The sequence below is a fragment of the Rhamphochromis longiceps genome, linkage group LG23 (assembly GCF_057381845.1).
Source record: "Rhamphochromis longiceps isolate RC_006_pf linkage group LG23, R_longiceps_female_GT1.1, whole genome shotgun sequence".
NCBI classification, from domain to species: domain Eukaryota; kingdom Metazoa; phylum Chordata; class Actinopteri; order Cichliformes; family Cichlidae; genus Rhamphochromis; species Rhamphochromis longiceps.
In genome coordinates, this window is record NC_140578.1 from 11,813,181 (window position 1) to 11,874,635 (window position 61,455).

General features: G+C 42.2%; 4 protein-coding genes across 4 annotated transcripts; 3 read left to right on the forward strand and 1 right to left on the reverse strand.

Moving 5' to 3' along the window:
* Positions 1–2,403: 2,403 nt before the first annotated feature.
* foxq2 (forkhead box Q2) lies at positions 2,404–3,966 on the reverse strand. The gene is made up of 2 exons (XM_085399513.1): positions 3,442–3,966; positions 2,404–2,819 (listed from the first exon to the last, which is right to left on the reverse strand). The coding sequence occupies exons 1-2, from the start codon at positions 3,949–3,951 to the stop codon at positions 2,445–2,447; spliced, it is 885 nt and encodes a 294-aa protein (XP_085255639.1). The 5' UTR covers positions 3,952–3,966; the 3' UTR covers positions 2,404–2,444.
* Positions 3,967–8,110: 4,144 nt separating this feature from the next.
* On the forward strand, positions 8,111–20,774 carry pias4a (protein inhibitor of activated STAT, 4a). The gene is made up of 11 exons (XM_085398184.1): positions 8,111–8,231; positions 10,091–10,472; positions 10,592–10,676; positions 10,785–10,826; positions 11,013–11,103; positions 12,908–13,036; positions 14,323–14,428; positions 14,944–15,017; positions 16,102–16,262; positions 17,028–17,179; positions 17,318–20,774. Exons 1-11 carry the CDS (start codon positions 8,205–8,207, stop codon positions 17,590–17,592), a joined length of 1,524 nt encoding a protein of 507 aa, XP_085254310.1. The 5' UTR covers positions 8,111–8,204; the 3' UTR covers positions 17,593–20,774.
* A 3,264-nt stretch (positions 20,775–24,038) lies between these two features.
* Positions 24,039–35,681, forward strand: map2k2a (mitogen-activated protein kinase kinase 2a). Its single transcript, XM_085397772.1, has 11 exons — positions 24,039–24,800; positions 24,992–25,202; positions 26,916–27,062; positions 27,220–27,297; positions 28,287–28,338; positions 30,999–31,123; positions 31,706–31,919; positions 33,179–33,243; positions 33,337–33,398; positions 33,941–33,986; positions 34,102–35,681. The coding sequence occupies exons 1-11, from the start codon at positions 24,712–24,714 to the stop codon at positions 34,210–34,212; spliced, it is 1,200 nt and encodes a 399-aa protein (XP_085253898.1). The 5' UTR covers positions 24,039–24,711; the 3' UTR covers positions 34,213–35,681.
* A 5,351-nt stretch (positions 35,682–41,032) lies between these two features.
* zbtb7a (zinc finger and BTB domain containing 7a) lies at positions 41,033–58,919 on the forward strand. The gene is made up of 4 exons (XM_085398603.1): positions 41,033–41,171; positions 50,020–50,583; positions 51,421–52,304; positions 54,361–58,919. The coding sequence occupies exons 2-4, from the start codon at positions 50,098–50,100 to the stop codon at positions 54,794–54,796; spliced, it is 1,806 nt and encodes a 601-aa protein (XP_085254729.1). The 5' UTR covers positions 41,033–41,171; positions 50,020–50,097; the 3' UTR covers positions 54,797–58,919.
* Positions 58,920–61,455: the final 2,536 nt, after the last annotated feature.

The following is a 61,455-nucleotide window of genomic DNA, read 5'->3' on the forward strand; positions in this document are numbered from 1 at the left end:
TGTGTGAACAATGATACACTCTGCCTATAGTCAAATCAGCGCGATACATACAAACTAAAGGGAAGCAGCTTTGGAATGCTGCTGTAAATGTAGTGTATTAAAACACGGCCATAATGTTTCATCGCCATCTCAGCAGGACTGATCTTCTTACCTCACTCTCTGCTAATCAGCAACAAATCTTTGGGCCTTAATCTACGGCCCCCTGCACCCTTCCGCCCATCTCATTAGATTAACAAAACGACATACGCATATGAACACACACACACACTCACACACACAGAGCTCATGACCTCAATCTGATTCTCCTTAAAACGTTAATTATAATCTGGTATGATTATGTTGAACTAAGGTGACGTTACGCACAATATTTTATCTGGAAGAAAATGCAAAAGACCGCTCTGGTTGGCTCTTACGTCTTTAATATGTCAAATAGCTACAAAAAAGAACAAAAACACTGTCAATGAACTTCTCTTCATGTGACGTTTGAATGATTTTAAAACTGATTGTGTCTGTTTATTTAAACAGTTTGGGAATTCTATGTGTGTGCATCGTACACTAATGCATGTTTGTATGCCTCTGTTTGTGCGCGCGAGTGTGTGTGTGTGTGCGCACGCGAGTGTGTGTGTGTACAGCAAACATATGCAACCAAATTAAAGCCTTAAAGCTGTTGAATTGAAGAGGATTTTAAGCAGATACCAAATCATGGGAATTAAGCAAATTAGGTCTCTAATTAGCCGCTGACATTGAATAGGAAGATTTGGCGAACAAAAAATAATTAGATGGTTTTGTCATTGTTCTAATGAACATCGTCAGAAAATAACTGCTCTGCATAGCTCCTGCTCCCTCTCTTGCTCTCTGAATTTATCCCTGTTTGTCCATTCAGATTCTAATCTAATGTCAAATACTGCTTTATTCAAATATTCAATAATTTGCAAATAAGAAGCCCCGTGAGCCGAGACAAACAAACTTCAGAAAAGTCAATGTATGATCTAATCCTCTTAGGCTGAGGCACTGTGGATGTAAATGCCAACCTTTGCAAGTCAGAGAGGAATTTCACTATTGATGTAAAGCCAGACAGGCAAAGACTGACTTGATTCTTAGTGTGGCAACATTTTGATGTCACAAAATAACAACACTGGATGAACTGTCCAGCTTTAAAGTTTCAATCATATGTGCCGTGTTGCACAAAAAGACACATCCACAGATGTTTACATCACCATTACGGCTTCTACACTCCCCTTATTTTGACAGGGACTCTGGCTTAGTGTGTTCAAAAAATGTTTGATACATAAGATAAATTTCAGTGTTTGAATAGCTTTAATATTCTACTTTATGACATTCATCCTCATGTAGGGTTCTTCTCCTGCAGCCTGAAGGTCAGTGGCAGCCCTTACACAGCCTGCCAGCTCAATAAAGAAAGCGCACTACTTTAAATTTATCAGTTATTTTTGTCATATAGCAGCACATAAAGAGAACCAGGGAGCTTTTATTGTTCAGTTTACTTGTCTGTTATAGATTTCACAAAAAGTGCTAATGTCAAGGAATGCTACGGCCACCACACTAGTAGTTTAAAAAGCTGTAACCAGCACCAAATGCCAAAAAACAGCATATAACACAATCCACTGAACAGATGCATTACAAACACTAACAGTGTTTGATGAGTGCAGTTTTCCTGTGCAGTCCTCAATCACACACTGCCTCTCTAAACTGGCATTCAGTTGTCAAACCCCTAAGACCCCCTGATCTGCATACACTCCCTTAAATACCCTCCCACTTCTCCCCAGTTAATCAGTGCCCCCTCCTCTCAATCTCTCACTGCCTCCTTCCCTTTCCTCCGCTTCCTTCATCCCTGACCTCCCGTGGTTCCCCTCTTTCTGCAGCCGAGGTTACGGATTACACTGTGTGATAAGCTTCCTATTTCTTGAAACTATTTAGGATTGCTGAGATTATCTGGCCTCATTTCCTTGGGAGTTGGCTTTGGAAAGCCTGATTTTAGTCTCTTAATGCAAAAGATTTTGCATCGCGACAGCTTTGACTAATTAGCATCTAACACCGGGTGGTATTTTAGCAAGGGCTCACTTTTAGCAACATCCGCACACACACACCCTCTGCACACACACATGCACGCAGATCTGACAACACACTTTTTAATGAGCTGATTCCAAACACTTTATTTTTGTTATTCTAAAACATTCTGAATATAAACTCAAGAAGGGCCACAGCTTTAAGACATTCATTTTATTGAATCATCAAATGCCCTAAAATCACTTTGTTCTTACTCATTAACAAGCATATAAACATAATGTAATATTGCCAGAGGGCATTTCAGTTTTAACATCACCTAATGATATAATCATTAGATTAAAAAATTTCTCTTTTAAGTAATAGTGTTTCAGGGCCAAACTGTTAGTATAGTATACCTCAACAGTACAAACAATTCAATCTCAGGGTACAGAGGCATTTAGGCCCAGGTGGAGCCCAATTTGTGGCTGCATGCTGGACCAAGGCCAGTAGAGTCTGGGTGCCAAGCATTGAAGAGGAAGTGCAGAGGCCTGAGGACAGCACCAGCAGGTTGTTCTGTGGGGACGGACAATGGCGGGGTGGTAGGGCGAGCTCAGGGAGGAAAGTGGGAGCTGTCCTGGCACCCTGCGTACCCTCCGTCTTGCCCTTCGGCAGTGGTAGTCTCCATTGGAAAAGTCCTGATAGTTCGATGGGTGGATCGCCCAGAAGTGGCCTTTACCGTTGTCGCTCCGGCCCGCTTTAATGAAACAGTCGTTTAGGGACAAATTGTGACGCACGCTGTTCCTCCAGTTTTTGTCCTGCGAACAAGAAACCAAATATGTCAGGTCAAAATTAAAGCAGGGGTCAAACAATGTGTCCCCATTGGAAAATTAACATAAGGGGCTGCTAAGTATCACTGATCCGCTTCAGGATGTCACCTTGTCCTGTTGTTGGCAGCATGAGCTGTGGCTTGTCAAGACCGTATATGATCTGAGTAAGTCACAACACCCTGAGTTACCTTTTTAGCACGTCAAACCAGTGATCAACTTTAATCCACTAGGCTTCACCCAATCTGTTGTAGCACCTGGTAAAGGCAGAGGCAGTTTGCAACCTAGCAACAGGATTACTTTATTTGTGATTTCGCCAACAACAAGATCATCTAGTGTCCCTGTGAGCACCTAATTGCCTAACCACTCAGACAGATTACCAGCGCCAAGTAGGTCGCTTTATTTGCGAAAATGGCAGCCACTTTAGTTTTCAGAGACTGAATTAAACACATTTGGGGAACGATGTTTTTCTGTTTTCCTGTTTTAACAACATCAGCAAACATCTGCTTGGAAATTCTGCTTCGAATTATCGCCCAGTTTCACTTTGAGTTCCTGTACGGTATATCTATCGCTATGTGCTACATACATAGAAAACCACTAGACATGAACATACCTTACTCTTGAAGTATGGGTAATGGTCCATGATCCACTGGTAGATGTCACACAGAAGCAGTTTCTTCTGCTCAGACGCCAGGATCGCTTTGGAGATGAGTGCAATGTATGACTGGTTGGGTTTGTCCGCAGACTTCTCTGTACCGCAGCTCGCAGACGTGGTGGTAGTGGTGGTGGTCACTTCCTCCTCCCCCTCCTCTTTTTGGTCTTCATCCCCCTCATCTTCTTTGGCTTTCCTTTTTTCAGCATCTACCTCTGACCTCTGTAGACCCTTGTCTTGGATCTCACAGCGAATCCCCACCTCTTCGAGTTTAGGATTCTGACGACCTGGCATGTCGTTCGTTATCTGCTCTGCAGCACGACTTGCTGTTGCATCGTCTTTAGAAGCTTTGGCTCCTTTATTAAAGAGCAGGTAGTCAATTGTGAAGCTCAGTCCCAGTCTGTCTCTGCTTCCGTTGCGGCTGCTTCTTTCCTCCATTGTCATTTCTGAATTAAAATATCTCAAGCTCATGGCAGAGGTTTTATTGATTTCAAGCTGACTATTGAACAGGTGTCAGGTCATGAATAAAAAATATCGCTCCCAAACGTCTTCTCAAAACTGTGTATCTAAGTTGCACAGCATGTCTATTGTTCTTTAAAATTAGGAGCCTTCATAAAGCCAGCGTCTCGCTGCCACTAAATTCTTTCACCGAAGACTTACTGTTGACAAGATCACAGATAAAGATGAGCCTCTCAACTGTTGTTAACCTTGATGCGCTCACGAGTGACCCAGTCTCAACCTGTGGAAATGACGTCAGTCGCCAAGACTAAATGCGGACGCTTCGTTTGCCAAGAAATATTCGGTAAATCTTTTCGATTCTTTGATAACCCTGTCAATCCAAACCTATCACTTGGTATCCGTCAGCCTTTTGCTCCCGAATCAAAGAGTTGTGCTTCAAAGATGTGAAGGTGACTCTATTTATATGACTGTGATTTTATCCCTCACAGAAAGGGGCAAAGGAGGCACAGGGGAGGTCCAAGTGGGGGGTCTCAATTGAGGCGGATTATTTTTATTAACCTAAGCAAATCTTTGTAATTACGGGAGATTAAACACTCAAGATTTAGTAAGACATGGTGTGCAAAGGATGGATGTTAGGTGGATGTAGAATCAAAGGCCTTTTAGATGCCAGAGTTATCCTGTTAAAGTCGTTTTGTCCAGGATACTGTCCAAAGAATTACTTCAATTACCATCGAGGAGTAATTAATGGGTCAACTTCAGCACGTTGGAGATAAGTCACGTCTTTATTTGCAAAGACCATTAATGTCTCTTGCAGCCATCGACGGCGACGAGGTTACAGAAAAGTGAGCGTATGAATGACAAATTAGAAAGGTTCACTTCCCGTTCTTGATATAAACTCTTTTAATATTGGATCGTTCAACATCTTTATTTAATTTGTTACCAAATACCTTTTATTACTTCAATTATTAGATAGTGGAAAAATTATTTTTTAACATGTAACAATAAATTACTGCATATATACATGATTATTTTTAGTTCAGCTAACATAATTATATATTTTGTTTAAAATCTGTCTTAAAGATAAAAACTGTCTGTGGTTACTATTAAACCGTATTATATTGTGTTCTGTAACTGTGCAGGATATTTTACTGGCTAATATAGTTTATTTTTTCTGTATGCAAATAATTATTTCCTTTGACTTGAAAATTTGTTATTTCATTAAGTCGTTCATTTCTACATTTGATTAAGATTTATCTTTTAATGAAGGTTTTGTTTCAGATCCTTATGGAATAAAAATCTCCTTTAAATCAATTTTGACATGTTGTTTGAACATTTCTAAACCTTTCTCTGTAAGTATGTTGTAATGTCAACAAAAAGGAGATTTGGCTGAATCAGATTCAGCCAAATAAATATCAGATTTATTTATGTTACAATGTACATCATGCTTCAAACTGCTGAAATTAACATTTTTGGCAATGTTAATTGATTTCATAGTTACAGAAAGGTATTGTTTGTGTGTTTTTGATCAGTGGAAAATTTCTTCAAGCAACACCACATTATGTGCATACTCTCTGCCTGCTTCTTCTAGTGCTTAACTGAAACTGTATCAGACTTACAGTCTATGGTAGGCTATACAGTCACCAGCCACTCTGTTAGGCACACCAGTAATGTGACATGATTGCATGACACAGTGCTACAGATTTGCCAGTAAAACTTTATGGGTGTATTTCCCCTCTAATAAACATATATTTCAACATAGTTTATTTTAAATTACAATATAATTATATTTACATACAAATACTTAAAGGTAGGTGCACTAGAATAAGGGGGTTTGGATGGAGAAACATTTTTCGTTTTTCCACAAAATTAACATGAAATTCCACCCTACTTAAAATGCAGTACCCCTAATTCTTTTACTTGTTGATAAATTTAAATAAAATGTTGTCATTTTAAATAAAACACATTGAAATTCCTTTTAATTACAGGGGAGTTACACCTTTAGTTGCAGATAGTATTATAAAGTGTTACCGATTTTCAGCTGCACATCCATTATGTGAATCTTCATTTTACCATATCCCAAAAATGCTCTGCTGGACTGAGATCTGGTGACTGTGGGCGCTGTTTGAATACTCCCGTGTTCAACAAAGTCATCTGAGATCATTTGAACTTTGTGATGTCATGCATTGTCCTGCTGGAAGACATTGCAGTACACTGTGGTCATAAAAAGGATGGACGTGGTCAGCAAGAAACACTCATAAAACCTGTGGTGTTTAAACAATACTCAGTTGCTACTAAGGACCCCAAAATGTGCCAAGTAAATAGCCCCCATACCATGACACCAATAACAGCAGTCTGAACCAATGATACAAAGCAGGGTGGATCCATGCTTTCATTGTTCACCCCAGTTCTGACACTTGCATCCAAACGTAGCAGAAATTGAGACTGTCATTTTGTCCAGTTTTTCTGAGATCACTCAAACTTTAGTCTCATTTTCTTAGCTGACAGAAGGGTCAACATGTGTGTTCAGAGATGCTCTTCTGCCTCGGTTGTAACGAGTGGTTAACTGAGTTTCTTTAGCTTGCTTGTAAGTTCCAAACAGTCTGGCCAGAACCCCTTCTCACTGGATATTTTCTCCTTTTCAAGGAAAATAACAGTAGATCAACAGTTTCTGAAATACTCAATCCAACACATCAGATACTGAAACCCATATCGTGGAGATAGTCATCTAAATTACCTTTCTACACCATTCTGGTGCTCAGAATTTCAACAGCTCATCTTTACCACGTCTATGTGATATTTGCATTAACAGGCATTTGAACAAGAGTACCTAAAAAAGTTTATTTGAATCAGTGTGTGACAGTTATTCAACCTAAATGTTTTTTTATTCTGAATATCTCTGGGATCTTACACAAATAAAAGTGTATTTTCAGCAGAGAATGGATAACGATGTAACTGTTTTAACATTAGGTATAATTAACCCACCCTGTTCTCGTAGCATTTACAGCTTTAGCCTGTAGGCATCAGCAGTATGGTGATCTGCTTTGTTCTTTCAGTTTAACAGAGGGGATGCACTTAATCACAGTCAGGTCAAATCATGGACCATATTGCCCTCTTCTGTTTAAGTAATGGAACAAGACACGCATGCACAACATTAAAACACCACTCTATGCAACCTTTCAAGCTATCATTGTAATTAGTTTTATTAAATTATTTTCAGCCTCATACTACGTTTTTGTAGTCACTGCAGTGACTACAAAAACGTGAAGAGTTAGAATTCTAAAAATAACAGCCTTTACTGTGTAAAACATGAAGCTGAGATTATGGGTTTTGTTTTGAGGGGGAGGTGCACTAAACAGAGAATGAATGCATGAATGACTGAAGTAAGGGAATCTCAGATTTCCCATTTAGGTTTTATTTGTAATTTAAATTAATATAATCTTTTTTTTGTAAGTCAGCACAGAAGCAGAGCAATCTGTTCTTTTTGAAATACAGCACTGCCTTATTGACGTTTCCCATCCAAAACGGAGCCACAACAAAACACGCCATGTTATTACATGATACTGCAATTCCCTCAATTGATTTTGGTTTTTCCATGAGGCTATTCTTTGCCCACATGTGAAGAGTTTTGGAAAAGCAGGGCTGGATCATCAGTCGGAGCAGATATTTCCCTCAGCAAACATATTTCCATTTTGCTGATGTCTCAATACAACCTGGCATTTGTGATTCAGAGTAGGTATTGCAGGACTATACCTACAGTCTAAGTGTGTTTTTATTAATAAGTCGTTTTAATTTAATTATGAACATGCCTCAGACAAAGCATTAACGCCACATCTCACGGCTGGTCGACTAACCTGAAATGGAATTTTTTGCTCGGACGGGAATTGAAGGGACCATGCGACCCAATCCGTTTGACAGCCCATGCTTTCCCGTCACGCTGAATTTAAACTATCTTTAAGACACGAGTTCAGAATATCGCAAAACTATAAAATTGAAACAGCCTCAATATTAAAATACTTTGACACGTGGTGTTATTAATCGACACAGAGGCCTATTTTGGAAGGGAGACCTGCCTCTTAGTGTTTTTTAAAAGTTGTGCTGTAACTTTAAAACAACGTGGTCCCGCCTGTTTTCAGTGAATCGCTTCGGATGCTGGCCAAAGTCGCGCTGTGATTGGCTGGAGATGACTGTCTATCGAAGCAGGGTCATTGTTCCATTGGTGCAAGACTGGCCGTCGTCTCTGACTCTCGCGGTACTGCTGCACGAAGATGGCGGCCGAACTGGTGGAAGCGATGGCAAGTAGAGCTTGGTTGGCTTTGATTTGATAGGAGACGTGCGCGGGATTGTGGGCTGAAAGTCACCCCAGTTGTGGGGAAACTGTGGGTTTTGTGCGAATATTATTAAAGGGTATTTACTCTTACAAATGTGGTGTATTTCAAGCACGACGAAACGAACTAGCCTATGGTGCTAAGGTAGCTAGCCTGCCTGGAAATGTTAACCAGGCAAGTGCGTTGGTTCACCTAGCATCACGCTGGCTCTGGAGGAAGACACCGAAAATGAATGATGAGACCATATAAGCGTGTGGTTGTTTTTGGTCTAGCCTGCTTTCTGGCATGTTACCGTTTGACGTTATTTGGCTTACAGGAATATCTGTTTGTAGTTCACCGGTTAGTTTATTGAACTGTGCACCTGTCAAAATATCTAGCAGTCGTGATCGAATGCCGAGTGTGAGAAGCTAGCCCGGCGATAGCGCAGGCTACACTAGCAACGTTCAAGTGAGGTTGAGCAGTCTGTAATGCAGCTGTATTTGAAGCTCAGCGGTTCAGTCGGATCCATCCATAAAGTCCTGTTTTGTTTTGTTTTTAAATATAGACATGAATTAGTTCTCCACTTATGTCTATTTCGGCCATGTCAGACAAAGCTGAGGCTTGTCTGGCGGCTAAACAACAACATCCCGTGTTTTGCCCCTAGAGCCCAGTTCGTGTGCTCTCTGCTTCATCATAAGTAAATAATAATTTTCTTTTAAAAAAAAAAAACGACCTCACATAGGATGATACGACCACATACGGTATTCATATAATCGATTCCATATGCTATGCAAGTATTGTATATAGGCTGCAGAAAATTGGCGCATATTATGTCGAGAATGAGAGATTTTGCGTTTACTTTGCAGTTCAATGTGCGTCTGCACCTCTTATGTTTTTACTAAATAAACATCCTCGCCTGCTACGGTGTGTCTTCAGCTTACATTTTTCGGATTGGTGTACAAATGAGGTTGTTAAGCCATAAACAACAAATTAAAATTATATTAAACAGTTAATGGAGCCATAAACATGCAGAATTTGCAAAGCTGTATTTGTCTTACATTTGTTGTGGACTGTAAACAGATTGTATGTATATGTTTCATGTAGGTAAGAACTATTGCACTATTTTCACATTTCTAGGCCACTAACAAGAAATAGTGGTTTTTAGGCACCTATTTCATTGTAACTGAACCTGCCAGACTATTCCTTTAGCTTTCTGTGTGTTAAATGACAGATAGTGTGGATGGAATTAGTGCGTTTCCAAGTTCTATTCATACTTTTAAGCCACCTTTGGAAGTTTATGGTTCTAAAGCCTAATTAACACTACCACAATTAGTGTGATCACTTGAATCATGGCCAAGCCATTGTTCTTAGAGTTGGAAGTGAACTTCTTAATATAGCCAGCTAATTACAACACACTTTAAATCCTCTATAGGATTAAAGTGACCAAGGACAGATGCTAATTTTAGCAAGTACCAAGCAGTTTGGTGAACAACTCTGTTCTGCATATAAGTTACCTGTAATTAACTCTGTGCATCTTCCAAGTGTTAAAAAGAAGTGTGTAGGTGTGTTTACGCAGGACTTTGGACACGATATTAAATTATTTCATTCATTTACTTAATAGATTTACTTGAGTAAAATGAAAGAATATAAACAACATGTATCTTCCTCTCTTGGACAAATGTGAAAATGGTAATTGGCATTGTATAAACTCCTTCATTTGAGATGTGGCTCTTGAAAAAAAGTCTGAACTTGGAAATTAACTTTGTCACTTCAGCCTTTCCAGAAATCTAATTGTTTTTGTGATCCTGTTATATTTTTTTATTTTTTTGGTCTTGTTTTCTCACTAGAATATGGTCAAAAGTTTCCGGGTCTCAGACCTGCAGACGCTGCTGGCCTCAATGGGTCGCAGTAAAAGTGGGCTGAAGCAAGACCTGGTGGGGCGTGCGTTGAGGCTAGTGCAGACCGAATACAGCCCAGAGCTGCTGAAGAACGTCCGGCAGCTCTACGAGTCACGTTTCCCTAAAACATCTGGATGGCTGGCTGCACGACGTCCGGAAAGTGTCCCAGTTAACTACTCATCCCTCAGCTCTTCCCCTACTGCCACCTCTCAGGGCGCAGACTACCTCAACGGCATTTCCAAACCGATCACCACACCTGCAGCAGAGGTGAAGCTAGTGCCACTGCCCTTCTACCAAACTTTAGAGACACTGCTACTACCAACAGAGCTAAGTGAGTGTGGACTATTTGTTAGGCTTTTTGTGTTTTTGGAAATTGTTGCATTTTTACTCGACGTTGAGAATTTGCACTGTTCTCTTTTTACAATGGATTTTGTCTCCATCTGCTTACAGTTGCCCAGAACAGTGAGAAACTCCAGGACAGTCAGTGCATCTTTGAGTTAACACCCAGCCAAGCAGACCAGATTCGAAATGCAAGGTAAAAAAGTCACACTGTCTGTTAAAACTGCACTTTAGGTTAACCCCAGGTTAATATAAAAATATCTCTGTGAAGCTCATTTTAATTCGTGACCTATTATTTTCTTAGTGAACTTCGTCCAGGAATCCGATCAATCCAAGTGGTTCTTAGGTAAGTTCCCAGTAAAAACATTCGGGGGGGGGGGGGTTGATTTTTTGGTAGTGACTGTGTCATAAAAATATCATAATTCAAACCAACGAGGACAAATTGCTTCTTTGTATATACAGTGTTTGTGTTTAGTCTCTTACAATAGAAGACCTCACTCATTTATTCCTCTGTTACTGCTCTCTGTTGCAGAATCTGTTACACAGACTCCATTGGTGTTCAGGAGGACCAGTATCCTCCCAACATAGCTGTCAAAGTTAATCAGTCCTACTGTCATGTGCCGGTGAGTTGATTAACTCTGAAATGTCCCACACCTTCATAATACAGACATGACTAAAGCTGGGCTTGTTTTCCTGTTTTGAAGTGTGTTCTCAATTATAGCTCATAGCATCGTTTTCAGATACACTCAGGGTGTCAGTCACAGATGTTTTACCAGGTCAGTGATAAAATGTCATAATATGACAATGATGGATAATATAACCTAATGTAAGTGTGTCTTGAACAACATAAAGGGGAAAAATAAGATTTGGGTAAAGATGATGTTGGCTTATCTGAAGACCTCAGGAAACAAAACTTTAGGAGGAAGCTCTCCAGCTGGCTGATACTATGTGGCTTAAGGTGTGCCACAAGAAATCAAACTGGCAGGGTAGCACCTAGATGACAGGTTAGGAGGGTGTGACTATGACCTCCCGAGGATTCAAATTTGGCCATAAATGTCTAAATTTGGGCTCCTGGCCTAATCCTGCCATTCTGTCTAGTACACAGATATTTTAATCTCTGACTGTTTGTACATACTGTGAATTGTTGAAAAGCTCCATTGTGCTTTAGATAACGTGAGTTCTAAATGTCTCAAGAAATTTTAAGACGTTTAAATTCCCTTGCCTCGTAATCACACTTTTAACCTTTAATTTGAACCTTCTTTTTTTTCTTTTTTTAAGCTGCTAGCCTGATAATTCTGATAATTAAGTCATTTTCAAGCGGAATTGACATCTGTTACAAATTTCAGTCTCTTAAATATCAGATTTCATTTTTGATATTGTAAATTAGCGTTGGGTTAAAGTCTGAAAAATTTAACACAGTATTTCATTGCCATTTCCAATAATGATATTTATGATCGATGTAGAAAACTATAGTGAATGATGTTTTATGATCGTACCTTGCAAGCAGCAGCATTTATTTAAATGGGCTTTTCTACTCTACTGGAGCACTCAAAGTGCTTTATATAACATGCCTCTTTCAACCATCCACACACATGTCTATACGTACATGCATAATTTATAATATATATATTACCCTATTATAGGCCTGAATGAAAAGCACTTTGTATTCATACATGCTCACATTTGGGTGGATGCATTTGAGCACTTTGGGGTTCGGTATCTTGCCCAACAATATTTTGGCATTTGCAGAGATCAAACCACCAACCTTCCACTTAGTAGATGACCTGCTCTACCTCCTGAGCCACAGACACCCAGTGCAAACAAAATAAAGGGAAAATTCCATCCTTTTCCAAAGATCTGCGGTCATTCATGAAAGCACCTAATACATGATTGATTGCTACAAGATGCCAGCATCATTGTAGTGCAATAATAATGTTGGATGTACAGTAATAATAATATAATAATAATAATGAAAGTAAGTACAGAAGAGAAAAAGTATGCATAAAGATTGTTTAAGTTACTCCCTTTTTATTGAATTGTAATCACAGGCTGTCATGTGGCTCTCACTCAAGGCATGTCGGGGCTTGTCTTGTTGTGCTAGCAGTAGAAGTGAACACGTGGCTTTGATATCATGATTTAACTTGTTTGTTTTGTTTTTTATTTGTACTGGTATTATCTCAAATGATATATGTCACAGCCCTATTGTAAACTGAATATTTTGATTGAAGGTAAATCAACAATTAAAAATATGACCTTCAGCTCATATTGCAGGTTGGCTGTGCATGGTAAAGGAAACAATCCTCATTTGTGCTAAAAGTAGCGAGAACAAGGTGTCTGTTTTGAAATTATGAAAAGATATTTGAGATGAAGTATTACATAATTAACTGTTGCAGTCTTATTTATTTTCAAATTGTGTGTGTTTTACAGGGATATTATCCTTCCAATAAGCCTGGTGTTGAACCTCGTCGTCCTTGTCGTCCTATAAACATCACTCCGTGGTTGCACCTCTCCAATGTCACCAACAGAGTCACCATCACCTGGGGAAACTTTGGAAAGGTCAGTTGAATCCTGTCTTTTGCAGCCGTAGCTCTCAGGGTTGTCATTAGCACAGATATTTTTTATTTATGTTTTTTTTTATTCTGATAATCTGTCCACCTCCTCTTGGAAGGTTCTGTAATTCATCGAGGCATGCTGATACTTGTAGATCTTTGAGTGTTTGGCCTCACTCGACTGCATGTGTAATACACCTTTGTAATCACGGTTGCCACCACACTGAGTATTTTGAGAGAGTATGTGTGTAGACAGAAGGACTTTTGGTTAGGTTTGTTATCACATTTTGTACAAACAAGAAGGTTTGTGCAAATCTTGAGCAACTTCATTTTAGTCACAGCTTGATCACACGTGATGAAACGGCTCAATTTAAAAGTGCCGTGTACTTGAGGTAATGCACATCCCACACATTTTGTCTGCAGTTGCCATGTATAAATAATAAATTCACTGCTCAGCATGTAGAGTCTGTAAAAGTCTAAAATTTGCTTGGCCTAACAAGTTTCAGAAGAGGTCTGTGTGATATAATCCATAACTGGTAGGCGATATGGCCTCAAAATATCACTGTATTTAAAGAAAACTAATAATGATATTAGTGGCATTACACACACACACACACACACACACACACACACACACACACACACAGTTTTATTGGCCGGAACATTTCTAAGTGTAAGTACAAAAATGGCATTTCCCATCCTGCTTTTGTAGTGAACTTTTGTCACTGATGACACTTCTTCTAATTAAAGTTTGATACAGTGATATAACATTAGTCAAATGTAAGCGCAAGAATAGCGTAGGGACTGTTTTCTCTAATCCCCTATTTAAAAATGTAAACACTATATTTGAAAAAAGCTTCACACTTTAATTTAACAATAACTGTAATAATTAACTATATAACTCGTCAGTGCTGCCCAGTATTGTCACATAATAAAACCGAAAATAATAATGGATTGTTATTATTTTCTCTCTCTAGCGAGTCTCATATATATATTTTTACGTGGATTAAATGGTGAATATTTCATCACTCGCCTGTGAATTGTAACCACAATCAAACATGGGGAACATTCTTTATACAAAATAATTTTATGTGCTGCTTGTCCAAGTTGCAGATTCACTGATGTCTCATAATCGTTAGAGAGGTTACCTTGTACTAGTTTGATGGTTCTGTTTCAAAATTTTGAGTGAATTCTTACAATAACATCGTGTTTAAATTCCACTGTCAGTTCCCGATTCTCTGTGGATAAATTCTTGTTACATTTTATTAAAAATCTGTTGATCTGTGTTTGCAGCGTTACTCTGTGGCGGTGTATTTAGTGAGGGTCTTCACCGCAGCAGACCTCTTCAGCCAGCTTAAACTCTGCTCAGTTGAGAGTGCAGAACGCTGCCGTGAGCGCAGTAAGTGATGCTTTTACACTCACCAAAATATTTTTGCTTGCAGCTTTCACATTCAGAGTAAGATGAAAGGTACACGAAGTCACTTCAGTGCAGAATGTAGGAGTCAATAACTGAACATTTTGTTTCTGGTATGACTGGATTTTGCACAGATGTGTGTCAAGGATCAGTTCGAGGTTGTTCTTCCAGTGTACACATTTTCTTTTTTAGTCCTGCCACATGTCTTTGATATTTGCACATTGTAAAGTAATGACATCAGACTAATAATAGCAAGCACTTGGAGTTTCAACACTAAATTTTGAGTTTTAACATAATAAAATAATTGTTGATGGCTAAAACCTGTGTAGGTCTAAGTTTTTGGAACATTGATTAGGATTCAGTAGAAACTGTAATCTTTAAGTGGAATCGTTATCAGTAAAAACGGTTTATATCCATTCTCGCTGTGTAGTTAATTTTAAATAATGTAGAATAATGTCTGGTACAGAATGTAATAACCGTGTACTTACATTTATCTACAGTACAAGACAAACTACGCTTCGACCCAGAGAGCGAGATTGCGACCACAGGACTCAGAGTGTCTCTCATCTGTCCAGTGAGTACATCCTGAACACAAATGGGGGGGCTTTAAAACACAAAGCAACTCAAATATGCATTATGATTTCTGCTCAGTCGGAGCAGAAAAGCAGGACAATCTACAGCGTAGAGGGAATATCTTCACTACATTAATCAAATATTCAGTTTAAACATTACATCCATTCAACCTTGGAGTGAAATCAAAGCTATGTTTATACTGCTGTTCTACAGTGAATATCCGTTTGTAGAAAGCTCATTGTGTCCATGCACATTTATTTAATACATTATTCAATAATAAGGTTTTGGGGTGTAAATGGCTTTGTGACAAATAATTGAGCAATGTAATAGGCTGACTCTCTAGCGAGTCTCATCCTGTGGCCATACTCTGACTCCACCATCTTGGATTGCAGCTCTCAACGGCAGCCTTTGTGCTGCTCAGCAGCTTCTGTGAGCTTGACAGAGCAGCACATGAACCAGTTTTCCAGTTGTTATAGTGTCTGTTCGCAGTCCAGAAACTTGCAGCACACCTCCAGGATAGGATTGCCATTACCAGCTGCAGTCCAGCACAGTGTAGTGGGAATCCTGTCTGTGAGACAAGATCCTCTCTGAGGAAGCAGCTGACTCATAATAAGTAATGTCACACTGATGACCTGGCCAGCCTGAAAACACTACAGGAAGAACAAGGCCAAGCTGGATATCAGCGACAAACTTTGACTATAAGAGCAAGGTCTTTGTCAAATAGTAAAGTGATTTCAGATTGCTCCTTAAACTCATAAAACACTGCCAAAGTTATTCACCACATATATCTGTGGGAGTGTGTAATAGATGGGGCCAGCTCGCCCACTAATGTCTGTGGGTGGGGAAACTCTGTGACCATTTGGAAGGAAACTTGTTTCCAGGACATCGATTGGCAAATACAGAGAGAAATGTTGTTTTAGTGCAGTGCGTGCTGTCAGAAAATATTGTTTCACGGTCCCGTGGCTCTGTTGTCATGCTGTGTCTAAAAGCCCCTCAATTTATTTAGCTATTAGAAAACTCCCAAAATGTTTTAAAAAGCATGATATCAACCGATATCACATCTGTTCCTTTTTTCTCGCTTCCAGCTGGTGAAGATGCGGCTTGGGGTACCATGTCGAGTGTTAACTTGTGCCCACCTTCAGTGTTTCGATGCAGTCTTTTTCCTTCAGATGAATGAAAAGAAGCCCACATGGACTTGCCCAGTCTGTGACAAGCCCGCTCCATTTGAGCTCCTCACTATTGATGGGTAAGGAGATGAGAGCATGCTTTGACTTGTCCCGCCCCTGCAGCTTTGTCAGTAAATTCTTAAAGTTTGTATTGTGTAATTTTGAGTACCTGTATGTGATGCCAGTTTGAGGAACATCATTGAAGCTGCAGAGATGTTTTAGGGATTCTTGATACAAGCTCAACCATGCACCAACATGTACTGCTTTCTTTTTTTTCTTTTTATTTGGTCTGGTATGAAAACTCATTGTGTTTCAAAATTTGTCATTCTCCACCTGCTGTTCATTTATGTTACAGAAGCGACACTTGTGCGTTTCATTTACCAGCACAACAGATAATTCTTAATACGAAAAGTATGTTTAAAAAAAAAAAGCAATTTACAGTTTTGTTTTTGGAAGTTGTCAGCAGCTCTCACAAACACATCTTATTGTAGCAAAGACTGAAAGCTTTGTGCAACATATATTTACATTCCTTAAACTAAGTTTGCTTGAAAGACCCTTTTTTACCTAACCCAGGTTTGATATTTGAAAGTGTAATCATGAAGTATTGTTTTCCTAAATGGCCTTTCATTCATGAAAGAGATTAAAGTATATGTTGTGTTTTTCTTCATCGGAACTTCAGTATCTTGACATATATATGTTGTAATGGCATTAATGGTATAATATAATAATGGTATTATTATTTCATTTCTAATTGTGCGTTTGAGTGAGAACTGAGCTATTAGTTTGATTTTCCCGTGTATAAACTTATTTTGTGACGTCTCTCTAATGGCCGGTGTGCATTTCAGGCTGTTATCTGAGATTCTAAAAGAAACGAGTGAGGACATTGAGGAGATAGAGTACTTAACAGACGGCTCCTGGCGACCCATCAGAGATGAGAAGGAGAGGGAGCGGGAAAGAGAACGCAGTAACACACCTGACTACCCAGTTGTTGATATATGTAAGTTTTCAGCCCTGTCACATCCCCTTGTCTGTAGTTGTTTTGGGGGGGTTTTGCACTGTGTGTGTGTTTGTGTGTGCTGAAGGTAATGAGAGTAAAATCTTCTTCCTTACCTTAAAATTGTATTCCTCTCTGTAGGCATTCCCGAAGCAAATGGCCATTCACCAGCCCACAGCAGCACTAGTCTGACGGCCAAGTCTGGAAGCAGTTCTGTGGGGATGCCAGGAGTCACGGGAGCACCTGCTGTGGCACCGGGTGGAGGTGCGGTGGTAGATCTGACTCTTGACTCTTCCTCTGAGGAGGAGGGGGGTGGGGCTGGAGGAGACAGCGAGGACACTGAGGACAGCGCCGACAGTCCTGCCCCAAAGAGGGGCCGATACAACTACGACAAGGACCTGGTCACTGCCTACTGACCCCACCACTCTGTCCCCTCTTAGACTGACACACAGAGACAGAGAGGCAGGGGCCTTAAAACGTGAGGACAGGAACACAGTAATCCACTAGATGCAACAACCCGCCCTTTTGCCCCAGCGTCAGAGCCTTTTAGCAGCTCTGGTTTATATCCAGGCAGGCAGACAAACACGTACTCAAACATGCACTGTCCATGGTTCTTCAGTCTACAGTGATAAGGATTCCTCTTTGTACTGTACACCACTGGAAGCTACTCTTACACTTCTTGATCAATTGTCACCCTACAGTGAACATCTGTACTGTCCTGCCTCTGCTGAAGAGACTGAATGGATTGAGCACCCCACCACAGTCACAACCCTTGCTTCTCTCTTTCCAGACTATTCCCACTCCGACCTCGTCTCTCTTTGTATATGACTTGGAATTCCTGGCTCTTTTAGCCATGGGCGTTCAATGTTTGCGTCTCTGATTTTTGTCACAGTTGTGATGCACAGGCAAGTTGAAAATGGAAGCTCCTCAGTAGTTTTTGGTAGAAGGTGGAAAACAAGTGAAAACATTTGTGGGAGGACACAGCAGAGATATCTGAAGTGTGATGCAAATTTAAACCTTTCCTATTTTGTTCTTTGTTGACAGAATGAATTCAAAGCTTGAAAGGGTTTTTTCAGGAATTTATCATTTTTATTATGAAATGGCAGGACACAATACTGGCTTCAGTGTGTGATTTCCATTTTTATTTTGTCCTTAGATAAAAAGAACCTACCTCAGTCATAAAAACTTGGCAGACTGACCAGAGAGTAGCTTTGAAAGAAGACGGAAGAATTGACGAGTTTTTCTGAATCCAATTTTACACTGGATATAGTGTTTTCCTGCATTTTGTTGTTGTTTGTTTTGGGGTTTGTTTTTTTTTTATTCCATTGTTTCATTCAGCTCTGATCCCTCTGTAACAAAAAAAAAATCTTGGTTGAAGGAGAGTTCGAGTATGAATAACCAGGCTAACTGTAGGAGTGAGAGACATTCAAAAACTGGTCAGCAACTGTTTCACTCTGTAAAACATTTCTGCAGTTGTGTCTGTAACAGGATTTCTTAGGATTGGTATCTCAGAATTCCACATGGATCTAGCTCATCAAAATTACTGCGTGGCAGCTATGCCAAAGCAGACATCTTTTAAGAGTTCACTGAGGGGAAATGGTTATGAGGTGCCTTTTTTGTTGAAGTAGTAAAGAGTGAAGCCTATGGTTTTAAGCGCAGCTGAGCTAGCCATTAGATGAGAACCCCAGTCCACGACCGCATGTTTAAATCAATATTTTCCAGTCAAGTGGACAGAACAGGATTTCAGAGTCATCATTTTATCCCACAGTTGTGACCTGCTTTGAAACTATCATATTTATTTAAGACCATGACATTCTCTTAATAGTTTGTGGTAAATCTACATAATACTTGGCATAGTTCTGTATAGACTGGAGCTCTTCATTGCTGGTATTTGGTGTGGAGATGTACATTGATCTGTGCTCACTGCTCTGCTGTTGAACGCTGCTTTCTTTGCCACTGAATGAATCCGACCTGGGTCAAAGTGCCATTCGGAGTATTTTGCTGCAGTGGGTTCAACATGTCTGACACAACAAAACTTAATGAAGTGTCATCGAGTGCAACCCCAACAAGTTGAAAGTCATTGATTAGGTTACAGATGGTCGTGTCTGGAACAAGTAGCGCGCTTCGACCAGCAGCCCTTCTCTGCCTACTTTCAATGTAGATAAGGTCATATCTATTTGATGCAATAGAATTGGACTTTAATTGCTACATGCTGTAGGCTTACAACTTCCTCTGCACCTGCACTAATATTGTCTATATGTGATGGCTGCTCCTCACACAGGGATCAGTGTTTTCTCTGCATTTACTGCTTGGGATTGGTGGCAGTGTTAACCACAGCTACAACTTCGATTTTTTTTTTCCCCCGTTTTCTTATTCTAGATTTTGATTGTAGATTTTTACCCAATTCTGTGTTGTTAAGCATTTTTATTGAAGCTTGTAGCTAATCTTGCAGATACCCGTCTTGTAGGCCCAGAGGAACACTGGCTCGGATCCTATCCTCCTGTTCTTGGTCAGTGCTGTAACATTATCGGCAGAAGGAGTGGCTTCTTGGAGTAACATTAGAGTTGTTGTATTTACTTCACCTGTCTGCTCCGCTCTGTGCCACCCCCACTGGGGAAGCAGTAAGAGAGACTCTGGGCATGCATTTGGGTTTATCTGCAGGGGGATCATCAGTGTTGGTTTCAGAAGAAGAAGAAAAAAACTTGCTAGAGCTGTTTGCACTTTCATGTGATGCATTCATCGACTTAATAATGCTTTATTTATTTTAAAAGCTCCCATGTAGTGCGTATTAAGGGACCCCCGCCCATTGTGAACATTTGTCATCATTCGTCTTGTCCATACGAATCAGAAAATGTGAAAGTGGACGCGGTCCTATTCCACCGTGACAGGGTTGGAAAGGCGTTCTGCATGTTTTGCTTCCCTTTACTGTCAGCACAGGATTTCTTTTGACTTGCTCAAGTGCACAGAAATGACATATACACATCAATCTGAGGCCTCACTGTTCCAAGTGCATCCTCTGACGTCGTTGATGATTGAAAAAGTAGATGGAGTCAAATGTGGTCTTCCATTTTTCTTCTTTTGACGGCTCACAAAATCAATATACAGAGAAAAATATTTTGGGAATCCGCACAAGACTGATTGATGGAATTTGGCCTCTATCGCATCAGTGTGTCCCTGAAAAGATATTTAAGGTGCTTTGAAGCAAAATATTGTAAAGAACTCTAATAGCCGCCTTTAAGGCATTCTGCATTTGTAATTAACTGCTATACATATGAAAATCACGTTTTTCATTTGTTGCTATGTTAGAGAAGGTCATTATTTGTTTGGCTCTCCTAAACTTCTCATTGCCTTGTGGTTAAAGATGAGAGATGGTGCAGGTAGTTGCTGTGGAACTGAGCCAGGTAATTTTGCAGATTGGGAGCTAGAGAGCGAGCTGAGGGTCTGGTGTTTTTGTAGTGGCATCTCTTCTTGTAATAATGCATAAGGTAGCATGGGCAGAGGCTTACAATCCATGATGTAAATGTTTTGTTTTTGTTTTGTTTTTTGTTTTTTTTATATATGTTCATATTAAAGACAATAAAATTTAAATAATATTTTATTAAGCCTTGAATTGCCTCCAGTTCCTATAGGCAAGTGGAAAATAAGAAGTTGTAGAGGGCAGCAGCACTGGAAGCTGATGCCACTCACTACTGGGAGGACTGGTTAACATGTGGATTGTCATGTTCTGTACCAAAAGCTCAGATCTGGGGACTCATTTGATGCCTGTTGAGGATAAAACTGTAAAATTTAAAAAAGGAAAAAAAATGATCGTATTCTAACAGCTGTTATTGACGTGTGGAATTAATTAAAAATCAGTTCTTAAAAACAGCAGTCTGCATTTTTTTTTTTTTTTTATCTTAGATTTTCTGAATTTATTGAGCTGGGCAGCCTTGTGATGGATTGCAAACTTTGAACTGTTCGGCGTGCCTCATTTTCTTAAAAAAGGTACGCTTCAACTCCAGAAGAAGAAAATGTGTTTTGAATAAAATCCATCCCGCCTGAGTATCAGGGAGGATTGTGGGGGTTTTACTGTTTTAAAAATAAAAGATTACCACTGGTAACATCACTGGGATGTCATAGTTACATGAAATATTTTGTAAACTATTTTTGCCATTATTAGGCCGTTGAGTGCTGACAGGAAATGAGAACGATAGCGATCAGTAGCGTACTGGAACAATGTCACACTGCAGTCTAAGTGGGGATTCAGGTTTAGCACAACTGAAACCTTTATATTCATCACAGACAAAAGCAACACGTATTTATCTGTAGTTGTTTCCCATTCTGTCACAAAAACAGTTCCCGGAGTTGTCAGAGTTTTTTTTTGTTTGTTTGTTTTTTTTAATGTAGAAAAAAACAACATTCATTTTTCACATCTGAAGAAAAGACTACACAAATACTTGGTCCTCTTTCTGTATGGCGTCCACAGATTAGAGACAGAAACTTCAACATGAAAACAGCCTCATTTAGTCATTTCTGCTACAAAGGCTTTGATATAATATATGGGGTTTTTTAAGTGAGCGCACCTTTATTCTTAGAAACTTGCACCCCCTTTAGCAGAAATTATGCCAGCATTGCATTTGTCCCCATTCTGACTAAAGCTTTGACGCCTCTTTCAGTTGCAGGATTATTGAAGGTTTTATTGCTTTTCCTTCCCATTTCAAATCCCTCCATTATATCACCGTGATCTTCAAAACTGCATAGCAGGCCATTCTTTTTTTTCCCCCCCCCTTCCATTTGAGCCATTCCCTGGATTTGTCTGTACGCAGGGGATCATTACTCTGAAAGCTCCACTTCCAATCCAACTTCAGTTTTGGGTCTACTGGCCTCACATGTACTTGAACCATATTTTGAAATGTTGAGGAAATCACAGCTGAAAGAATTCATGAAAGGAATTCATTCCCTAAGGCAGCAACAATGCTCTAAACCAACCCAGCACTGTGCTTTATAACAGCTGCAAGCTTCTTCTCCTGAGGTCACGTGTCTGCCCTCATGTTTCCGTTGCCAACCAGTGCGCTGATTCCTCTGTGGGGAGAACATTACCCCAAAAGACCTGGGCTCGCCTCATGTTTTTAATGTCAAACACTAGTTTAATAATCTAAAAATCTCTTTATTATAGTGGGTTTTAAGGCAAACTGCTGGAAGAGTTATTTAAAGATGCTGTGATGAAATTCTGGTGCTCTGGGCCTCTACTCTGATGGACCAGCCAGTTCTGGACACATTATTGGTCAACTGAAAAAACTTTTAAAAACCTGAATCAAACACAGTCATCCACACCTTTAGACATCTTTAGAGTTTGGCAGGTTTGGTGATTCATGTGGAACTCTGAAATCTATTTGTTAATTGCTGGGCAGCACTTATTTAGTGTAATGGATGTGTCTGTTTTTTCAGGTTGCTTAACAAACCATCTGTTTTATGTTTTATTTATCTGATCAAGTGACCTTTAATAATACGAACATGTCTGCTTGTTCACACTGGAAGGAAGATCCATCCAACTACAACAATATTTTGTAAATATTTTAATATTACAAATTTCATTGATGAGTTTCTTTTTATCATAGCGATGTTGAACTTGACTAAGATATATTAAAGAGTCACAGCAGATCACAAGACTGTCAGGATTTTTTCCCCACAAAAGAAGCACATGATAAGTGCGCCTCTTCTTTCTTCTGCTGTCTTTAGAGGTCACTACAGTAGATCATCTCTATTCCTACCCTAACCCAGCATCCTCCTCTGTCACCCCAGTCCTCTGTGTGTCCTCCTTCACTTCATCCATGAACCTCCTCCTCTTCTTCTACTGACTCCATATTTAGCACCTTTTGTCCAGTGTATCATTATCTCTGTACATGTCCAGATCATCTCTCTAACTTTATCTGCAAAGCGATCGACCTGAGCTGTACCTCTAATGTACTCATTTCCTGTCCATAACCAGATGATAGTGTGATACTTATTATATACAGTGTTCTGTCTCACAGTTCAGGATGTTACTGAAAACTGAGCCATCTAAAAATGGTATCTGCTTGGTTGTTATACCATATATTTTATTAATGAGTACGAGTACATGAATACATCTCACTGGCATCGAAAACCTTTTTTGCACAGGAAATCTGGGGAAACTTGTGGTATTTACTGTTTGTAAAAGACAATAACAGAGAATGATTCATTCATTTGATATATTAACATTAGGCCATAGATGACCGTGGTTTGTTTTTCCACACAGGTACATGTTATATGAAACATAATTATTTTAATAGAAAGCTCATGCCAAAATAGAAATCTTTTTGATTTTTTGACAAGATGACTCTAAAGCCACTCAATCGAATTTTACCGGTAGAGCATGGACAAAAAAGACCCCATAAAATATTAGTGTATATATGGACATTTTTCTAAAAAGAAATCATTTTTTTAAACTGTACAACACTCCGCCCCCCCTAAAAAAATACAGTTTTTTACGATGTACAATTAAGAAGAAGAAAATCGCTCCCAGGTGGGGTCTTTTATATTTTTAGTTTCATATCACGATCGTTTCTGATTTAAGATTAAGTGAAACTATCTTCACTTGAGCCTGTTATTGCCAACCACCGCCAGCAGATGGCAGCAAACACTGCCCCCCTCTTCTGTTCTTGTGTGTTTACTTATTACTAATAAATACAAAAAGCTGCACAGGGCAGATGACATATGGTTAAAATGAGCTTGTTCCTCGTTAAAAACAATGTACTGGAGGTGTTACCACAAACTGCATATGTCATCCACCCACCCATGAGATTTTTTTTTCTTTTTGCATATCTCGTATCAACTTGCCAAAGCCAATCTCGCGCTATTTATCACGGGCTCTCCCTGTTGGTGTCAGGTCTGATGCTGCAGGCAGCTGCTTGCTTCCTGTATTAGCCACAGTCCTTTTCGCTGCTTGATAACCCCACACCCCGGACTGTATCGCGGACGGATTTACTTTTCGTACCCCGCCCTCTCGCTTAGGGAAACAAGCCGAGTCGGTGTCCCGGTGTAGCTGCCGGTAAAAGCGTGGCAGGCGGCCCCGTGTGCTGTGAGAGGCGGCTGCAGGTTCGGACTGAGAGGCGCAAGGCACGAGTTTGCAGGAGGTAGCGCTAGTTAGCAGGAGCAGCTAGGTGGCTAATGGCTAGCAGCAGCAGGTAGAAAACCAAGAAGAAGCTGAGTGACAGAAATGTCTACACCTCGAATTCTATAAGTCAGTTAAACCGAAGAAGCTGTCTGACTTTTAAAGAGCACATCGTGGTGATAGGTTTTACCAGATTAACTAAGTGACATGCTTCCGAAAGTGTACTAACTTAGCCTAACGTTAGCTAGCCAAGTTATACTAGAGCTGATCCTGTTGCTTTTTAATACTGACTTTCACACGAGGGAAAGGTTAGGCTAGCAGCAGCCCACTTCATTGCAGTTTTCTGCTTCTTTTTTAATTTTTTGCCTTTTTCGTTAATTTTATTTTTAAATTTTGGACAAAGTCGATTCGGGTTGTTATTGAAATGGGCCCCAAAAGAAAACCCGGTCCCCTTAATATTACGCCCATTGGAGAGGGACAGGCCACCTCCAACACCATTGATGCTGCATCTGAGTAAGTGCTGTGCCTTATGATTAATTGTGTTAAACCACTGAATCGTGAATTGCTTTGTCCTTATACCGAGGTAATTGGCTGTTACTGGAGTTGCACAAGATTTCGTTCTGCACCACCGTACAAGGAGGTGCATATGTTAATTCTCACTCCTTTTAAGGAACTCTGCTAAACCAAATGCCACCTCCTTACAGAGCCAACCTCGAGGCCTTACAGAAGAAGCTGGGGGAGCTGGACCTGGATGAACAGCAGAGGAAACGGCTGGAAGCCTTTCTCACCCAGAAAGCCCAGGTTGGGGAGCTGAAGGATGAAGATTTCGAACCCATATGTGAGCTGGGTGCAGGAAACGGAGGGGTGGTCAACAAAGTCCGCCACAAACCCTCGGGCTTGGTCATGGCTCGGAAGGTGAAGAATGATTGTTTAACAGCTGTTCTCCAAGTGAAAGTAAAAAAAACTGCATTCCACTTCAAGTCTAAGATGTTATCAGTGCACCATGTCTGGAAACGCCTCTTTCTGGAGAAAGACAAGGGAACTGAAAATAATAAAACGGTTACAACAAAACGGTTAGTTTTGAAGTTCAGAAACAAAAATGTTTCAGGTAAATGTCAAAGATATGCCTGAGGTATTTTATTGGCAGCGCCTGAGCTGCATAGCTCAGCTTATCAAAGAGCGCCAACACATTTTTTTCCATTGTGAAATGTTTTGTTTATATTACCTTCACTTTTTTTTTTTTAACGACAAACCCTAATGGCATCCTTATCACAAGTATTATCTTATCTTGTGTGCTTTTACGAAAGATATTTGCCATTATGTTACACTTTTTTAAATTTCCTTTCACACTATCAAAGTGTAGTTTCATACACTAAATACTTATCTCTTAGTATCTATCTCTTTGTGGGTATATAAGAATGAATGTAGTAAGTTATCTAGACTTTATACAGATGTGGCAGCAGCAGTCTAAGCGAGCTCAGGCTTGAGGCCTGTGGATGTCAGTTGAACCTTTGTTGAAAGTTCTTCTAAACTGGAGACATTTCTCAGAGATTATGGTCCATGCGGACATAATGGTATTATGAAGCTGCTGCAGATCCATGATGTGAATCTCTGGTTTCACAACATTTCAAAGGTTCTTGACATCTGGTGGCTGTGGAGGCCATTTGACTGCAGTGAACTTACTGTTGTGTTCAAAAAAATAGTTTGATGTGATCGTTGTGACATTGCATTATCCTGCTAGAAGCAGCCATCAGAGGATGGTACACTGTGGCCATAGGATAGACAAGGTCAGCAGTTATAGTCATGTAGGCTGTGGTGTTTGAACAATGTTTATTTGGTACCAAGGGACTCAAAGTGTGTGAGGAAACTGTCCCCCACACCAGCAGCCTGGACCATTGATACAAGGCAGGATGGATCCGTGCTTTCATGTTGTTTACACCAAATGCAGAAATCAAGACTTATCAGATCAAGCCTTCTACTGTTCACATTTAGTGAGATGTGCAAGTTGTAGCCTCAGTTTCCTGTTCTTTGCTGACAGGAATGGTACCCGCTGTGGGTTTTTGTTGCTGTAGCCAATCTGCTTGAAGGTTCAAAGCAATGTGCAGTCAGAGATGTTCTTCTGCATACCTTGGTTGCAATGAGTGACTATTTGAGTTACTGTTGCCTTCCCATTGACTCAAAGCTCTACGGCCATTGCATCAGCAAGTATTTTTGCTCAGAACTGCTGCTGCTCACTGGATATTTTCTCTTTTTTTGGACCCTGGAGATGGTTGTGTGGGAGAATCCCATTAGATCAGCAGTTTCTAAAATACTCAGACCAGCCTGCCTGGCACCAACAACCATGTTCAGTCACTTTAATCACCTTTCATCCCCATTCTTATCGTCTGAACTTCAGCAGCTCGTTTTGACCACGAGTACATGCCTAAATGCACAGAGTTGCTGCCGTTTGTTGCTGATTAGCTATTTGTGTTTTAATGAGCAGTCGAGCAGGTGTGCCTAACAAAGTGCCACAAGTGTAAAAAGGGGACTTCAGGCGGTGTAACTGCATCGTCTGCATGCAACTTAAATTAAAACTATTTCGTTTCTGTGTTTTGTTTTTGTTTTGTTTTTTGTTTTTTTTCTCGTCAGTTGATCCACCTGGAAATCAAACCTGCCATCAGAAACCAGATTATCAGAGAACTGCAGGTCCTGCATGAATGCAACTCGCCCTATATTGTGGGCTTCTATGGCGCCTTCTACAGCGATGGAGAGATCAGCATCTGTATGGAGCACATGGTGAGAGACAAAGATTGTTAGCTGCAATTTCTTTGTGAGACTGGAATCGATTTTGCGAATCGCATCACCTGAGAATTCTTATGTTGTGCAACACACACGTTCCCACAGCTACAGGCAGTTTTGTCTGTCTTAACATGGGCTGTTTTGGTCTCTGCAGGATGGCGGATCCTTGGACCAGGTTCTTAAAGAAGCCAGAAGAATCCCAGAAGAAATCCTTGGAAAAGTTAGCATAGCTGTGCGTACACCGTTGATGTTTTACTTTGTTTGTTTGTTTTTGTTTTGTGGCTTTAGGTGTTTATTTACAGGCTGTAAAATATGATTCGCTTCACAAGTCTTCTCACATGAACTGTGGACGATGTCAGGAGAGTCGGGCCTGATAAGTTTCTGAAATTGATAACGTGACACAGCAGGTCAACATCAGACACATTTTCACTCTGGTTTAGACGAGTTCGCTTCCTGATGTTTTGAGGCAGGAGGCTCTGCAGAATAATTTCTGCTTTCTTTTCTTAATCTCCAAAAATCAGAGCAGTCAGACTCTTTGGCAGCTGGTGGTTAAAGTGTACTTAATGTCGACTTTGTCGGTCATTCACGTTCTCACGTCCCATCAGGTAATGTTTAGAAAGGTTTACGGCTGGAGGTGATGTGTGAAAATAATTCTGGACTCGAGGATTTTAAGGCGTTTCTGACCACAAAGCAGATTTTCTGAGAAGGTCATATCCTATTTATTACACAATTTTAAACATGTCCACTAGGGTAAAATGAAGAAATTCAAATATTTTATATCCAGAAGATCAAAGGAAAACTTTTACAGTTAACACTGAACTGTGATGTGAGATGCTCTGCACAGCACTTAAGGTTAAGAGATATTGACCGTAGTCACATATTGAGCTAAATGAATCCTGTGTCCACCTGTAATTGTGGACAGCATATGGATGTATGCTGGATGCTTAAATTTTGACCACAGAGCGACTTAATCCAACACCTTTTTCTTTTGAAATATAGTTGCTGTTCGAATTTGGCAGCAATATAAACAAAAGGGTTGTGCCTATTTTTGCATGTGTGCTGTTCTTTGTGGTTTTGCTTGTGGTTGTGATGTTGCTCAACTAGCTGTGTGTTGTCCAATAATGCATAAGTTGCATGCACAGTACAGTCCCGTGTGTGTGGACTCCTAGATTGTATGTCTGTAAACTGAATGTTTTGGGGGGGTTTTTTTCTCCTTTACAGGTGTTGAGGGGATTGGCATATCTGCGAGAGAAGCACCAGATCATGCACAGAGGTAATGCTGTTCTTGAGTCCCGATAAATTACAGTTGTGCTCAAAATCTCATTTGGAACACTTTCAAATCTCTGCAGTATATTAAAGCCCAAATATGGAGTTTGTTTGTAACACAGTGATTTCATAGAGTTATTTGGGTTTGGATAAAATATGTGGCACGTCAGCCTCATTTGATAATAGGTTATCAGTGTTTTTGTAGACACTTCTTAGAGACATCCAGTAGAGATTCAGATCATGGATTATAGTTTCTTAAACTATAAGATAAAGCTTTTTGGACATTAGGTCTGATCGGTATTTCCAGACGTCTGAACTTCGGTTAGTGTAACCACTTGAAATGCACCACATCCAGTCAACGGGCGCCAGTAGTATCTGTACTTCTTCATTTGAATTTGTATTAATTGTCTTCATTGCTCTCCCTTCACATGCATCAGCATCTTAAGAGCTTTAGCACACGTATGCACATACGGGACCAGCTATTTTTTGGGGGGGGAAATAACAAGTTTCTCATCAAGGGAATTTGTAGAATAAACATTGTCCTCATGAAAACATTATTTGTATTCATTGAAATGACAGGTCACAGCATCTCAGGCAGGTTTTTCTCTGCACACAAGTGAGGACACATGGGTGTGCTGTTGTGAAAATTACTGAGAAAGGGAGCAGCAAGAAGTGCATCGTGCAGTGAAGTTTCAGTGCTACAGGGTCGGTGGTACTCCAGGACAGAGTTGTCTGTGAGCTCAGGCGGTAATTACAGCCTCTCAGATGTGATTATAGAGCAACTGCACCCTGTTGACCCCTCCCTCCACGTCTCCCTCCATCTTTCTCCCGCTCTTTCATGCCATTTCTTTCTCAGCTTCTCCTCACGTGTCCTTGGTCGGTGGGAGGGGGTCATACACCGCAGAGGACAGATTGCAGGGCTCAGTCCTACACCATTATTTTGCAGGATGTTTTTCAGCTATGAATTGGATATGTGGAGGACTGGGCTTGTTTACAACAGGGACTCAGCAAGAGCTGGGAGCTCTGTACATGCCACCCGTGGCCTGCACGGAAGACTGTAGTCCTGTTTTCAATATTTCTATGAAGCATGAACGATCTGTATTTGTGAGAAAGTGTTTTCTATCCATCGTGGAAAGCATAGGTTCATGGTATTGTCTCACATAAAAACTGGGATACAAACAATAGATGAACGTAAATGTTTTCCCTACATATATCACAGTATTCTTGTAGGAGGGACTCGCCAGAGAATCGCTTTAGTTGTTTTTATTGCTGCAAAGTGAAATTGTGAAGCGGACAGGCTGATCGGACAGCCTAGGTCAACTTGTATGGACGAGCATGTATGGACTACAGTGCTATTGCACACATTTTGAATGAGAGACCTGAGTCACCAGTCTTCTGTGAGATAACGAGCTGTTATAGACTCATATGAATCTGAAAATCAGAATCCAGGAAAGGTTGTGATGGGGTAAAATGTGATGCCGTCATGCTTCTGAGTTCCAGAAGCTCGAGCATGTAAGAGAAATCCACAAGATTGTGGTCGCAAGTAGGGGGATGGATTGTGTTGCTTTCTTGGCTCATTCTGAATTGGAAGATACCAGGATGCCAACCTAAGTATGTCAAGTGTTGGTTGGCTTCTTTGGTTGAACCGATTTAACTTTGCCGTGGTCAGCTAACGTTATCTCAGGATGGCCGAACGTGAGATGAGCATTTGTGTTTGTAGTTTTCTCAGATTATTTTTAACGTTCGTAGGAAACTTTTTTTTTTTCTTCTTTGTCCCATTCTACCACTAAAAGATTAAATTTCTATTTAGAGGTTACATCATAAACTATTGATATTTGGTGTCCCTCTTTTAATTATCACGCAAAATATCGAAATGCTGTGCTCTCACTTCACACATGTATAAGCACATAATGCTAGTTTCAGCGACATTAAAAGTCATGTCATTCTGTCAGTCAAACTTGGGTCAGATTTATGTTCCTTACAGCTTCAATTCTCCCCATGATGGAGAGAAAGAAACAGGCAAAACAAAATAAAAGCAGACATGATAGATGTGCCTTTTTGGGCATGTGCAGTTTTCACGAGAGCAAAGCAGAGAAAGGTGACCTGGGGCCCATTCAGACATCAAGCAAGGGGGGTTTACAAACACGTTCGCAAAGCTCTATAGAGTTCAGTGCAAAAAGTTTTAGGAAATTAAGATGTTTAAATGTGCAGCAGCTGCTGTAGCCGCCACATCTTAGAGACACAGAAATGCACAGGAAAAACATGTTATCACCATGTCTGCAACAGCCTGCAACAAACACACTGAAAAACTGTGCATGTGTGTCAAGGAGTAATTATTCTATTTTTAAAGGTACAAGGTGGTCACACCAAGTATTCATTTGTTTTCCTTGTTCTCTGTACTTTGTATTTGAAGAAAAAAATGTTAATGGTATTATTTCTGAAAATGACAATTCCTAAATGTTTTGCACAGAAGCGTGCAAATCAGAACACCAGTATAGCAGTGTCTGCTGTTTCTTTAGGTATAATTTAGTAATAAATCTGTGCTTTCTCTTGCATACAGAAACTTGTAAGCCAAAGGAATGACAGATGAAACACAGTATGAAGAAGAGCCTCTTCTTTTAAATGTAATGCGCATTTGTTTTTGTCCATGTCCCCTCTGCCATGTAGACGTCAAGCCCTCCAACATACTGGTCAACTCTCGTGGGGAGATCAAGCTGTGCGACTTCGGTGTTAGCGGCCAGCTCATAGATTCCATGGCCAACTCCTTTGTTGGAACGCGCTCCTACATGTCGGTGAGTCAGCTCTGCGCGCCTGCGCCCCCACCCCTTTTCCTCTGGCCCTATCCCCACTTTCCTTCTCCACTCTTCTCACATGGCTCTTGTTCTCTGGTTCCACCCTCTGCCTTCCTTTCCTCTGGCCCTCCCTCACTCCCCTGCCAAGAACCACGGGCTGTACCCAGGAAGGGCTCTTTGGCAATGAGGGAGGCAACTGTGCTTGAGCTTTCTTGTCCTTTCCCCTCACTCTTAGATACCTGGTGGGTGCAGTGCCAAAAGCTGCTTGTGTGTCTAATCCTACTCCCAAAAAAGCACCTCTGGTGCAGAGAAGCTTGCCCTTTGATTGCAATTCCTAAAACACGCACACACCTGTCCTTGCTCACCCCTAAAACAGTCCAAAGTTGCTGTCCACTTCCTGCCAAACCCTCTTCTCTGTCCTCTTGCCCTAACCACACCCCACCTCTGCTTGCCATAACACCCCCCTCCTCTTCTCTTCCCACTTCTCTCCTCCACTTCCTGTGCCTTCGCCGCCCAGCCCTCTCTCCTGCTTGGCGTCTTGGCTTCACCGGCTCTGTGACGTAGTTATGTGTTTCTCAACAGCCGGAGAGACTGCAGGGCACTCATTACTCGGTTCAGTCTGACGTGTGGAGCATGGGTCTGTCTCTGGTAGAGCTGGCGATTGGCCGCTACCCCATCCCCCCACCAGACGCCAGAGAACTGGAGGCCATCTTTGGACGGGCCGTTGTGGATGGGGCTGAGGGAGAGCCTCACGTCAACATGCAGAGGCCTAGACCACCCGGAAGGCCTATAAGTGGTATGAAGGGCAATAGCACACACACGTGCCTATAAACTTATGCAGATTACTTGACATTAGATTTGTGCTCATATTATGCTTTGTGGGTTTTCTCCTCCCTTTAGTGTCTTGTTTACGGTTTTGTGTATGCAAAAGATTTGTGAAGTCTGCAACGAAGGGAGTTATACTCTCCCAAAAGCAAACATTGCTCCTAACCTTACCGAGGCCAGTGTGTAACACTTTTCCATAATGCTTGACTAGCAGCTACTCTGGCGTGGCCTCGTGCAGTGTATGAGTGGATGCCTCACAGCGAACTCTGAAATATCTCAACCAAATTTTCTGTTGTTGGCTTTAAGAACAAACATTAGTCTTTATGCACTCCTAGCATCTGAGGAACTGGAAGCCTAGCGGGTAAGGGTTTGTTTGTTTTTTGCTGTTGTTGTTTGACAATCCTGTCCTCACAGCAGTGGAAAAGTTGGCATGTTAATTGGCAGTTTTGGCTGCCAATTAACATGCCAACTTTGACTCTACTTTGACTGTATGCTCAGAGCTGACTCACAGGTCACAGCTATGTCAAAATCATAATGCAATGGACAATCAGAAAATGTGGAAATTTGAAGATGGTGACTTTTGACAGGGTGAGGGTTAGCCTTTTGTGCAACTGGGCTGTCTATGTTCACACTTCCAATGGTATACATGTTTTTAACAAAACCCCCACGGTACATTCATAATTCAGCAACAGTAATGCATGAAATCGTTTTCATGCATTAACCTGTCTGGCATCCACAGGAGAATAGAGCAATCACATTCTGGTTGTGTGGTCCAACTTTGTAATTTTGAATAAAGCCAAAAAAATCTTTATTGATCCTCATGGGGAAACATAATCTCTGCACTTAACTAGTCTCTAGCCTTGCTGAAGAGCTTTACATGACAGTTGAGTCGTCCAGTAGAGATGACTGGGCTCACAGTACCTAAATTTAATTTTTAAAAAAATAAAAGAGAAATGGTTATGTGCAAACTTGAACTTTACATCACAATTCCCCAAATACACATGCAGACTTCAGGAATGATTACTCAGCCCTGGTGTCAGCTGTTGGTGTCTGCAACAGACTATAATGGCTGCCTTAAAGAGACAAGAGCTCATACAGAGCTTTTGGCAGCACGAGAGCTGCTGTGTTGTTGTACAGTTTGAGAAAATGCACAGTAAAATTAAAACTAAAGCATTTAAATGTATTCTAAAGAAGACTAACCAGAGATTGTGTCTGTTTCTTTTCCCACAGGATCTGGGATGGACAGCAGACCTGCCATGGCCATCTTTGAACTTTTGGACTACATTGTCAATGAGGTCTGAGCAATGTCTGTTTTTTCCACAGTATGAACAAACACTCACATCTTTCCTCAGTCAGTGTATAATCTTTAACTCTTGCTTCCTCCTCAGCCACCCCCCAAACTGCCGCTTGGTGTCTTCACCAGTGACTTCCAGGACTTTGTGACAAAATGGTGAGCACCGAATGTGACGTTTGTCTTTCTTTTCTCAGCTCATGAAGAATTATGAAAGGAAGCTATTCAGAAAACTTTGACATTTCCAAATTGCTTCACACACCTGTTGCAAGAGTTGTTTGTAATTAAATGCATGCATGTAGTTTTTGTGCTTGTGCAGGTTTGAGGTGGTTAGGAAACAAGTCAGCACCACACTCTGATAAAGATCCCGTCTGGACTAGTGATAAAAATAACGTTTTTGCCATAATAGTTCAGAATAGTATCTACTGTTCTTTACCTTTTTAAAAAGTCTATGAATACAGAGATATTGTTTCAGATAATTGTTGCACATGTTTCTACATCAGTCTTGTCTAAAGTCTATACTGCACTGCGGCTCATGTCAAAACTACTAAAGAACATGCGTGCATACATGGTAAACTCGTGTTTTAAGGTGAACTCTGAAACAGAACAAGGCCTTCTAGCATCTAACCCTCTGCATATACATGGTGAACGACATGCATGCAAAGGATACTTTACTTTATTTATCTCATTTTTGTCTGCAGTTTGATTAAAAACCCAGCCGAGAGAGCGGATCTGAAGATGCTCATGGTGGGCACCCTAATATTTATTATAATTTTATTATTTTTAATTTGATACTTAACCCATCTGTTTTTTGTTTAGTTTTTCTGATAACAATAAAAACTGAAGTTTCATTTTTCCTTAGAGTCACACATTCATCAAGCGATCAGAAGTGGAGGAAGTGGACTTTGCCGGCTGGTTGTGCAAAACCATGGGCCTCAACCAGCCCAGCACTCCCACCCGCGGCGCCGAGTGACCGGGCTCCCACGCTGCCCTGCCACGTCTCGGGACCTCTGTGTGTACACGTGCATATCCTGTACGTGTACACACAGAAGCTCTCACAAATATTGGCACTTTTTTCTTGTTGCTATAGCTTCAAACAGTTTTTGTTCCCCCTCCCCAGTTATTTCTTCACCAGCAGCAGGGCCCATTGAGTCATTGTACTGTAAGACCACAGCTTCACCTTGACAGTGTCGAGAGCAGCCACAGCTCATTTTTCCACACTGCTACAGAGGATGTAAAGCACTGAAGGGCTGCCAGTGTGTCAGCTAAATTTGCTTTGACAAACTTATTTTGTATTGTCAGATATTCTGTATTAACCTTTTCTATGGCAATGGGTGATGGCACATGGGACTGTATTTTATTAAATAACCTGCTGTAGAGATTTGGTGGAAATCGTAGGGAAATCAAAGCATATTATCTACTTGCAAACTCGCGATTGCTTTTATTGAAGGTAAATGCAGCTACTTTAATTAGAATCATAAATGCTAAAAGGTTCTGTTGCAATTACCTGCAATATAATAATCGAGTTTGAGAGTAGAATCCAGGGCAAATGAGCGTGTAAGGAGTCATTTTCACTTTTTTGGCAAATGAACAATGTCACAAACCAAAGAGGGTACTCACAACTACTACTTTTTTTTTCCTGATGGCTGATCTTTTTCTTGTGTGCAGATTCATGAACAGTATGAAACTGTAATTTGAATGTTCTCATTTTCTTAGTCAGTGATCTAAGTGTTGATTGACATCATTTCTTCAGCATTTATTTCAATTTGCATCCCACACTCGGTCTCACATGGGAGGACACACATGCCGTTATATGCCAAAATGTGTTTGACATTGAGGAAACAAAAATGTATTCATGGGACAATATAGCATGGTTTATTATCTTCTAATACTGTTTGTGTATTTGGTTTCCCAACTCATGATGGGGATGATTAGGTGGTGTTTTTATCAGAATCCTGAATCTGCAATGTTTAAGAGATTTCAATCATGTTGGCTTTATTTGACATTTTCTTTCTATGTTGTCTGTCTGTACTTTCCCCCTGAGGTGTATATATTTTCACCGTACCGCTACATGTGGCGCTCTGAGCTTTCTCCTTGGATGCAGCCAACCCGGAGGCTCGCTCTTGAAAGATTTCGGTTGAATTATTGCTAAAATGCTTTTCCTTGTGATTAAACCCAGTTAATTTTGTTAAAAGTACAACCTGACTTCAAGTGGGACATCAGACTTCTCAAGTCGTACAAAGGGTCTGACCGAGCATTGTAACCCAGGTCAGTATTGGTGGTGGTTTTACTTACTATCCTGCTGTCTTGCTAGAGCTCTTGTATCCTCTGCTTATGGCTGCCCTTTCTTATCCCCTCCCCCACCCCCCAAAAAATGTGCATTTGTAAAGAGCAAAATGGATGCATTGTCACCTGTATGTGTACAAAGCTATATACAAAAATTACAGTACTATTTTGCAGTCTTAATACACAAATCCTTGATTTATGTAAATGACAAGAGTCATTTTATTATAATATAAAATGTGTTGGGTATGGATATAATGTATTAAAAAAAAAAAGTTTAAAATAAAACCTATTTGTGAATGTACTGCAACATTTCCTTGTCATTTATAGCAGACATTAAAGTCCGCATTATGCATCCACACTAGCTGGCCACTTTTTTAGGTACACATTGCTAATCCTGAGTTGGACCTTTTTTAAATTTCACACATGCCTTAAATAAAGAAATGACAAATTCTCATCATGGGTTAGATTATGGGATATATTTACATGATGGTGTCATTCAGTTCCTGTAGTCGTGTTCTACTGATTCCCAAAAGTGCTTTAATGACTTGGTACCTTGTGACCCAACTGTGTTGGGATTTTTAACATGGTGTGTTATCCTGCTGGAAGCAGCCAAGATGAATATACTGAACATGGATGGCAACAACAGTCAGTCAGGCTGTAGCGTTTCAGCGTGGCTCAAAGTGTGCCAGGTCATGACCCCCGCCTCCCCCACACACACATTTACACCAGCAGCAGCAGCCTAAACTGTAAACGGCAGGATTCTGACTTTACCATCCAAATGTTGCAGCAGAAATCCACACTTATCACAACAGGCAATATTTTCCACTCTTTTGTTGCCTAATTTTTGTCAGTTGTATCCTCAGTTTCCTGTTCTCAGCTGACAAGAGTGGCACCCCCTGTGTTCTTCTGCTGCTCTAGCACTGCTAAGTTTTGTGTTCACAGATTGCTCTTCTGCACACCTTGGAAATTAGTTACTTTTATTTTCTTATAAGCTTAAGTAGTCAGGCCTATCTCCTCTGACGTCAAAAAAGGTTTTTTCACCCAGATAACCACTGCTCACTGGATATTTTCTCTTTTTCAGACAGTTCTCTGCAAATGGTGGTTGTGTGGGAAAACGCAGTAAATCAACAATTTCTACAGAACTCAGACCAGGCTGTCTGGAAAAATCAACTTGCCACATTCAGTCAGTTAAATCGTCTTTCTTCTCCAACCTGGTGCTCGGTTTGAGCTTCAGCAGGTTGTCCTAACTATGACTTCTTTTCTAAATGCACTGAGCTGCTGCCATGTGATTGGCTGTTTAGATAAAGAGGAAATTAACAGGTGTGTCTAATAAAACTGCCTGAGAGTGTTGCCCCTTTAATTTGAATAGTTAAGATATGCAAACTGCAGCTAGCTTTTTCTTCAGCTTTTAATCATTAATTTTAAAGAAATTAGTAACTAAGGATTAAAAAAAGATGAAATAAAAATACAATTTGGCTACATGTTTACAAAATCTTACTTTTAGTGCATAGTCTGAATTTTGAGTGGCAGGTAGTAAGTGGGATTGGCTTGATGGCTTTAGTATTTCTTAATTATTGCCTGTGGAGCTGTTCTGATTGGCTGACAGAATTCCGTACATCAGTGCTGGTAACCCTAGCAACAGTGCCCTGAGTAGGGATAGCCTAGTTAGCTAACTTTGATGGTTAACACCTAAATGGCGACTGGAATCCAGGCTGCTGAATGCTGACTTCAGCGCGGTAAGTTTTATTCTTTATATTTTTTAATGTAATTTTTAAAAACTTTTGGGGCAGTGTTACTTTAGCATTGAGAGGCAGATCGAAACTACGCTAAAAAAAAATAAATAAAACAAACGGAGGCAGAAGTAACTTAGAGGCCGAGCACCGCCGCTTGGCTGCTCTAGTTCTGTTCAGTTCAGTTTCTATTTATATAACCATTATATAACCATTAGACGACCCCCTGTGAGCAAGCACTTGGCGTCAGTGGGAAGGAAAAACACTCTTTTAACAGGAAGAATCTTCGGCAGATCCAGGCTCCAGACTCTATTACTTCTGTTCCACTGTATTTGGTATGCAAATAATGTGCATTTTATTCTATATTATTGAATTTAAAGCTTTATTTACTTATTTTAGAGATTTTAATGTATTATGCGTTTTTTATTAGATAAACATACTCAGTATTACATGAGTAATAAAAATTTTTTAAAAAGGTGTCCACATTGTTAATGAACATGCATAATTTTGAAAAGGCCCATTCCCCGTAATGAGTAAATTTACTTTAGATATTTTACTATAGATATTTACTACATGTGTATGATTAAACAGTTATTTTATATGAAGCACTTTTCTGGCTCTGCCAATTTTCACGTTATAGGCACATAGCTGCACATGAGCCTAAAAAAACACAAACAATGATTTCTGTCCTGGTTTTCTGTACTGTGTTTGTTTCTGATCTAATATTCTGATTTCCTCTGGGTCACCCACATTGGAAAAAATTTTGGTAACACCCGCTGCGTGTTTCTAATGCAGTGTGGCCGTACTGGGCTGGAACAGAATAAACGAGTTAGAGACCTTATTAAATTTTACCAAAGATCATGAACACATGCCCGGTGAATGTTGGTAGAGAAGTGTTTGGTCCGTAACTAAGTAACCATTCTTTTAAAGACAGAAGTGAATGCTATTAACTGGACAGATCCCCTGACATTAATCCAGTTGTATATTCTTTGCTATATTTGCGATGGAGCACTCTCTGCTTTACCTCTCTTGTGTTGGCTGACCCCAGGTATTTAAACTCATCTGCTCCTTGCAGCTTGACTGTTACATCTGTCTCCCTGTCATTCAGGTATTCTGTCTTCCTTTTCCTGACTGTCATTCCTCTTCTCTAAGAGCATACCTCCACCTCTGAAGGCTCTCGTCCACATGCTACCTACTCTCACTACAGATCACAGTCTCATTTGAAGAGTCCTGTCTGACCTCATCTCTCAACCTGTCCACACTGCAAACAAGAAGAGGCTCAGAGCAGATCCCAATGTAATCCCACCCCCACCTTAACGCCATCTGTCACTCTTACCTCACGCCTCACCGCTGCCTCTGTCCTCATACATGTCCTGCACTACCCTCACATACTGCTCTGCCATTCCTGACTTCCTCGTGCAGTGCCACAGTTCCTCTCTCAGCAGCCAATTATCTGCTTTTTCTGATCCGCAAAGACACAGTGTAGCTCCATCTGACTTTCTCTGTACTTCTCCATTGACACTCTCAAAATAAAGATCACATCTGTAGGGCTCTTTCTCAGCATGAAGCCATACTGCTGATCACTGATCGTCACCTCTCATCTTAACTTAGATTCAACAAATCTTTCCTACAGCTTTACGGTGTGTCTCATCAGCTTTATCCCTGTGTATTTACTACAGCTCTGCACATCAGTCTTGTTCTTGAAAATCAGTCCAGTGCACTTCTTCTCCAGTCCTCAGGCTCAAACTCTCTAAGATTGAGTTAAACAGTGTCAAAAGGTCCACTGCCCTCTTCTAGACATCCACAGGTATGTCATCTGAACCAAGTGCCTTTCCACTCTTCATGCCTTAGCTGCCCTCACTTCCTTACTAATCCTCTGCACTTCCTGATTCACTAACTTTCCTCCATCTGTCGTCCACCCTCTCTCATTTTCTTTATTCATGCACTCCTCAAAGTGCTCCTTCCATCCTCTCAACACACTCTCTCCACTCATTAGTACATTAGAAATCCTTTTGAACGATAGCTATAATAACATGCAACTCACAGTTACAAGTTACACTGATAGTGTACTTTGGGGCCTGCATATACAGGAAGAAAAAATGTTTACAGACACAATAGCCTGTGCCAGTTTCATTAAACTAAGCATTATTACCTGCATGTGAAATGTGCTAAAGACTAAACTGGAGATTATACAAAAAAGTCTATGCCTGTGGTCACAGAAATCTTTTACCAAATATATATCGACCTTTTGTAAGAAGGTCATGGCAGTCTGTGGACAGGAATTCTTGTTAACTGCCTTCTTTTTTTGCTGAGATATAATCAAAACCATCATTCAGACAGTAATGACAAATCCAGATCTGATGTGGGGTGTCTGGCACTGGGGAGGACCAGTTTATATTGGACCGAAAAGCGACATTGCTATAAAAATGTCTGACATCATCTCAGACTGCTGTGGACTGAGAACAACTCATTTTCATTGTGGGTAATTAGGGCAAAACTGAATAGAAGGCATCTTGTGAAAATTTTATGTATTTATGTGAATGTGTATATCCTGGTTTGGTTTTTGTTTGTTTGTTTGTTTGTTTTTTCATTTCGCTTTGGCCACAGCCGGTCAACCTGCATTCTCTTGTCTTAGCTTTGGAAATTATAGCAAGTGGTAACATCAAAGGTTCACATACTGCAATTCACATGTTTTTCTGAACTTTGTGAGCTATAACTCCCACGTGCTAATGTGGAGATTGGCTGAACAGTGCCCTCTAGACAGACAGTGTATCACTGCCTCACCCTGCCAAATAGCCCTTAATTCCCCTGCATGTGTGCAGTGCCAAGTCAGTGTCAGGCTCTGCTACACTGTGGGACTCCTGTGTGGCTCAAAGACTGTTCACAAACAGCAACATTGTGTAAAGTGTGTCTTGTATGTGCGTGCTTAAAACATCTTGCTTAAAAGTGCATTCAGAGGTGTGCTGGGTTGGTTCATGGTGCAACACGATTATCAAATACATCTTATGCTCCATCCCACTCAGTGGTACAATGGCTGGCTTGCTCTCACTGAGGGGGTGTGCCAGTGGGTGGTTGGAAGTGGCGCAACATCAGATACACGGACTGTAAATTTACACACGGGAACTCGCTGTTCTCCACAGTGGGTAAGACACGTTTTCACTTAGAAATGTCTTCTCTAATACCTCACCTGTTGGAGCCTGGCAGGTATTATGCACAAACACTGTGCAGAGCCAGAGTGTATGTGTATAGAGGGGGGTTGCTGGCAGCCCCCAGTGTATGTGCTGGAATGTGCCAAGACTTGCTTTTGGGGTGGGACACCATGACCTCAGGCAATAGGATGGGTGGGTGCGACTCAACTGACAGAGAAAAGGAAAGGAGCAGCAAGAGATGAGGCGGGTGAGAACAGACACGGACTACAACACTGTTTAGCATTCCCCCCCCCCCCCCAAAAAAAAAGAAAGAAAGAAAGAAAGAAAGAAAGAAAGAAAGAAAGAGAAGGAAAACACGATTGTCTGTGGAGGGGAACACTGGAAGACATTCACTGTGAAACTGCTGAGTGGGAAGCTGTGGGTTAATGATTGGTGTTACATGTGAGTGACTTTATTACTTTGATAACTGTCAACTGTTTTAGCGCAAAATGATTTTCACTTTACTTTTATTCCACGGAGGGAGGAGGGAGAAGAGAGCGAGGGGGGGGGATGCTGTTTCTTTAAGAGAGAGAGAGAGGGAGAGAGAGAAAGGGAGGGACCTCTTTGCCCTCCAGAAACCAGGAAGGGAATTGAGTTGATCTGCTGCTGCTTGGTTAGCGCATACGGGGCTTTAAGCTGCACAACAGTGAGAGGGAGAGAGAGCTCCGGAGAGGAGGAGAGGAGAGGGCTGAGCTAACCCACAACAAGCACCACCACGGCCATCGCAGGTGAGCTAAAGACACCCTGTCATCCCCCCCCTTCTGTCTGCCCTGGGCCTGTCGAACAGAGGAGAGCAGGGCAGAAGAGGAGAGGAATGAGGGAGGGGGCCAGAGAGGAGAGCAGGGTGGGGGGGTTGGCCAGAGAGGAGAGGAGAGGTGGGTCGCAGCAGTAGTCTCCAGTTAAGGTTCCTCTTTTTGTTTTAATCCTTCTAAAGTACTTCCTCTGTGCTGCTCTTTACCTCTGGGGAATCTTGAGATAAAGTTTATAGGATGTGTTCAAGGCATTAACTTTTCAGGCAGGTGGAAGCACTTAGAGGAGGTGGAGGTGGTGGAGGAGGGAGAGTAGGGGAGGGGGGGTTCTCGAGATAGAGAGCGAGAGAAAGAGATGGGGGGGGGGGGGCAGTGAACAAGGAGGAGGAACCAAAAATAATTCAATCGGACATGATAAAAGCAATGGCAACAACTTTTGGGGATGGCAGCGATTGAAAGGCTCCGTGTGGTGTGAGTTGTGTGTGGAGGGCATGTTGGAGTGGCACTGGTACACTGCTCACCATATGAATAAGTCACAAATTAGGGCAGGAGTTTCAGGGGTCTGCCATGTCACTGTAGCGTGAGCTGATGAAAGACTTCAGTACTGCTCTGACAGTTGAGGCTGAAATGTTGTTGCTTTTTTTCCCCCCTGCGAAGCTCTGCCCTGCTACATGGCTGCTCTGTACTTTAATACCTGGCAGCCTGCTAGCAACATACTGTAGTGTATAATTCAGCTCCGAGTGCTTACGTTAGAGGAGGCTTGGAGATAGTGGGGGTGGTGAGGGCAGAGGGAGCTGGGACTCGTAGTGTACAGCAGGGACCGTAAACCAGGTCAGATGGAGTTGCAGAACTCTATATCCCAGAGTGCCTTGCCCTCGGCCATCCAGGAAAGGGAACAGCCGCCAGCCTATCCCAACAAGGAGGTGTGGTGAGTGAGCTGCTGTCAAGCCAATGAGGGTGGGGGATGCAAAGCTGAGTTGTGGGCTGAAAATAGAGGGGGGGTGGTGTTGGTGGTTGGGGGGTGGGGGGTAGGTGTCTGTTTGTGTGGGATCAGGCAAGGGCTTGCCTGTATGACTAGGGCCACTCGTAAGTTTCCTGTCTGGTGGAGTTCTAGCCCTGCCCAGAGACGGAGGCAGCAGTGCTGGCCGGCAGGCAGGGGAGGCAGATAGGGCTCGGGAAACATTTTCAGCCTATTTGGTAAGCACCACAAAGGCATCCACACACACACACACACCCGCGCGCGTACACAAACTGGGTCTTTAGGCTGTCACTGAAAGGAGACGAGAGGCAAGCAGAGGAAATAAATGCCATAGCATGTTGTGGGTGAGAGCAAAGGGGCTTGACAGAGTTCAGAGTTCTTGACCCACTTGCAGATAAAGGAGAGAATGGCAAATAGGTCACTGTTGAGTGCAAGTTTGTGCACAGAGAAATAGCTGCTTGTTTAAACAAAGTTTTTCCTTTCCACCACGCTAACTTTTTAAACTCTGGCCATTTAAGCTCATTGTGCACGGGGGTTATTTTTATGCTGTTAAGATGCACTTTTCTTTGAATGTTTTTTTACCTACTGCTGTGATTAAATTGCTCTGCTGCTATTATTAGTAGAGTGAAAAGATGAAGACAGTCGCACATCCTGTACTGCTGCTTCTTTAGGGCTGTTAAACCAACTCCACAAAAACCACCATATCAGATGTTTTCTAGACTGTAGCAGCGCGACCACGCTGATCGCTGACAGGGTACAGGTGAGCAGTTGAGCAACAGCTTATTTGAGAATCATCAGTAAGTGGCATCTCTTCTTGCTGACAAAGAGAATATGTGACACATCTCGTGACAGCTGATTTTCGCTTGTAGGGGAAGCTGTCACAGCGAAGTCCATGCAATATTAAAATAGCACATAATCTCTGGAAACCTTCTCCTGGAGAACTTATGTTCTTGTGGCTTGATTTCAGGTTTTCTCAGCCAGCTGCACCACGGTCAATCTCATGACATGTTTTCTGCGCAGTCCATTCACCCACTTCATCACCAGTATCTTGTTAAAAGCAGATTCTAATCTTGTCTGCCGTGTAATGCTTTCTTGCGGCTCGTGGTTTAAAGACTTCATAGCAACCCTCGGCTGCTTTGCCCGATAACCAGATGCATATTTTTTGGCTTTGCATACTTGCTGAACTCGTTTTTTAAGTGTGTGGGCACGGAGAGGGTACAAGCAGAGCGCAGTACACGAAGACGCCCAAGTGCTGGGAAAGTGTTTGGAATGTTTCTCCGAAGGTGACAGGCGATATTTTCTATTTAGCCCAGTGTTACAAACAAATGCATGTATGTATTAGTTACAGTAAATGTTGTGTTGATGTTTTTCTTAGGTACTACTGTGTCAGAAAAGTATAGTTATTTCAAGAGAATTCCAGCAAGAGGTTAAACTAGGACGCCATATGTGTTTGTATGGGTGTGTGCACGCATGCGTGTGCGTCTGTGTTACCAACAATAGACTCCAGGGGAATTGCAGGGGACTTCAGTGGCTGTGGGCAGGTCCAAGACACCACCCATCAATTTGGCGGTGAGGCTGAATACAGTTTGATATTCCTGTATGTTTGTGCCTACACCACTATGGCCCAAAACTAGCAGGTTCAGACAGACTGAGAAGACAGGTTGCGTGATGTCGCCGTGGCAGTTTGAGGGTTCGTTTCGGAGTGAAATGTTGGCTGTGTACTGTACATCGCATGTAACAGTCATTGTGTTTGTTGAGTTTTACTTTTTTTTTCTTCATGTGGGCACATAATCTCTAGTATCTAGTGTCACTCGTGTTGATATTTTCTTGTCGTGCTGTGTGCTAAACTGTTTCTCTGCCCCGTCTCTATACATGCTCTTTTATATGCGTTTGCACATTTATCTCCAGTTCATATTGTTTGGTTAGCCTCCTCCATGGTGAATGCAGCTTCACTTCCCCCTAATGTTTGGTTCCCCTGGTCAGCTGCTTAGTATACCACAGCTTCCAGCCTGGCTAGACAGACAGACCCCTCTCTGTTGTTTTTCTGTTGTTGTGCTGAAGTCTAGGGGGAGTAAAGGGGCTTCTTCTGTTCTCTTCTGGGACATTTATTATGGAGAGGCCAACACAACCTGATCAAATTAGAGTGGGAGAGTAAAAGGCTGAGATGTTTTTCAGAGTGGGGGGGTGAAGCTAGACTTGAATTTCCACACTTGGGGAGTTAAATGTTTTGTTAAGCGAGGGTTTTTCAATATCAAGTAAAAACCATGGAATAGTCGAAGGCGGCAGGCTTCTGTCAACACTTTAATTTATTGTGAAGTTGATATTAAGAACTGTAGGACAGAGTCCAAAGGCTCATTTTTAATTAAGCAGAAAGGCCAAGTGATCAGGAAGGAGGATATGAGACCAAACTGACGCTGTCCGCACGTTGATTTAGAGAATCGGTTTGCAATGAAACAAGAGAGACGATGGGTGGGATGCATTAGGGGATGGTGAGACTCGGGAGGGTGGGTTGGTCTGCGCTGCTTTGCCTCCTCAGCAGTGGAAAGGGGAAGTGGGTGATGTGGTGGATACATGCAGTGCAGACTCTGAGACAGAGATGGAGCAATGATGAGATGAGAGCGACAGATGAGAGGAAGGGGGAGGCGGTGGTGTGTGCGTGGAGGGGGGGTCAGACAGTAGGGACAGAGAGATCGAGCAAGCAGAGAGCTGGTCATCTGATAACAGAGCGGGTTCTGTTACACGCCTGCAACAGACTCACAGGAAGTCCTCTTTCCCCGTTGGACTGCGCATGCACAGAGCGATGCAGCCGGGGCATGTTGGGCCTGCGGACCGACCGATTGGCCAGCTCAAGTTGTGCCGGACGACGCAGTGTAGGGGTGTAGTGCGGTTTCTGAAGGCACGTCTTAGATTTTCATACACTTCCTGGTTGGCAGCATGGCAGTGTCAAACTATGTTACTCACACTAAAAGGAACTCAGACTGTGGATGTGGTTTTATTATGCTGCAGCCTGAGAGAAGTTAGTCTCCCTACCATGTTTTATAATTCTGATCAGCGGCACAAAATTGTCATCAAAACCACAAAACTGTAACTGGCTTTAAAGAATTGTTGAAGTTAAAGCTTTACTTGTAAAAAACAAAATCTGAAAGATTTGATTATCTACCAGCGTGGTATTTTCTTTTCTACATTTAGTGACCACAAAACAAGATTTGTAGTGCTTGCAACAGTGTTTTATTTAAGAAGGTCCCTTTTTATTTAGACTGCTACTTCAGGAGTTTAAACTACATCAGAACATCATTTACATATGCTTTAAGTAAAATGCTGTCTAATAAGAGAAGATGTCCAGGTGCAAAAAGAAAGATACTTCTGTTATTGTGTGCATTGCGAGAGCAGTCATTTCGATGTGTCATGCTAAAGTGAATCACAGTTTTGTTTTTATTTGTTTGTGTGTTTAGTAGGCTGTGGGTCTGAGTACTACAGTGCAAACGGTCAGGAAAATAAAACCATGCAAATTCAGAACAGTTTGAGGGCTTCTGCACTTCATTGACAGCAGCTACATGTCTCTCTTCTGGAGCTGTACGGCAGCACGAACACTCTTTAAGGAAATCATAAATCCCCCTGCTGGCTTCCTCAAATTAAACTTTGCCCCACTTGTGGGTGGTTACCTTTCCACTTATTGTAACAGGTTATACCAGGTAACCGAATGAGATCTCTTGAGTTTATCATTGACATCTGAGCCGGATTCCTGGGCCTCCATGTGCTCATGAGTTATGAGCGAGCTTGTAAGTTTAACGCCCTGCCTCACCCACCACCTTTTCACTGGCTTTGTGTCTATGTTTTGGCAGTGCTTCCATGGTTAGTTTCTAGTGAAAGCTGCCAGGCCTAGGCCAGCCCTCGCAGCTTCAGTTTTATCAGTTGCTTACTCTCTTCCTGCTTCGCTCCCAATATGACCAATCAGGTTTCCTTCCACTGCTGGCAGCAATGAGTCACTTAGCTGTGGCACTTGATCAAAATCCACTTTTCCTAGGAACTGCCACCCCCCTCCTCATTCCAGTTATCTTGCGATGTCCTCTTTGTCCCACCTTGAACTTTATTGACCTGAGTAAAGTGATTCCCTTGGTTGTTGCCATAGAGGCAAAAACAGTTGAGTTAGTTTGTGAAATAAGGGCAAGGGAGAAAGAGATATGATTTTTTTTTTTTTTTAAAGTGTTATGGAAGAATAGACGGGGCCATAGGGCCAACCAGATGCAAAGATTTTTCACGTTTTCATTTCTGGAGCCGCAGTTTCCTCGAGTCTTTATACAAACACTTGAGGTCCTAATAAATGAGTTACTTGGATAGCGAATGAGATGGTGAATGCATAAAGTCTTCACCCGAGTAAAATTGAGAAATAATTGTTCTCTTGTAAAAAGTCTAGGACTACAAACAGATAAAATTAATAATTTTCCTGCATTTCACTTTTAAAACATGGCTGCTACATGCTCCATTAGCATTTATAGTTTAAGGGCTCTTTAATTCACTCATGTTTGTTCTGCTTGTTCTCTTTTAAAGGCAGATTTCTCAGCACTTTTGAGTTGTGTAATATTTTTATGAGCCAATTACAAATTTTCATGTTTTTCAAGTTTAAGAAAGAGGTAACTGAAAGTTTTGAATAACAGACAGATACTGATGTGGTATTCGCTGTGAAATTTGGTTGACGGTTGTTTTTCGGTTGCTTTTTTGTTGTTGTGTGCATTAGGCAATATATTTTCTCATCTAAAAACCACCTGAGGTTGCGCAGACTGTTTCTTTGTATTTTGGAATGAGTGGTATGTTTCACAGATGATGTGTTTCGGCCAAAATACTACTGCTTTTACTAAATACCCGCGCTTCCCGTCATAACGTGTTTGTCTGCGAGTGAGACTAAAATCGGGTACAACTGTCTTGGCAAAGATATTTAATGCATAGGTCACTGCACAGTCAATCGAAACAACAGCAAAACAGAAAGTCAAAAACGACCGTTGTGTGCAGATATATGGGAAGGGGCAGATTACAGATGAAATGAAGGTGATGAGGGCGGGGAAGGGATGGGTAGGTCCTATTTTAAAGGACTTGTTTGACTTGCAAAGCAGGCCTGGGTGCTCATGGACTGAACTTTGAGAGGAGGCCCTACCCTGGACGGGGAGCACCAGGGACACAGACAGCTGCTGCGCTGCTTTGTGCCGGGCTGTGGGCCTTGTCACCCACAGGCATGAATTAGTGATAAGGAATGTTTCAAGCCATGAGGAGGTGTCAGGATCAGGTTTGTTGCACTGTGTTTCCTCTTTCGTAGTGCTCTTTGTAGGTTTATTTGAGGACAGGTGGCTTTTGCATGCGGAGTTGTGCCTCCGCGCTTCATTGGCGCTGGATCAAGTTTGCGCATGTATGCGTGTGTGTTTTGTTTTTTTTCTTTATCTCCTCTCAGCTCAACGTCTTTACCCCAAAAAGCCGTGACCTAGGGTCAGCTTTGTATGTGCGGGGGATAGCGTGCTATACAAGCTTGTCTGGTCTAGTGCAGGTGCTGTAGATCTGTATTAGAGAAAAGCAGGTTGGCTCGGGTCTGGATGGGCTCACAGAGATCTATTTCCACCTGCGAAGGACGTGACCGGTAGCCATGTGGTTGCCCTTTCTCTTGCTCTTTCTTCCATCTCATACCGCTCGTGCTCGCTCTCTCCCTCCCGTGTCATCTCTCTTTGTCTTTGCTCTCATCTCCCTCCCCTCCCTCAACATATTCAGATGAGGGGTTGGATAATAAAATTTGCTCTTGCCATGTCTGACAGTCCGCTTCTATCAGAGCTTTGCGAAAGACGTTGGCAGTGTTTGCAGAGGCTTTCTGGTCAGCTGCCTATCAAAACTGAATTGAGTTAAGAGAGAATTACAGCAAATAATAAAAAAAATGGTGGAGCCATTACATATTTAACACTAATCAAACACAGCACAACGATGTAAACACGTAAATCAGTCTTGTGTGTGATCTCTGGATGTAGAAGCTTTTAGATTTTTGGGTAATTAATGCAAAAAATAAAATAAAATCATTGACCTATTTAGTTGCTCATAATAAGCTTAAACATGCATCTGCTTATTTGTACAAAGGTGACATGTTGCCAAATCTCAGGTGTGTCATCAGATTTTTCCAGAGGAGAGAGAAGGAGAGGTTAGCATGGGTGAACTGGGACAAAAGAGGAGAGGCAGCCAGGTTTGGCAGGTTTGTTAGTGGGGTGTAGTGTACAAACACACCAGAAGGTCTGATCTGAAGGAATGTCATTTCAATGCCTTGCTCTCGTAGAGAGCAGCACATGCAACACATCCCTGCTTCCCACCACCACCCGCTGCCCCCTGCTGGGTCTCCCTGGCAGATGGAGAAGGGGGGAAAGGGTTGGAGTCTGTATGTGTGTGTTTGATATGTTATTGATGTTACAGTATTTTGTGTGCCCGTGCGTTCATAGAGAAATCAAGGATGGCTTGTTCTGCCGAAACCCCCCTCCCACTGCGCAGGCTTCAGTCGATCATTTTAATCTCCCCCCACATGTGAGCGAGGGGACAGGCCTTTTCTGAAACTTGGCACACAGTACAGGGTGGGGTAACCAGCTCAGACCGGATTGACAACCTCCCTTTTTAATACCGTTCCCTCGCAGCTTGTTGCGTGTCCTCTTCCTCCTCCTGTGGAGTTTTTTCCACAGGGTCTGCTCTGGCAGCCCCCCTCCCCCCCCCCCCCTCCCCTCCACCTCTTTTCCTCCACCTCTCTCACTTCCCTCTCTGGCTCTCCACCGACACAGAGAGCATAGCCTGCACAGCCCAGCTCCCAGCATGCACTCTGATCCCCACAGCCCTCTGCCTATCTGTCCTCCACGACCTCTTACTTGATTCCTTGCACAAGTGCATGCACACTCCCATAGATGTGGGCGTATATACAAGGAAATGGGCTCCTAGCCACCTGCATGGATGCAGTCCAAACATCTTCACCCAATTGTTGACCCAAATGTAAATTGTTGCAGGCTACTGTTTATTCAGCACCATTAGAATCTAATTCTTTGCACCAAATATATGTAACAGACCTGTTTTGCACAGAGTTTGTAACCAATCTGCTTGAACAAAGTAAATTGTTTACAGCGTTCAGCAAATTTGGCAAGTGTGAAATGCTCATGGTGAAGTTTGGTTTCAGTCAGGTTTATAGCAGGCTCTTTTTATTTTGAGCAGCATGTCATGAAGATTTTGATGTATGTGGTTCTGGGAAGGTTTGATGTATTTTCACAGAAACTGTCGACATGTTGGTGTGAAAAAGCAGCAGAGAAGTTTTTGAACTGCCAAGAAATTAATGAATAAAGATGAGTGAGTCATTAGAAATTTTTATTGACCGGCTGGAAAAGTCAGTACAGTTTATTTGGTTGAAGATCATAGCCTAGAAAAAAGTCTGTATTCAAATGGTATCATATTAGGCTACAGACTGGTTATGACAATTTTTAAGAAATGAAATTCTTTTGACTGTATTCACATGTTGCTTCAAAGCTCAAATGGAGGCACCCTAATTGTACATTCAGTTTTATATTTGACAATATTGTCAATTTTTGGGCTACCAGATATGGCCCAAGTTCGTAGATGTTTTTGCAGTTTTTCCAAAGATATTTAAAAATCTTTATGCGTGTATTTTTACCAGCTGCGTACTGTGAACTGAGAGCTCTCTGTTCTTGTGCTTGATATTTAAATAATTTTCAAATAAGGCCTCCGCAAACTTTTGATTCAGATAATACATGTTTGTTTCTCTTTCTGCGTCCATGTAATACCTATCTGCTAATTTCCTCTTTTTCTTTTCCACCTGTTTCTACTCTCCTTCAGATAGGCAGACGGACAGACGGCAGGACGGATACACGGGTGGGGGCTGTGCTAGGCGGCTCGGCGGCAGGCTGGTGGAAGATGTCGTTAGGAGCCGGCGGGAGGGGCGGAAGGCGGCTCAGGGGGATAGCAAGCAGTGGGGGTGGAGGAGGGAGAGGTGGAGCGGGAGAGGCGGAGGAAGGTCCTGTGGGGATCCCTTTCCCTGAACACAGCGCAGACATACTGGGCAGCCTGAACAAGCAGCGGCTCAGCGGGCTGCTGTGTGACGTGCTCCTGGTTTCCCAAGATCGGGAGTTCCCAGCTCACCGCTCCGTCCTGGCGTCCTGCAGCACCTACTTCCATAAGCTCTTCACGTCAGGGGTAGCCGCCGACCAACAGAACATCTACAACATCGACTTTGTGACAGCGGAGGCTCTGGGAGCTTTGCTGGACTTTGCCTACACGGCCACGCTGACAGTCAGTCACAGCAGTGTGGCTGAGATCCTTGCTGCTGCACGTCTCCTGGAAATCCCACCTGTCCAGGATGTCTGTACACACCTGCTGGACACCAAAGTGCTCTCCCCGCCGGTATGAGACTTTTAATGCTAAAGTAACTTGTGTCACAATTCAAATTTAGGCATGAACTGTACTTTATCCAAGTAACTGATTCATTCACATGGTCAAAGGGCCACCCTGTCATTAAGCCATCAACTTCAATTAATGCTCAGCATAGTGAAGCTTATATCACGGCCTTTATCAGTTTCTCTCACTATGCCAAACACACTCCCACAGCCGTGGGGTTAGTTCAGCGCTTACTCATTCTGAGCCAACAGCATTCATGGAGCGACAGCATGCTCTTTAACAGAGTACAGACACAGCACATTGCAACTACATTTCAATGTGATCAAGTGTAGCTGTGATATGCTGCACTGCATGGATAATGCTTTACATCATGAGATAAGATGATGTGATGTCAAATCATTATCGGAAGCTTTCTAGCATCTGTTGTTACATTTTATCAAAAGTTGAAGCCTCTTGACAACCTTTTTCAAGACTGGTGTTTTTAAGAGTTACAGAGTACGGCAGCGAAGACATACACAGGATCGTGTGCTGCGTTATTGTTCGTTTTATACATACACCGGGCATGAATGTTCTTTGCCAATTAGTTTTCATTTTCTCATTGCGCATACTAATACCCATGAGCGTACTGAGCGCCTCGGTTTGCATCCAGGATACCGAGTCAGTGCTGAAAAGCATCAGACCCTACAGGTCTGCACGCATCATCCTTTTGTATCTGATAAACATTTTAAAACATTTTATTTTAAACATGCATTTCCTCCTCTACCTTTAGTCCGTCTTCTCTTTATGTTTTTATTTGTGTTTTTTTTCACAGGCTTGTAACACTTCGTTTGTTCTTATTTTTAGGCGGGCAGTGAGCAAAAAGGTGAGGGTGAAGATGAGGATGGGAAAGGCAAAGGAGGAAGGGAGCAGGGGAACCGGGTGCGGGCCCGGGAGTATCTGGAGTACTTCCAGAGAGGGGCGCATTGGAGCAGCAGCTGCAGCACGCCGGAGCTCAGGGACCTGCCCACCGCACACCTGCACTTTAATCACGGTAATGGGGGCACCCCCAGCAACGGGGCCCCTGTTGGCCCCAGCGAGTACTACTCCCCCTTGGCCCTCGCCTTGTCCCAGGTCCCTAAACAGGAACCAGAGGAAGAAGACGACGATGAGGATGAAGATGAGGATGGGGACGCGGTGCAGGGTAATGGAGGAACCCTGGGGTCCTCATACTACCCTCCGTCCCAAAACGGACACTTCTACCTCCCTCACAATTCTAGGCTGGGGCAGGAGCCCGAAACGGAGGACACTTGTAGGGAGGCGATGATAACGGAGAGGGGTTCAGCAAGTGCCCTCCTGCAGCAGATGATGGACTCCATCGAGAGGCAGAAGGAGCGTGCTACGACCGGTGAGGACCAGGGAGATGGCGATGACCCTGACATGGAATTTTACTTGAATTATTTTAGCAGTACACAGCACGAAGATACAGCGTCATCCGCTGTAACGCAGGGAGTGCCATCACTCTGGTTATCAAGAGGCAGTACAGCCCAAGACAGAGTAGGAGCAGAGAGGGGGGTCGGAGAGAGAGCCAGCGGGGGTGGAGGAGAACGGAAGATGCGCTCCAAGGCCTTCCAGAAGTGCCCCATATGCTCCAAGGTCATTCAAGGGGCAGGCAAGCTCCCGCGTCACATCAGAACGCACACGGGAGAGAAACCCTACGAATGCGCCATCTGCAAAGTGCGCTTTACCAGGTAAGCCCAATTAATGAAGAGACCTCCTCAAGTCACATGTGCTAATAGTCTTGGACACTGTTGACAAAATGGCCAGCAGCGGGGAAACACAAAGCCAAGAGCAGGAGTATTAGCGCTAACCAACTTAGCTTTGTATTAAGTAGACAGTGCAGCTTGTGAAGCTGTGTGTGTGCGTGTGTATTTACGTGAAGATGGAGTGATTAGGCCCTAACCAGGATTTTTCCCGACATAACATTGAAGCTGAATGTTAATAACAATGCCACGTAGAATCTTTCAGGTCAGAGAGAGGGGGCTGGAGGGTTGTAAAGGTCTGTTTTATTGTGACAGCCTTCATAGCAAAGTCCTGGAATTTTAACGTAGGGGTCCTATAAAAGAAGGCAGTGCCATGGTAGTGTTATCTAGTGGAAGGCTGCTATAAAGTGCTGTGCTCTGATACAGAGGGGGATTACAGGCGCTGGATGGTGCTCTATGTGCTCCAATGCAGTAATGTGAACTTTTGATCTCTGGTTATGTTGATTATTGCCCACAGCAGAGTAGTTACACCACCCCCTCCTCTCTCTTTCTGTCACTCCCTTACCTCTCTAATGAAATCTGCCATGTCCTGCTCAAATAAATGTGACTAGGCTACAGAAGGGTACTCGAGTGCACATGTTTTCCTCTTATTTAAGTCTTAACTTTTCCATGAAATCGTTCCTTTAATTAATTAATCAGTGGACTTGTGCTGGAAATAGATACAGTTGGCTAGAAATAGCCAAAACCTCTGCTGGCAGGTAGGGAAGACCAATCTAAATTTACGTAAATTCAGATTGGCAGTGGGAAGGGGGCACTGTAATCTTAATCCTGTTTGAACAAGGTTAAGAGTGTGCATCGCACAGCAATAAATCACCCCTGTCCTTTAAATAATTCACCTCTGTCAGTGTGCCACTTTGTTCCAATGCTTCACCCTAACTATGCGTCTGCATCGTGTGTTTGTGTATGTGTGCACACACATGCGTTTCGTGGTTAACATTTCTATTTAGGGCACAGGTATACAGACCTCTGAGCGTTGCAGTGGGTTTATTTGTTTCCTTGTATGACAGCTAATCCACTTACCTGGCACTTGCATACACACACCTGTGGGTGGGTGTGTATGTGTTCAGATGCAGTTGTCTTAACTACGCTTGTTTGTTTAGAAGCCCTCTGCCCTCGGTACAGAAGGGTTAGGCGATTTAAGAGCTCGGAGCTGGAGAGATAGTAAGGGCTAAAGGGGGGAGGGAAGGACAAGAGTCAGATGAAGGCCAAAGAAGTCTGATAAAGTTTAGTAGGTGGTGTCATTGGAAAGTCAAATAGTTTTGTGTTATGAGATGCGTTTTGATATAGAGTCATGCTGTATGCTGTTTTGACTGCAGTGTTGTAGACCTCACAATTTGGAAAGCAAGTTTTCCACATGAGCTGTTTTATTCGCTCATGTGCGACACCTACAGAAGTCGGTCCCAGTACGACTCTTGTGGATAAATATAAGCTGCAAACTTGAGCTGCACTCAGTACTACAGTACTACTTCACAATAAATGTCAGCTCTTTCCAAATTATCCTGCAACCGTTGCACTGCAGAGGAAATTCAGGTGTCCATTAAACATTTTTGCAATCTGTCAATTGTTGTTGTATTGTCGTCAAATACATGTTAACAAAAGGCGTAAAACGCTGATATAAAACTGATATTGTTATCATTTAGCAATAGTGCTCTTGCGTGCATTTACACAAATTAAAAGGTTAAGTTTATGGCTTCTCGTCAGTTAGACAGGGTACCTTCACAGAACTGGAGGAGATCCAGGAGATGGCTCTTAAATGGGAAATAAATCCATCCAAAGCATATTAGGCTGGCCACTGTATGTGTGAGAATTAATAATATAGTTTGAGTTAATTATGTATTTGTACGTGATATTGCACGAGTGATTAGAACCTGAAGTTGGCTGTGTGCACTAAGTGCATTCAAATGGGTGTGAACCGATCTTCTAGTGCAGCAGAGTTTTTGCCTTTGTATTCTTACTCGACCGTGTTTATTTTTCTCCCTCTCAGGCAGGACAAGCTCAAGGTTCATATGCGGAAGCATACAGGAGAGAAGCCTTACCTGTGTACACAATGTGGAGCTGCCTTTGCTCACAACTACGACCTGAAGAACCACATGCGTGTACACACCGGCCTGCGCCCCTATCAGTGCTCGAGCTGCTTTAAGACTTTTGTGCGCTCGGATCACCTGCACCGCCACCTCAAGAAGGACGGCTGCAACGGCATCCCCTCCCGTCGAGGCCGGAAACCTCGCGTGAGAGAGCCAGGGCTCCTCGAGGCCCCCGTGGGCCTGCTTAGCCCCGGATCCGACACCGGCCCCGGGTCTCATACCATCAGGGGAAGGCGGCGATCGGAGTCGACCTCGGCAGCGGAGGTGGAGGTTGCTGCTGGAGCACATGCACACAGTCCTCAGCTGCAGGAGCTAGCAGGGGAGGCAGGGCCCTGAGACTGCAGGGAAGACAAGGACACTGCTGGACACCATAGTCACTCTGCACCGCCTGTGAGACAGGCCAATGAACAGAGAGGAGTAAAAGATGCAAAGGCAATTTAAAAAAAATACAAAAAAAAAACTACAACAAACAACTAACTATTCCTCTATAAACCAAATCAGGGTGTCACAAAAATCTAATCTTTATATTTCTTTCTCCTATTACTTAGGACACGGCGTAGAATTGCAAGCACTTAAGTTGGTTTATTTGTTAAAGAGCAAAGAACGCTTCAAATCATGCACCCATTACGTCCACTTTCTGGGTCATTTCTTTCTTTGTAATAATAGGGTTTTTATACATATGTGGCATATGTGCTTAGGCAAATGTATGATAGATACAAAGGAACTCTGAGCAACTATGCAGTTGATTTAGATTTTTATTGGTTTTGTCCTCACAGCCTTCAAGCTCTAAGAAAGGTGTCTGTCAAGCACCTTCTGGCTGCTGTACGGGTGAAGCGAGGACAAATCCTCCCAATGAAAACAACTCTTTTTCTATTCTTTGCAGGTCTGAAATGTACAGTTACCATAGAAACACCATTGCCACAATATGGCATATGCAAGGAAAACTCGCCACAGTTTTGATGCAACAGTTTTTCTTCTCTAAATGTTCCAGAAAGAATGAGGCAGGGGTTTGATTGAAGTGTTACTTACTCTCTAAAATGCATTTTAAGAATCTATGGCTTGTCTTACTGAAAAGCAAATTCACTTTGAGTCAAATCCACTTTAATGGGGGCTCGCCAATTGCAGGACTCGGGAATACGAGGGGTAGAGGGTTTGTGTTTCTGAAGCACTACCATTGTCAATGTACATGTTGGCTTTACTACGTGGCCTCTTATCCCTCACAGCCCTGCAGTGTCAATATGTTTGTTCGCCCTTTTGATTTTGTCTTAATTTTTGTTTCTCAACATTTTATTTTTTTGACTGCTTTGGGTACTTGACACTTTATTGTATACATGTATATACAGCAGGTGGTGATATGACATTGGCCCCTCTTAATGCTGAGTTGTAGTTACCAATCACATTTTTTTTTCCTCGTAGGCTTGATGTCATATTTCTCAGAGAGTGAAGCTTGTGGGTGAACAAAACAAACTGTATGAATGTTCGATGAGAGAGGAAAAAAAAAAAAAAAGCATTGATTCACCCATTTGTCCTAAACTTAACACTTGATATGTAAAGTTCCTGCCCAAAGGACGAGGGGGTCGATTGAATGAATGTGCTTAACTTTTTGCAGTTTTTCGGATTCTGTCCTTGTGTGACAAGGCGCGGGTAGCACTTAACCAACCGCAGGTTAAAGGAGCCTGAGTGAGAGAGTGACAAAGAGTACGAAGAGATAGACGAGCACCTTTTTTTTTTCTATGTTTGCACAGCTTTACTAAAGATATCCAACTGAGGGAGAGGTAATATTTAAAGGAAGCGGGCTGATGTGCGAGGAGGTTTATGCTTATTCCAATCTTTTTGCCCTGGGGACCACACAACCGTAAGGCAACCTGTATGATGAAGAGAGCAATAAATACCTGTCCAAGTTGGGAGGCCAAATAGGAGCGCAGCTGCAGCTGGTTGATGGGGGAGGGGATCGAGGGAAGGGGAGGGGGATCTCGCAATGTCTGTTGCATTCCAAAAAATAATCTCCCCCAGCTCAGCCACGTTTCCAGGCAGGAGGGGATCAAATCAGGCCTTTTCTCTCGCTCCCTCTCCCTCTGTAGTCCTCTAATGCCCCCGAACCAGCCTGGAGGGGATATTATTATATTAGAGCCTGGTGTTACTGTGGGGAGGACGCCTGGTGCTGGCAGTTTAGTGTGCGACTGTGTTTGCGTGCGTGTGTGTGTGTGCGTGGCAGCCAGGGTCCCTCTGGCCACATCATCAGCGTGTGTGAGTCAGCCACAGCCTGTTCAAACATGCACCCTGAGCTGCCAGCCCCAATACACTTTGTCTTGCTAACACACACACATGCTCACTGGGTCCAGGTATCCTGTAGAGAAGGGGAAAACACCAGAGCTGACATATGTGTTTGAATATTGTCAGCGACTCCATACGTTTGGATTTGTTCGTCTTAAACAATAATAAACTCCAGAATCCAACTTTAGTTTCCATACGAGCACATTGAGCCTTTTGCGTTAAGAGAACATGCATGTGATGTAGAGTGCCCCCCCTCCCCCAGCCCACCCTGTAATTTCTGCAGTAGTGCTTTTTTTTCAACTATCAGTCCTTTTGCACGTTGGATGGGAAGAGGCAGGTCATGATTGCACTTTGTTACTGAGGAGGGCACTTTGGTCAACGAAACGGGTACTTTGAAACAAACCAGTTGCAAATGAGATCAGCCTTTTCCTTCAGTGCGTGATGGTGAAGTCGAGCTCCTTCGCTGGTTTCGTTCAGGTTTTGACAACAAGCTGCCAAAAAAGAAAAGAGGAGACGAGTGTCGATCTCTACAAGAGAAGCCAGGCAGGTCCCCACACACAAAAAAGAGTAAATCAATCCATGTAACTGAATGCACTTGAATTTAGTTGTAAAAAATCTAGTGATTGGTTTTTTTGTTTGTTTTTCTTTTGTTTTTTTTTTCGTCTTAATGTAAAGTAAGGGGATAGAAGGAGGAGGTAGACAAGTGGAAAGAGCGCTGTGTGCGTGCATACATGCATTTTTATTGTTTTATTTTTTTTGCATGCATGTGCACAAGCATGCATTGCTGGCTGGCAGGCTGAAGGGTCTCAGGACAACGCTGGATAAACAAACTTGGTGTCTACCCCATCTGTTCACCAGCTACTCTAAAATCTACATGTGTTCTCGGAGGAACTGCAGTGATAATAGGTCCGCGGTACCACAGGAGCGAAAATACCATATTGTAGAACAACACATTGGACAGTTGCTTGTTTACTTCACGGCTCTCTTGTTGCAGATTTGCATAACTCTTTGTTTACCCTTGTTGGCCATTGTCAGGGTTTGGCCAGGTCTTGAGAGTTAGTTTCTATTTTTGTTGTTTCGTTATGATAAAGATGGGGTTAATTATTGCACAGTTTGACTCCTGCAGGCAGACCGATGTAAGCGGGGCAGTCTAATGTCTTGTGATCTTCATGTATCGTGGTACTTGGCTTGGACTGCCTAAACCCACTTATCTTGACGTGGCAGAAGTTTTACCTGTCAAGACCCGTGGGTCATCTTAAACACAATGTTTCATTGGACCTTAATGTTTCCCCAAATGTCTTATGTTGTTTGTTGATTAACCAAAGTTTTTTGCCCTCCATCTTAGTCTACTGTAAACAAGAGATATTGAAAGTATGTCTATAATTTTTCCAGGCTGGGCCTCCCTGACTAAGCCACACACAGATGCCCTTCTCTGGAATACATATGCAGAAATGTGTGTCTACTTACTTGAGTTTGCTTTCTCTCACTCTTTGTATCCTTGTGGAAAATAGAATTTGAGGTGTAAGGATATATAGCCTTTTGTTTCTGTCTACACTCGTTTTTCTTAAAATAACGTGTTGTGCTACAGCTATTTTTTTTTTTCTAATAATTATACGTGGGTGTGAGTGTGAGTGTGCGCGTGCGTGTGTTGTGTGTGTGGTCATGGTTTTGGGATGTTGTGCCAGGAAGGTGGGGCTAATGGGTGCTTGGGTGGGGTTATGGATAAAAGCCTGATAGCACTGGAAGTGGTGCTTTAGCTGAAAGAGCAAAAGTTTGCACTAATGTTAAATGTCCTTGTCCTGCTTATGGGAAAAGGACAGGGGACCTCAGAAAGGCCTGCGAGTTTCCATGAGCACAGAGCAGTGTGGTTAATACTCAGTGGTCTCATTAAGAGTCCATCCAACCCCTCCGTAGAAATAATCATGTATAGTATATTCAAAATATACAGACGTCCAGCAACAATAAACACCAAAGGAGAAAAAAACTGCTTTCATTTAAGTCACTGGGCATTTTAAGCTACCAATGTAATGTTTGATTATTACTTTTACTGTTTAATCTGAAGGCTCTTAAAAAGAGATTTGGGATTTTTTTTTTTTTTTTTTTTGTCTTTTTGATAGAAGTCAATCATACATGCTCTTTATACATGAAAATCTAAATATAGAAAATTTAGGCAAGCAGCAAATCTTCTCTGAAAAAACAAAAAAAACTACTCGTTCCTGATGATGGCTCAGATGCAATGTTTGACGATGCCACAGATACTCATTCCAGTTCTTTGTCATTCTGAGATTTTTGTCTTATGTTGAGTCCACTGACGGATTATCGATCCTAAAATCTGATGTGTTTTTTAAATACTTTTGTTACTGCTGAATTGGATGATTTCCATTTACCTTCTGCTGTTTGAGCTGAGTTTAAATGTTCTCTGGTTGAGACAGACGGTGACTTTGTGGCCTTGACTGGGCAGTGCTGAGCTCATGGTGGTGTGTGTGTGTTTTCAGACGGTAATGTCATGCGGCGTGGGGCTGAGGCTCACTCCCACCAGGTGGATTGTGCAGACACAAGGGCCACAGTGTGCCTTATGTGGACAGGAATAAAAAATTTTAAAAAACTCTATTTTTTTTATTTTTTTTACCATTTAAACACTTTTCTTGTAACATTGAAACCAAATTGTTAAAGCTGATTGGCTCGTACTAAAACGATAGTTAGTACTGAATGAACTGATATATTAGTGTCTCTCTCTGCCTCCGTGGCTCCACAGCTGGTGTGTCCCCAGCCTCAGCCCCAGGCCAAGGTTACTCTGACACAGGCTGCACCAAGACAGTCTCAGAACTTCATTGCAACTGTGTTTTGTTTTGTTTTTTCCTTTTCTTTCAAATGGACCTTGAAATGTTATTTTTTTTTCTGTGCTATTATCAAAGACTTTTTGTAAATCTATCTGAGAAGGCCATAAAACAAAGACAATAACAAGCACGATAACTGCAAAAATCAAACAAAGCAGAATGGGGTGACTGTTAATATGGTGATATGGCGACTCGTGGCAGCAGAAAGGGGGCTGTTTGCTTTGCTTCGTCATTTTGCTGCACACCTGATTTATTTTTTTGCACGTTTTCCATCAGGCTGTCGAAGCAGGGCAAGCTGAGCGCAGCATATGCAGTACGGCAGTATGCACAGCGTGGCTCTGGCACTTACACAGACAGCCCTGGGTCCTTCAGAGAGGCAGGCTGCTGTCTGTTGGCTGCTCTCAGCCAAGCGGGGACAGTTTGCACTTGGAGTCTTTCTCTGTCTCTGGAGATACAAAGGTTGGCATACAGGGAGGAGCAAATCCAGGTGGTAGGAGAGGGCTGAATGTTGTTTTCAGGGATGAGAGCAGGAAGCCCAGGTAACTGTTCAGTGTTGGTCCTCTACGCTGATGGGAAATACGTGGCCTAAGAAACGTAACACAAAAGAGGTCACCGCAGAGTTCACATTGGGGAACTGCAACCATCAGAATGTTGCATATCTCTTTTGTCTCTATGTAAGTACTACTCAGGTGGAAAATTCACTGCTATGCATTGGGTTTCAGTGTCTGCTCAGTTGATCGTATGTCTAATCAAACTCTGTGTTCTTGTTCTGTCTTTTCTTTCTTCGTCATACAAATATTTACCGTAATAATTCCCAGAAAGGTACTGGCATGAACAGTTCCCTCTTTGTAAAGTGGATGCGACCAACCTGTTTCTCCATCTAATATTGATCCAGTGAATTGTTAGTTGGAGGGAAGGAAGCCACTTGGGATTCAGTCTTATTAGTCGGACTGTAGCGTGCTTGAAAAGACATGGGGTTGGGAAAGCACAGGGGAGGGGGGTTTGCGTGTTCTCTCACTTTCTTCTCCCATCGCTCTCCCTCTCTGTGGACTCGTAGTCAACATCTTTGCTGCCGACTGGCTTTTGATCAAAGATCACACACCCTCAGCAGGGGGATTGGCAAGGGAGGGAGGTGTGGATGAGGTATGGAAGAGGAGACATTTTCACTTGTTGGTAACGTAAACCAGTTTGGGATACATTCCATAACTTCATACTGTGATTCCCACTTTTTAGCAAGGTCGTGCGTCTGAGGAGGGACAAGGAAGTGTTAGACATTCTGCGGATGGCTGTTTCTGTCCGTCTGTCTAGCCTCTTTATCCCACTACTATGTGACAGACAGACATGTAGACAGATAGTTTAAAAGGCCCCGGTGTAGCACTATCAAGCTGCCTTTTATCAGCTTCTGCGATTGTAACAAAAGCACTTTGCGAAAGGCCATCCTGAAATTGTGTGCTTTTATTTCATCCTTATCAATATTGTTTTGGTTATTTTGTCCCTGTCTTTTTGTTTTCTCAATGCAACTGATTATTTAAATGCAAAAACTATATAAGAAAAAAAAAAAACAAGAAAAACTTGAATATTTGGTATCTACAATGAAGATGGCTGTCGCCTCATCACAAACAAACACATCTCTGTTATATGTACCTGTTTTGCAGCTTGTTGCATAGTCACGCATTGGTGATGGTGGCGGGGGTACGGGACAAACCTCCCCCCCACCTGCTCTCTGTTCGCTGTCTGGGATCTTTTGGGGAGAAAGGTGATTTGATTTAATTTCTGGAGACTCTTTATTGAAACAGAAACCTGTATAACAGTTGCAAAGCTTTCTGAGAAGGCTCGCTGTGCTGAATGTTAAACATGCATTGTCGTATCTACTGCAGAATCTCT

What these genes read in the sequence shown, in the direction of transcription:
- foxq2 (XM_085399513.1), bottom strand. Translation starts at nt 3,951, where the DNA reads ATGAGCTTGAGATATTTTAATTCAGAAATGACAATGGAGGAAAGAAGC. An exon ending in ACCCATACTTCAAGAGTAAG is followed by an intron (nt 2,820 to 3,441) that starts GTATGTTCATGT and finishes TCTTGTTCGCAG; the next exon opens with GACAAAAACTGGAGGAACAG.
- pias4a (XM_085398184.1), top strand. Translation starts at nt 8,205, where the DNA reads ATGGCGGCCGAACTGGTGGAAGCGATG. An exon ending in CCGAACTGGTGGAAGCGATG is followed by an intron (nt 8,232 to 10,090) that starts GCAAGTAGAGCT and finishes TTTTCTCACTAG; the next exon opens with AATATGGTCAAAAGTTTCCG. An exon ending in AGAACGCTGCCGTGAGCGCA is followed by an intron (nt 14,429 to 14,943) that starts GTAAGTGATGCT and finishes ATTTATCTACAG; the next exon opens with TACAAGACAAACTACGCTTC.
- map2k2a (XM_085397772.1), top strand. Translation starts at nt 24,712, where the DNA reads ATGGGCCCCAAAAGAAAACCCGGTCCCCTTAATATTACGCCCATTGGA. An exon ending in GAACGCGCTCCTACATGTCG is followed by an intron (nt 31,124 to 31,705) that starts GTGAGTCAGCTC and finishes GTTTCTCAACAG; the next exon opens with CCGGAGAGACTGCAGGGCAC. An exon ending in ACCCGGAAGGCCTATAAGTG is followed by an intron (nt 31,920 to 33,178) that starts GTATGAAGGGCA and finishes CTTTTCCCACAG; the next exon opens with GATCTGGGATGGACAGCAGA.
- zbtb7a (XM_085398603.1), top strand. Translation starts at nt 50,098, where the DNA reads ATGTCGTTAGGAGCCGGCGGGAGGGGCGGAAGGCGGCTCAGGGGGATA. An exon ending in CCAAAGTGCTCTCCCCGCCG is followed by an intron (nt 50,584 to 51,420) that starts GTATGAGACTTT and finishes TCTTATTTTTAG; the next exon opens with GCGGGCAGTGAGCAAAAAGG. An exon ending in TGCAAAGTGCGCTTTACCAG is followed by an intron (nt 52,305 to 54,360) that starts GTAAGCCCAATT and finishes TCTCCCTCTCAG; the next exon opens with GCAGGACAAGCTCAAGGTTC.